Below are 72,089 nucleotides of genomic sequence, written 5' to 3'. Positions count from 1 at the left end.
CGTTTATTATCAAAAGGTTAAAAATAAAAAATAAAAACTGTACAGACTTACCTGTGAGATAGTATTCTTAGTTATACGATCTATCCCACTCATAAGATAGTCGGTTTAATTGGTTTTCCATGGCTACATAGGCGTAACCTCGAGTATTCAGTGTTTTTTCTTCTAAACATATGAACGGTCCGTCTCTGCATAAAGTAACAAATTCGGTATTTGAATAGGTTTGATTATTTGAACATTTACCTCCATGTGACCATTTTCTGCATTTGTGACATCTTTCTAGGTGTCGTGCTCTTCTTTTCGCTGTGGATTTTGATTTTCCTTTACCAAATTGTAACTTATTATCTTCGCATCTAGATTCTTTTCTTACTCCGTCCAATCTTTCTCTGATTACTGATACTATTTCACTCAGAAGTGTGTCATTATTACGTTTAGTGATCAAAGCGTGTAGCATTAGACCATGGTTTAGTTCACAGGCAGTCTTCATTTCCTAAAAAAAATAAAAATTCAGAATGGCGGGAGAAGACTAGTTCTTTAGGGTCTGCTAGGGAAAGACCATTCGGGTTCCATTTTCGAGAACTACACGAAAACGGACAATCTAATTCCAATAGAAATACATAAACCTCCCTATACTTAGTTGAAATTGTGATTAACATTATTTTCAATTGAATCATCAACAACTTGTATATCTTTGACTTTTACTTCAATCCATTTGTTGATTTCCTCCGTAACTTTCACAAATTCAACTAACATCGCCTTTTCTTTTGACGATAAATTGGATATTAATTGGTTATATAACTTAAAGTTTCCTTTAATCTTAGCATCGTGAATCCATTTATAAAGTTTCTTCGTTGAACTGTTAAAAATGGGTTCATCTAATTTCGTATCATCAACGGAATTCTTTGTGATTGGATCATCATTAAGTGTTTCTTCATCTTCCCCACACTTATGCGTTTTTATTGGTCTAACAGTTTTGGTTGGTGGAGATCTAAACTTTCGGTTAACAAAGGTGATCGATGTATCACCATCCCTAAGTGTCATTCTACCTTCTCTTACATCAATGAATGCCTCGGTGGTTGCTAAAAATGGGCGACCTAGAATTAGAGGAATATCAAGGTTTTCCTCCATATTAATCACTATGAAGTTTGCAACAAAGGTCAAACTTCCCACGTTAACAAGTAAATTATTTGCTATTCCAACCGGATGTTTAATGGTTTGGTCAAATGATTGAACACCTATTTTGGTTGATTTTAATTTACCCATGCCTAATCTTTTGTATAAGGAAAGAGGCATAATATTTTCACTTGCTCCTAAATCTGTGAGTCCATTATATACATCACCATCATTAAGTAAGCAAGAAATGATAAATTCACCCGGGTCTCCTGCTTTAGTAAGTCGAGTTGGTTTGTAAACCTTTTTCGGGTGTTCTTTCCTTTGTTCTTTCACTTCAATTTGAATTTCTTGTTCACATTTTTCTTCATTTCTTGGAATGGGAGGTTTGTATAAGAATTCTTCTTCATCACTCAAATTTGAATCCTCCTTATATTCTAATTTTGATTTTTCATATGTTGTTGATAACATATTTATGTTTTCATTTTGAAGGTTTTCTTTGGTGGTGAAATTATGATTAACTTCATTGTCAACTTCCATCGGACCATGTATGTAATGTTTAACTCTGTGACCATTAACTTTAAATTCAATCCCATTTGAATTTATTAATTCTATCGTTCCGTATGGGAAAACTCTTTTGACTATGAATGGTCCAGACCATCTTGATTTCAATTTTTCAGGAAATAGCTTGAATCGTGAATTGAAAAGAAGAACTCTGTCTCCTTCTTTAAATTCTTTTGAACTTTTGATTCTTTTATCATGCCATTTCTTCGTTCTTTCTTTATAGATTAACGAATTTTCGTATGCTTCATGTCTTAATTCTTCTAATTCGTTTAGTTGACTTAATCGTACACGTCCAGCTTCATGTAAATCAAGATTACATGTCTTCAAAGCCCAAAATGCTTTGTGTTCAATTTCTACTGGAAGATGACATGCTTTTCCATAAACAAGTCTAAAAGGTGTTGTTCCAATTGGAGTTTTGTAGGCTGTTCTAAAAGCCCAGAGTGCATCCTCCAATTTAATGGACCATTCTTCGGATTTGATCCTACGGTTTTCTCTAGAATACGTTTTAAAGCTCGGTTGGTATTTTCAACTTGTCCACTTGTTTGTGGATGATATGCGGTGGAGATTTTATGAGTTACTCCATATCTTTTAAGAACTTTCTCAAGTTGATTATTACAGAAATGAGTTCCCCGATCACTTATTAAAGCTTTCGGTATTCCAAACCTTGCAAAAAGACGTTTTAAAAAGTTGACTACAACTCGTGCATCGTTAGTTGGGAGAGCTTGTGCTTCCGCCCATTTAGATACATAATCAATGGCTACGAGAATATAGAGATTATTATGAGATTTTGGAAATGGACCCATAAAGTCAATACCCCAAATGTCAAATACTTCACATACTTGGATGACATTTTGTGGCATTTCATCACGTTGACTTATTTTTCCGGCCCTTTGACAAGCATCACAGGATTTGCAAAGAAGGTGTGCGTCTTTGTAAATTGTAGGCCAATAGAATCCAGCATCATAAACTTTTCTTGCTGTTAGTTGAGGCCCATAATGCCCTCCTGTTGGTCCTGTGTGACAATGGTTTAAAATTTTACTAGCTTCATCTCCGAATACACATCGGCGTATTATTCCATCTGGACAACTTTTCAACAAATGTGGATCTTCCCAGAAATAGCGTTTTATATCACTGAAGAATTTCTTTCGTTTTTGGTACGATAATCCTTTTTCAAGGAATCAACAAACTAAGTAGTTTGCATAGTCTGCAAACCATGAAATTTCATTATAATCTATCTTCAATAGATATTCATCAGGAAAGTTGTCTTGTATGGCCGATTCATTTAGAACTTCTAATTCGGGATTTTCAAGACGAGAAAGATGATCAGCAGCGAGATTTTCTGCTCCTCTTTTATCTCAGATTTCAATATCAAACTCTTGTAAGAGTAAGATCCAACGGATTAATCTTGGTTTGGCATCTTGTTTCGAAAATAGGTATCTAAGAGCAGAATGATCGGTATAGACCACCGTTTTAGCTAGAACGAGATATGATCGAAATTTGTCAAAAGCAAAGACAATAGCAAGGAGTTCTTTTTCAGTAGTTGTGTAATTCTTTTGTGCTCCTTGTAACGTCTTACTAGCATAATATATAGGTTGAAATCGTTTTTCAATCCTTTGTCCTAAAACGGCTCCCATTGCAAAATCACTTGCATCGCACATTAGTTCAAATGGTAGATTCCAATTTGGTGTTATCATGATCGGCGCATTAGTGAGTTTCTCTTTAAGAATATTAAAAGATTTGATACATTCATCTGAAAAGATGAATGGAGCATCCTTTTCTAGGAGTTTATTCATAGGAGTGGTAATTTTAGAAAAATCTTTTATGAAACGTCGGTAAAAACCGGCATGCCCTAGAAAACTCCTAACTCCTCTAACATTGGTGGGATGTGGAAGTTTAGCAATTACATCTACTTTAGCTCTATCCACTTCAATTCCTTCTTTTGAAATTTTATGACCAAGAACGATGCCTTCTTTAACCATAAAATGGCATTTCTCCCAATTAAGAACTAGATTTGATTGTTCGCATCTAATAAGCATTCGTTCAAGATTAGCTAGACATGTTTCAAATGTATCACCGAAGACTGAAAAGTCATCCATGAAAACTTCCATGCATTCTTCTATCATGTCGTGAAAAATTGCCATCATGCACCTTTGAAAGGTTGCAGGGGCGTTGCAAAGTCCAAATGGCATGCGTTTGTAAGCAAAAGTACCATAAGGGCACGTGAATGTGGTTTTCTCTTGATCTTCGGGTGCTATTAGAATTTGAAAATATCCGGAAAATCCATCAAGAAAACAATAGTAACTGTTTCCGGCTAATCTTTCCAACATTTGATCAATGAAAGGTAAGGGAAAGTGATCTTTTCTGGTGGCGTCATTTAATTTTCTATAATCAATACATACACGCCATCCTGTTACAGTCCTTGTAGGAATAAGCTCATTTTTTCATTTGTAATGACAGTCATGCCACCCTTCTTAGGCACGCATTGAACTGGGCTTACCCATGGACTATCAGAGATTGGATAAATTAAACCTGCATCTAGCAGTTTAATAATCTCTTTCTTAACTACATCTTGCATATTAGGATTTAGTCTTCTTTGGCGTTGCACATACGTTTTATGACCTTCTTCCATAAGGATTTTATGTGTGCAATACGAAGGACTTATTCCTTTAATATCATGAATCTTCCATGCAATGGCTGGTTTATGAGCTTTCAACACAGAAATGAGCTGTGATTTCTCATTTTCAGTAAGAGAAGACGATATTATTACAGGTAATTCAGATTCACCATGAAAATAAGCGTATTCCAAATGGTTTGGAAGTAGCTTTAGCTCTAATTTCGGAGGTTCTTCTATCGATGATTTATATCGATATCTGTCTTCTTCTTTTAGCATTTGAATTTCTTCTGTTGTTCGTTCATATCCATTAGCTATAAGTGTAGCTAACATTTCAGCTTCATAAATTTGTTCAGTTCCTTCTCCTAAAGAACATTCTCCTGTTCCTTGTAATTCTGGAAATTCTTCTAATAATTCTGCATGTGAATCTATAGTTTGAATATAATAGCATGTATCATCTGCAGATTGCGGTTGTTGCATTGCTCTATCAACTGAAAAGGTAACACTCTCGTCCTCTATACTTAGGGTCAATTTCTTACCAAACACGCCTATCATTGCTTTAGCCGTGTTTAAGAATGGTCTTCCTAATATGAGAGGAACTTGAGAATCTTCTTCCATGTCCAGAACAACAAAATCTACTGGAAATACTAAAGTACCAACTTTAACTAGCATGTTCTCCATTATCCCTCTAGGATATTTTATTGATCGATCGGCTAGTTGTATGCTTATTCTTGTTGGTTTCAATTCTCCAAGGTCTAGTTTAGCGTATAGTGAAAACGGCATTAAATTTATACTAGCACCTAAGTCTGCCAATGCTTCTATTGAACTAAGACTACCCAGAAAACATGGAATTGTGAAACTTCCTAGATCAGATAATTTTTCTGGTATCTTATTCAACAGCACTGCTGAACAATTAGCATTCATAGTAACAGCCGAGAGTTCTTCCATTTTCTTTCTATTTGAGATTAGATCTTTCAAGAATTTAGCATATCTAGGCATTCCTGAAATCACATCAATGAAAGGAAGATTTACATTTATCTGTTTAAACATATCCAAGAATTTGGATTGCTCGGCTTCAAGTTTCTCTTTCTTCATTTTACTCAGGTAAGGAAGTGGTGGTTGGTATGGTTTAACATAAGGTTTATCCTTAACTGTGTTATCTTCATTAACCTTTTCAACTACCGGTTCTTTTTCCTTATCTTGATCAGGTTGTGGTTCTTGTGGAGTAGGAATAGTTTCATCAGAAGTTGCAGGTATTTCAGGTGGTTTAAGTGTTGTACCACTTCTTGTGTTAATGGCTTTAGCTGTTTCATTTCGAGAGTTAGCATTTGTATCACTAGGTAGACTTCCCGGTTTTCTTTCACCTATTAATCTTGCTAGGTTACTTACTTCTTGTTCCAGATTTTGAATAGAAGCTTGTTGATTTCTAAATGCTTGAGCATTTTGTTCATTGGTTTGTTTTTGAGATGTGAAAAACTACGTTTGAGTTTCATCTAGCTTCGTCATCATATCTTCTAAATTCGGATTTTTATCATCGGTTTGTTGTGGTGGTTTGTTTTGAAAATTAGGTCTTTGCTGGTTGTAAGTATTATTGGATACTTGTTGATTGCTAGGACCTTGTTGGTTGTTGTATGGAATATTTCGGTTATAGTTCTGGTTTTGATTGTAAATCGGTCTTGGCGGTTGATAATTATTCTGATAATTATTTCCAGGCCTTTGGTTTATATATGAAATATTCTCTCTTTGTTCCATTGTTAATTCAATACTGAGACAATCTTTTGTCAAATGTGGTCCTCCACACTGCTCACAACTAATTCGTATTGAGTGGATATCTTTAGTCATCTTTTCCATTCGTCTCTCCACAGCATCTATCTTTGCGGAAATGGAATCTAAGTCATGGCTAGAATCGGCTCTAGCTGCTTTAGATGATCTAACGATATCTTTTTCTTGGTGCCACTCATGTGAGTGGGAAGCAGTGTTATCAATAATTTTATAAGCATCAATTTCGGTTTTCTTCATAATGGAACCACCAGCTGCTATATCTATGTCTTTCCTTGTAGTGATGTCGCATCCTTGGTAGAATATTTGTACTATTTGACAGGTGTCTAAACCATGTTGCGAACATCCTCTTAATAACTTTCCAAATCTTGTCCACGCCTCATATAGAGTTTCATTTGGCTTCTGTGTGAACGTAACAATTTCTCCTTGAAGTCTTACGGCTTTAGATGCCGGAAAGAATTGTTTAAGAAATTTTTCAACTAAAACGTCTCATGTATCAATCGCCCCTTCAGGTAACGATTCCAACCAATCTTTGGCTTCTCCCTTTAAAGTCCAGGGAAATAACATGAGATATATCTGTTCATCCTCAACTTCTCGGATTTTAAATAGTGTGCAGATCCTATTAAAGGTACGTAGATGTTCATTTGGATCTTCCTTCGGCGCACCACTAAATTGGCATTGATTAGTCACCATGTGTAGAATTTGTCCTTTGATTTCATAATCTGGCGCATTAATGTCTGGATGAGTAATTGCGTGACCTTGGCCAGTGCGTTTAGCTCTCATTCGGTCTTCCATACTTAAAGGTTCCAGATTCTCCATAATTGAATTTGTTGAATCGGAATCACTAAAGGATTCTGATTTAATGGTTCGTTCCTCAACAATCTCTGGTTGAATGATTGGTGGTTCCGGAGGAAAATTTAATGGTTCAGGATCTATGAATCATCCCTGAATATTCTCCGGATTCTCAATTGTGAGGTCGGGTTCAAAAAATGGATTATCGGAAATTTGAACTGGAGTACTTGGTCGACTGGATGACGATTCTAAAGAAAAATCAACGGCGGTAATATTTGCTAAATCTCTTGATCTAGTTACAGGTGGTGAATGTACAAAAGGTGGTGAACGTCTTGCTCGGTGCATTCACTGAATATCCTATTAGTTTTTAAAAAGGAAAGAAAAATTATATAAGTTATCCAATTAATAGACTTTTCTGATTTTGCCCACGTTTCGAATAGCCAAAAGATGCAGCAGAGGGGCAGGATTCGTTTGGTCTCAATATAATTGAGGACTGTTTGGCTCCAATAACCCGGTCCACGTACAAATCCAACTATTACTACGAACCAGAAAATTTTGATGTCTATCAATTTAACCACTTAAAATAAATTTTCGTAATTTTAAGAAATTTAGATAAGAAGTAGAATAATAAAAAAAAAATCTATGTCCTAAAACTAGAATAGCGAGAAATAAGAAAGAAAAAGAGCGTGTCGGAAAAAGATCGAAAAATAAAAATAAGAAAGAAAAAGAGTGACTTATAGAACTTAAAAACACTAGACTAACCCAACCTTATTACTATCACTAACTTAAAATTATAATCGCAAATTGAGATTACTAATTGGAATGATAATTGATACATAGGTGAAAGGTGTCTAAAAATATTAAAGCTTACAAGAAAAACTATATCCCAAATGGCAATAACTTAAAAAGAAACTAAAACTTAAAAAGGCGTCGCAAAATTCTAAAGCACCTAAATCTTAGTCTAAAGAAAAAGCACTTAAGGGATTTTACGGCAAAGCCTAAAAATCTATAAATAAAAATAACTATGGCAAAAACTAAGTTTAAAACTAAATACGAGCGAAAAATACAAATATTACGCTAAAACAATTAAAAAGGGACAAAATATAAAAATATACTAAAAGTTGTAAAAAGTACAATTTTTATAAAAATATTATTTTTATATTATTTATTTTATAAAACTATTAATTTTATAATTTAATTAAACTAATTAAATAAAATAATAATAAAAACTAATTACTAATTACTAATTAAATTAATACAACAACCTAATTAGGGTTATAAAAAAAATAATAATAATAATTACACCGTATTAAATGCGAGATTAGGGCTTCCTGTTCGTGTCAGGGTGGCTCCGCGAGTCGCGGTATTCGAAGCTGCAAACTCCGGGAGTCGCGGGGTTCCAATTTTCAGATGACAGGTTGATTAAAATTCGACGCGTTTTTTTTTATTCTGTTTTATATTTTCTGTTTAAATAAAAATATTTATATAATAAAAACATATATTTAAAAACTAAAATAAAAATAGAACTACTTTATAATTTTAAAAATATCTTAAAATAGATTTATATATATATTAAATTTTTTTTTATATATTTAGCGTTGCGCTTCCGGCTTTTAAGTTTGATTGTTCCCCGGCAGCGGCGCCAAAAATATACTTGATGTCGTGCGAGGTGTATATAAAATAGCTTTATATTTTACAAGGAAATACTATTAAATACGATAAAATTTTACACAAGATATTTATTTATTTATAGAATGGATATACTTAAACCTTGCTATAACACTTATAGGCAGTGTACCTAATCGTACAGTAGTGTAGTTTTTAGTAAGTCCGGTTCGTTCCACAGGGAAAATCTTTAAACAAAGTTTTAACGCTATATTAGTTTACTTTTATAAAAATACAAATATATATATAAGTAATATTATTATTATAAAGGGGGGTTTTACCGTTTAATGACCGGTTTATCGATTTTAATTCTTTAGTCGCAGTTAAAACCAAATGTAAAATATTAAATAAAAGACTTAATTTAAAGCGTAAAGTAAATAACGATAATGAAATTGCGAATAATAAAAGTGCGATAAAATAAACTTGCGATAATTAAAAAGTACGATAATTAAAAGTGCAATTAAATACAATAACAATAAATAAAAATGCGATAATTAGAAGTGCAATTAAATATAAAATAAAGGAAATTAAATATGAAATAAAAGAATTTTGCTTATTTAAACTTCCATAATCATGATGTTTGACGTGTTGATTTTAGTTTTATGCCCATGGGTTAATTGTCCTTTGTCCTGGATTATTTAATATGTCTATACGGATTTGTCCATAATAGTCCATCAGTCATAAATATAAAGAGCGAAAGCCTTCGTCAAATTATTCTTATTCCCGAAGTCAAATATTTCAACTAATTGGGGATTCGAATTGTAACAAGGTTTTAATACTTTGTTTGATGAATGCACCAGGTTATCGACTGCGTGTAAACCAAGGTTTAACTACTTTGTTAACAATTACACCAATTACCCTTGAATGTAATTCACCCCTGTTTCAACAAGTCTGTTAACTATTAATCCAGTTCCGTGTTCGGTAAAATGAATAATTATTGGTATTTATAGATATCCCGTCCACCGTACCCAGTCAAGCGTATGTGGTTATATATAAATACGTCGAATTATAAGTTTGTATATTAAATTAACAAGGTATTGTTTAGTTAATATAAAACCCATTAATAACCTATAGTCTAATTTCCACAAGTGTCGTTCTTTTATCCAAACCCCAATTATGGTACAAGGCCCAATTACCTAATTTTAGTAATTAGCCCAACATCATGATTACTTCGGTATTAAATAAGCATAATAATAACTTAGCTACGAGACATTAAATTAAAAAGGTTGAACATAACTTACAATGATTAAAAATAGCGTAGCGTTACACGGACAGAATTTCGACTTACACCCTTACAACATTCGCTAACATACCCTTATTATTAGAATTAAAATTAAAATTAAAATTAAAATTAAAATTAAAATATAAATTATAAATATAAATATTACGTATAGATAGATGGATGGATATATATGATATTTTTTTACGATCAGAATGCGCGAGCTTTATAGGCAGTTTCAACATTTGGGGCTCCGTGACTCGCGGCCATTTTCTTCTTCAAACTCCGCGAGTCGCGGAGTTCGTTTTTACAGCTCATTCATCCTTGGCTCTTTGTTTGCCGATGATTTTAAATAATAATATAATATATATATATAATTTTTAAGAATTATTTATATATTATATTATATTCATGTGCATAGTTGACTTGTAATTTTTAGTCCGTTGCGTCGAGCGTTGAGAGTTGACTCTGGTCCCGGTTCCGAATTTTCGAACGTCCTTGCGTGCAATTTAATATCTTGTACTTTGCGTTTTGAATCTTGTACTCTTGTAATTTTGAGACGTTTCTTATCAATAATTGGAACCTTTTTGATTGTATTTTGTACTTTTGAGCTTTTTGGTCGTTTGCGTCTTCAATTCATCGAATCTGTCTTTTGTCTTCACCTTTTAATATTTAAACGAATATCACTTGTAAATAGAACAATTGCAACTAAAAGCTTGTCTTTCTTGGGGAATAATGCTATGAAATATATGTTCGTTTTTAGCATTATCACAATCTCATAGACAAGTTGTTTAAATATTAATTTACAGTTTCAAACACAATTTCAATTAACGTCAAACATAATTCAGTTGACCATATCTTTTAATCCGTTCATCGAAATCACGCGATTTCTAAATGAAAAGTTAATAATTTTTCACCAGCTTTCCAAAAACATGCATATCATATACTTTATATCAGTAGCATATGTATCAAATTCTTGATTCATCATAAACTGTTTAACGACAAAATTAAAGCATATAGGCATGCATAAGCATATATACTTGAGCACTAGACATGGATACACTATTAATATATAAAAGATAAGATATGAATGCTCACGTATCAATATTGTGATTCAATATTGTAAGAAAGTAGGTAGACGCAACGGATATGATAGACACTAGTTTGACTCACGAGCAATACCCTCGAACCATATCCATAATTTCCTTAGCTCTATGCCGCTCGCAAAACCCATTTTGAAAACATGCGAGCAGAACCTCGTCGTAATATTTTATGCATAAATAATAATAATACTAATACTACTAATAATAATAAGATTAATAATAATATTAATCTTAAAAATAATAATAATAATAATAATAATAATAATTATTATTATTATTATTATTATTATTATTATTATTATTATTATTATTATTATTATTATTATTATTATAATATAAATATAGAGTTATCGATATAGATTGAGAGAAGTGAATGAATTCGGAGCAAAAACTGCGAGCTTTATAGATGTGGCCTGGAACTGAACCCCATGCGATCGCATGGGTTTCAAGCCCATTTGTCATGCGATAGCATGGCCAGCTGGTACGCACCCAATATATTTTGTTTCTTGTTTGTCGACATATTTTTCACTGTAGCAAATAGTATTTCACTGTAGCAATAGTGTTTTACTGTAGCAAATAGTATTTTCGCTGTAGCAAATCGTGTTTTACTGTAGCAAATAGTGTTTACTGTAGCAAAGTCATTTTCAATGTAGCAAATAGTGATTTTCGAAAAAACAATGTAGCAAAATGTTTTTTACTGTAGCAAATAGTGATTTTCGAAAACACTGTAGCTTTTCGGGTACTGTGGCAATTCGAAAATACTGTAGTAAATTAGTGTTTTACTTGTTCATCTTAAACGTTTTAGTTAACTTATCTAAATATCAATCGAATCAATAAACGAATGTTACTATCGTTTACTAAATAACTTGAAATTAAATATATGTATATATCTTTATTTAATATACATAAATCAGTTTTTAAATACACATTGCAAGTTATTTATGAATAATTAATATTCCAACTTATTGTATATATATATATATATATATATATATACAAATAGATGTTCGTGAATCGTCGGTCAATAGTCAGAGGTTAACTGAATATATAACATTAGTTCAAAAATTTTGAGAATCAATATTACAGACTTTGCTTATCTTGCCGAAATCATATAAAGATTAAGTTTTAAATTTGGTCGGAAATTTCCGGGTCGTCACAGCTACAAACCAGAGAATACATACATAAAAAGACGGTCAACATAACGTTGGTGAGTTCATAGATTTTAGTTGTACAACTAAAATCTATGACCACAAGGGTTCATAGTTTAAATCAGTTTGTGATCTGTCGTGAAAATAGTTTAAAAAGGTTTCACAGATCACACATAAGCTGACGTTAAAACGAATCACAAGTTTATAAACAGTTCCACGGACTATAAAATTTCACAGTTATCAAGTTCATAAATGGTCTTCAAATAGTTTTAGTGGACCACAAGATTTCAAAGTATAACAACAGTTCAAGTTTAAACTAGTTCCCAACGATTATCAAGTTGGTTCGAAAACAGTCAAAAAGTATATTCTATATAGTAGAGCTCCCAATATTGAACTTAACTAATTAGATACATAAGTATTCGTGCCCGAAAAGCCTAGTCACACATAGTCCAAAAGTGGCCCGTGACGAAGTCTGAGCATCCAATTAGTTTAACTACTAAGTTCGAATGTGGTTGCCAAACCCAAATAGATCTATCCCCATTATTCGCGTTTACCAAATCTAGGTAATTAACAATATTGGAATCGAGATTTCAGTTGAATATAAAAGTTACTCCGTAAAATATAGTTTAGTTACTCATGTCCACAGCGTAAAACATAGATCAAACATAATTCACATTCCAAGTTACAAAACGTTTAAAAGGAACCACACAGTTAACTCATATCAAGCTTCAAAAAAATATATATCGTATTAATATATTAAACATGTTATAAAAAACATAAAGCTTGTCTTAAAATAATAGACATGTATTCTTACCCCAAAATAGTTATAAAACGAATAAAAAGGGGGCTATGAAACTCACTTATAACGAACTTTATAAAACCATAAAGCATAGTAATACATAAAGAAGGTATTAAAAATATTAAGCATGTATTCTCACCCCAAAAATGAAAAACAGTAAAAAGGGGCTATGAACTCACTATCGATGCAACACAGTGCGAAGCTCGGAAAGTGCGGTTTTAAATGTTTCGCGGCGATTCGGGATCGAGACCTAAATATATGAATTAAGGTCAGAGGTCATACTATATTTAATATAGTATTTTATTAAGTTTATAAACTGAGTTTATGATTTTATACGTATTCATTTCGGGTTCTCAATTTCTTAGTCTACTTTAGTCTTATAGTCGTTATTCTTAAATATTCTGATTTGAAACACCAACTTCCCACAAGCATAAATTATTAAGTTTTTACTTAAATCAGTTGATTTCACTTCTTAAAGTTAATTTTATGAGTTCTCTAAACAACCATGTAAGTGTGGTATCTTAACTCTAAGTAAAAGTTAGTTAAAACGACCATTTTTCATGAATGTGCAAAACAATCCTGTTTTACACTATAAACTATTAGCCAAGTTTAAAAATAGCAAAACTCATTTATTTTCTTTAATATTTTTACAGGGGACTCTTATAATACTAATAACACATGTGCAAAAGGAATTAGTTCCAGGTTGCTTTTAACATACGTTTTAATGATGATCTTTCTGACTCAAATCTGATCACAACAAAATCTTGTATCAACTTTTTGGGACTATTTCTCAATGGTTTCTTAATGGATTTTGGTGATTCAACTTGCCATATCTTCCTTATTATGTCTAGTTTTCAAATCATAAGCCTATATTTCCAGATCTATCTTATATTTTGATTTACACATGATCTTTTGAATCTTGGTCAGATTAGTTCAAATCTGGACTTTGAGTCACAAAATAAAAATAAAAAATGACTTTTTCTTTGAGAAAATTCATGATAAATTTACTGGAAGTCATGAACATATATATGAACAACATATCAAAATATGAGTTCCTGAAACTAAGTATAAGTAGCTAGATTTTTAAATCGTGATTCTAAAATAGTTTTCTGGGACAGATTTGGACAAATTCAAGCTAATGATGTTTCTAGGTGTGTTAGCCACTTCTTCTTGGTTTTATGTGTTCAAATCTTTAAGATAACTTGTTTATGAGTTAAATAACATATTTTAGTTCATGTTTATAGCCTCATCTTACTAGAACAAGAATAGCTTCTTTGAATAATCATGGTGTACAAAACACTATATTCTAGCTTGTATATCTTGAGTCTAGAAGATGAAGATTTTTAATAAAGAAAAGTATGAAGTTTTTACCTTGATGAATGAAGGTTGAAGATATGATGAAGATGTATGAAGATGGTGATGAAGGTGCTTGAAGATTAGAGAGAAAATGCAAGTAATAAAAAAAAATAAGATGTAGTGATATATGTGTGTGTGTGGCATCAAAAGGAAGAAAAGGAGGGAAGGGAGGTGATGACTATCCATGGTCATTAATTTCCCATGCAAAAGTGTCTAGTTGATGTGATCTTCATTCATGATATTTGTGACGACCCGGAAATTTCCGACCAAATTTAAACTTAATCTTTGTATAAATAATGTTTCCAACACTATAAGCAAAGTCTATAAAGTTGAGTCTCAAAATTTTTGAACTACTGTTATATGTTCAATTACCCTTCGACTACTCTCGACGATTCACGAACATTAATTGTATATATATATATATATATATATATATATATATATATATATATATATATATATATATATATATATATATATATATATATATATATATGTATATATATATGTGTGTGTATAATAAATTGAGAAATGTTAATAAAACATTAAACGATTTGATTGGTATGAAAATAATGAAATACATTATGATTTAGAAACATTAATGTTAAACGTATAACGTTATAATTATTTGTTTCAGATAAATATCTAAGTAATAAAATGTGTTATGTAAAACGCGTTTTAGAACTTTAAGATTAATAAAAATATTATTAACTTTTAATATAAGGATATATATATGAGGTTTCAAATTTATTTAGTAAACAACGAGAACGCATTCGTTTGACATTAGACTATGATTAGACAAAGTTAAATACGAAGATTCGAAGACGTAAATAACCAACACGTTCAAACGTACAGATTATACACTCCTGAATGATATATATATGTTTTATAAAGTGATAAAATATAATATAAACTTAAATTTAAAACGATTTGTTATAAAGACTTAATATATTATTAACTGTATTTTAATAAATAATGAGAAGGTAATTTTAAAGAAGCAAATGACCAAAATACTCGAATGTATAAGATACACTTCGGGTAATATAGTTATTGGTAATGTAAGTCTATATTTTGATAAAGGTACGAGTCACGAAACGTAGAATGTAAGTTATTAAAGCATACAAAGTAACGTTCGAAAAATTGGAACCGGAACATAAGTCGGGCATAAACGTACAAGTCATCGGAACTGAATTACAAGTCAACGGTACACGAGAATATAATATAATATACATATAATTAATATATATTATATATATTATATATAAATTTCTATTATGTCGACAAACTAGAAACAAGAGATCATGAGCTTGATTTAGTGGTGCAGCGATCGCGACTCGAACACTCACAAACACCCCGCGATCGCGGAGGTGTGGATCCCAGATCAGGCCTATAAAACCCGAGTTTTTCTGCTCTATTCAATCTCAATCTATCTATCTCTTTACTCTTTATTATTATTATTATTATTATTATTATTATTATTATTATTATTATTATTATTATTATTATTATTATCATTATTATTATTATTATTATTATTATTATTATTATTATTATTATTATTAAGATTAATATTATTATTAATCTTATAGTTAGGAGTATTATTATTAGTATTATTATACATAAAATATTACGACGAGGTTATGCCCAAACGATTTCAAAAGAAGTCTTCGAGTAAGTCAAAGCTAAGGAAATTATGGGTTATTACTAAGGAGGTTATGGGTTATGATCATGAGTCAAAGGTCAACCTAGTGTTTGTCATGTCCGTTGCGTCTACGTACTTTCCTGCAATATTGAACCACAATATTGATACGTGAGCATTCATATCTTATCTTTTATATATTAATAGGGTATCCATGTCTAGTGCTTGAGTATATATGTTTATGCATGCTTATATGCTAAATGTCATCGTTAGATAGTTTTATGATAAATCACGAATTTAATACATGTACTACTGATATGAAGTATATGATATGCAAGTTGTTGGAAAGCTGGCGAAAAATTAATAACTTTTCATTCAGAAATCGTGTGATTTCGATGAACGAATTAAAAGTTATGGTCAACTGAATTATGATTGACGTTAATTAAAATTGCTTTTGAATCTACAATTAATATTTAAACAACTTGTTTATAAGATTAATAAATTGGATTTTTTTAATACTACTAGTCGAGTAGATGAATTCTTATATAAGACACGTCTCATTTTGTTAAACAATTGTCAAAGTTGACTTTTTGAGATTACTTTTGTTAACTTTTGCATGTCGTTCTCGAGCATTAGGATTTGTGATACACTATGACCTGACCTAGCTTGTTATATATTTTATTATATATATATATATATATATATATATATATATATATATATATAAATATAGGTTCGTGAATCCGAGGCCAACCCTGCACTTGTTCAGTGCCGTCATATGAATAATTGCTACGAAATACAGTATCGTGAGTTTCATTTGCTCCCTTTTTAATTGCTTTTGCAATCTATATTTTTAGGCTGAGAATACATGCACTTTATTTTAAAAACAATGGACACAAGTACATACTTAATTCTACACTGAGTTTGAACCGAAAATCACTTATCTATGGTAACTAGTAACTGCCGGTTATAAGAATTGGTGGGCGCGAGTAGTTATATATGGATCCATAGGGCTTGACATCCATGTTCATTTCAGGTATAGAGACCCTAGCTTGAACTATAAAACGGACATATGCTATTTGAGTTTAGTACACGTTAGTTTGCGTGTATTGTACATGTTGGTTTCATGTATGTTAAAACAGGGGTACTTATTATATATATGTTAAGTTTTGTTACCATGGTGCTCAATTTCGTAGAATATTTTGATAAACATTTTGGATGAAACAACTAAAATCTTGTGGTCCACCTTTATATACAGATTATGCGCAACATTAAAACTACGAACTCACCAACCTTTGTGTTGACACTTTTAAGCATGTTTATTCTCAGGTTCCTAGAAGTCTTTCGCTGTTTGCTTATACATTATACAAGCTATGTGCATGGAGTTATACATGCTTTATTCGAGAAAACTTTGCATTCACAAAATTATCACCATGTAACTTATTTTGACTGTATTGTCAACGGATGTTGTATTGTAAACTATTGTTTACGGTGATTAGCTATACGTAGAAATCATCAGATGTCGAAAACCTTGGATTTATATATTCATTTATGGTGTGCCTTTTCAAAAGAATGCAATGTTTACAAATCGTATCATATAGAGGTCAATACCTCACTGTGAAATCAATGAATAACGTACCGCGTCAACAGCGATTTTGATGGGTCGTTACATTTGGTATCAGAGCTTGAGGTCATAGGGAACCAGAATCTGCATTAATGTGTTTAACTGGTAATTGTTAGGATGCATTAGTGAGTCTGGACTATGACCGTATCTGTTTTTACCGAGATTTGCTTATCATTTCTTGTCAGAAATTACTTGCTTATCATTTTTAGTCTAGACACGTCCTACTGCAATTATTGCATAAATGGAAGTATAGAAAAATCATATTTCATGATATCTATCACAGTAGAGTTTGTCTGACACTTTTCCTAAATTTCCTCCGTAAATTACAAAATCTTTTTGCTATATATACGTAATCAAGAATACGAAGATATCATTCAGTATTCAACACCCATCTCATATCAAAAACCCTTTATCCGATCATATAATATGGATTTCTCACTTGATTCCTCGAACTCCTCGAACTCCAATGGCTGTGTAACCGGAATGAACCAACCAATTAGTCATCATCTTTTCTGGATGAATTGGGGCTGGGTTCGTAGTCGACTTGATCAATGGAGATAAGAAGCACCCACCAAATTGCCGTATTGGCGAAGAACCTGAAGCGCTTACCAGCGAACCAGTTCGAAACACCATTTTCTCTCTTCTTTTTAGGATATCTTGCCACGATTATATAATATCTAGAATTCTAGATCTTATTCGTCCCCTTGTTCCAACCTCCCATCATCCCGGAGTAATGGAAGAAATCAACGAGCTTCGTGCTCGAGTAGTGGCTTTGGAGAATATGGTGCAAAATTTACGAGCACCAGCAACATTACCAACACCGAAAGCACCACCAGTATCAGCAACAACAACACCACAAGCAGTACCGCCAACATCACCAGCATCGTAAGCACTGTAAGCACCAGCAGTATCACAAGATCCGCAAACTCTGCAATCACTGCAGATAGCAACACCACCGCCACCAAGGAATATTAGTAATAATGAGTTAAGATGTATTAACTCATTCTTCCCAAAGATTATATATGTATATTATATATATATATATGTGTGTGTGTGTGTGTGTGTGTGTGTGTGTGAAGTTTGAAACAATAGTGAATCTTTTCGTACTAAGCTATTACGTGTGATTTTAACTGGTTGGTACTACTTGATTAATTCATATCACTAATATGCTATGATGTACATCCTTCGTTAATGACTTAACAATCGTTAACCATAATCTCTGTTTCAACTCAATAAGTTCCATTTCATAATAAACCAAGTGTATTATTCAAATACATGTTTAATGGTACACTTTCATATTCAATGTACTCAAAACTTTCTAGAAAACATCATTCGTACCTTGCGAAATTCACAAGAATTTCACGAGCACCAACATCCTTCACCGAGAAATATCAATAAAAATAAATAATGAAGTATTGATTACATTAGTGAAATACTCCGCGAAGATTATGTAATCTCTAATGTTTTAGAGATTATTCATTTCTAGTTCCAGCCAAAAATCAAATGAGTTTAATAATATATTAACTCATTAAATCCGTATTACATCCGAATATAATATACATACATATATATTCAAAAAGACTGTAATAAAAATTCTTTTGTACAAAATATTATTTGTGAAATTTTTTTACGGGTAGGAAATACCCGGGAAATATAAAAGTTCACAATTAATATGTTACACTGTATATTCTTCAATTTTGATTCAAAAATCATAAACTATACTCATTACTTTCATAGCGATATACGTTCTTTCATAGAAATCAGAACAACCATTCTCATTCAAATTCAATTATACATTCTGATTTTAACAGATCAGAATCCAAGATGATATTACTCTTAGATTCCTATATCTTTTAAAATCATATTTCGAATTCAAACTATACTAGAACCTCATTGTTATTCATAAAACTCAGAAAAATATTCGTATCATTCAAAATTCTAGAACATCATATGTATATTGACGTTTGCACTCTGCGTTCAAACCCTTCATGATTCTTGAAAATACCTCAATTTAGAAACAATCGAGAGGATGATCCACACACGTTATCTATGAAAAGAAGGATTTATGCATATAGTTATGCACCTGGAAAATTCTCGAAAACTAAGTATAAGTTTAACACGTATCTAGTTCCTTTAGCATTGTTATTACCAAAAATAACCTTGCAAAGGTATCCAGTGTTATCACCCTTCCAACCAGTCAACTTTAACTTTTCAAATTAGTCTTATTATAACCTTGATATATACATTTTTGTTGCCGGAGAACCTTTTATATTCCACCATATTAACAGTAAACGTATCAGCAACTTCATTACTCTTTGGTGTAAGTCTCTTCGAAAAATTCACGATATTCATTCATTGAAACCCTATTATGTACTCATCTACATCATGTAACGACAATTGCCATACCAAATATCTGGAATCATCAATCATTATTCTCAAATTTCGCAGCGTTTCTATGCCAACAATTATATATATATATACATATAACGTTATCTCCTGGAATTATAATTCTGAAATTCTGAAAAGCACCCCAGCCTACGAATCAGTACTATGAAGTTTTGAAAAAGACTAAAAGAAAATTTGGTACTAAAAAACGAATTGAGCAAAATATGAAGAAGACTGTGGACAAATCACAAAGACTAAACCTGCCTTCAAAGAATCCAAATGATTCAGTGTCTGCTAAAGTCTTTAGCGAACAACTTGCTCATTATTCTAAACCTTCGCAGACAAATTTTTTGCATCATCCTTTGATTCCAGATATTTTAAAATTCTAAAATATCATCGAATCTTCCAGTATAAATATCCTCAATATTTCTGAAGATATCTTCATAACTATCATTGTTCAAGATTATTTATCTCTTTGCGCTATCTGTGTTACATCATAAAGGAAACTGTTTTAGTTTCTAAACTTCTGAAACCTTCGAGTTTAAATTATGAATGTTTTTGGAGAAGTGTTGCGAATTGAAGCATGAGTTAGTATAATATAATGACGTCGGGCCAACGTGGTTATATTACAGTAAGTCATGCTAAGTTTCTAATGGAACGTGATAAAGGTTCATAGATCATACCCTCATCATGAACCATGTTACATAACTCTTTCATTCTATTTAACCTCTAAACATAACAAGAAAATATTTTTCTTGGTGATTCGGTCTTTCCTGAATATTCTGGTAATTTGACAAATCAAATCGTGCTATTACCTTTCCTTTCTACTTTGTATATTATGATCATTCGAAACTCCATACCTACAAATTTTGGACCATTATTCGCTTGACTTGAAGTCGGGAAGGAAAAACAAAAGCATGGAGCTCCTAAATATAAGGGAAAATATAAAGCCTGACAACAACACGTAAATTACAAACCGTGTATATCAATACGTATTTTAACGTAAAGACACGGGAGAATTAAAAACACTATAACCCCAATGTAATAGTAGAAGTAAATAGATTCCTCCGGTGGAAGAAGAAAAAGAAGAATGAGAGATACGATAGCCAGGAAAATGTCAAGAATCAGGACTGGATTTAGCATTTTTACAATCTATTAGGATGTATGAAATAAGGAAGAAGATTATAGGAGTGGTGAAAGTAATGAAACGAAAGAGGTTAATTTATATTGAAATATCAGACATAGCAATCAAGGCAGATTATCGCATTTAATAGGATCCTAATTTCCTTGATTACCGGAGAATCAAATCTTTTATAGATTTCAAGGATTATCTTTAAATTCCTTGAAATTCGGAAATCCTCCGTGACTATGTCAAAAGTTAAATCTCTATCTCAACCTTTTGTGACAGCTTCACTCGTACGCTTCACATAATCGAATCGTTTTTATCTATATTAGTCAATAATGATGAAACTCTATTTATCAACTCGTATTCGTCATGAAAACATTTTTATTGTTAGCCATGACAATCTCTATCAAATTTCGGGACGAAATTTCTTTAACGAGTAGGTACTGTGACGACCCAGAAATTTCCGAACAAATTTAAACTTAATCTTTGTATAAATAATGTTTCCGACACTATAAGCAAAGTCTATAAAGTTGAGTCTCAAAATTTTTGAACAACTGTTATATGTTCAATTACCCTTTGACTACTCTCGACGATTCACGAACATTAATTGTAAATAGATATATATATATATATATATATGTGTGTGTGTGTGTGTGTGTGTGTGTGTGTGTGTGTGTAATAAATTGAGAAATGTTAATAAAACATTAAACGATTTGATTAATATGAAAATAATTGAAATACATTATGATTTAGAAACATTAATGTTAAACGTATAACGTTATACTTATTTTTTTCAGATAAATATCTAAGAAATAAAATGTGTTATGTAAAACGTGTTTTAAAACTTTAAGATTAATAAAAGTATTATTAACTTTTAATATAAGGATATATATGAGGTTTAAAATTTATTTATTAAACAACGAGAACGCATTAGTTTGACATTAGACTATGATTAGACAAAGTTAAATACGAAGATTCGAAGATGTAAATAACCAACACGTTCAAACGTACAGATTATACACTCCTGAATGATATATATATGTTTTATAACGTGATAAAATATAATATAAACTTAAATTTAAAACGATTTGTTATAAAGACTTAATATATTATTAACTGTATTTTAATAAATAACGAGAAGGTAATTTAAAGAAGCAAATGACCAAAATACTCGAACGTATAAGATACACTTCGGGTAATATAGTTATTGATAATGTAATTGACAAAGGTACGAGTCACGAAACGTAGAATGCAAGTTATTAAAGCATACAAAGTAACGTTCAAAAACCGGAAACGGAACCGGAACCGGAACATAAGTCGAGCATAAACGTACAAGTCATCGAAACTGAATTTACAAGTCAACGATACACGAGAATATAGTATAATATATATATATATATATATATATATATATATATATATATATATATATATATATATATATATATATATATATATATATATATATATATATATATAATTAATATAAATTATATATATAATTTTTTATTATGTCATCAAACTAGAAAACAAGAGATCATGAGCTGGATTTAGTGGTGCCGCGATCGCGGCTCAAACACTCACAAACACCTCACGATCGCGGAGGTGTGGATCCCAGATCATGCCTATAAAACCCGAGTTTTTCTGCTCGATTCAATCTCAATCTATCTATCTCTTTACTCTGTATTATTATTATTATTATTATTATTATTATTATTATTATTATTATTATTATTATTATTATTATTATTATTATTATTATTATTATTATTATTATAGTTAGGAGTATTATTATTAGTATTATTATACATAAAATATTACGACGAGGTTATGCCCAAACGATTTCAAAACAAGTCTTCGAGTAAGTCAAATCTAAGGAAATTATGGGTTATTGCTAAAGAGGTTATGGGTTATGATCATGAGTCAAAGGTCAACCTAGCGTTTGTCATGTCCGTTGCATCTACGTACTTTTCTGCAATATTGAATCACAATATTGATATGTGATCATTCATATCTTATCTTTTATATATTAATAGGGTATCCATGTCTAGTGCTCGAGTATATATGTTTATGCATGCTTGTATGCTAAATGTCGTTGTTAGATAGTTTTATGATGAATCACGAATTTAATACATGTACTACTGATATGAAGTATATGATATACATGTTGTTGGAAAGCTGGCGAAAAATTAATAACTTTTCATTTAGAAATGATTTCGATGAACGAATTAAAAGTTATGGTCAACTGAATTATGATTGACGTTAATTAAAATTGCTTTTGAATCTACAATTAATATTTAAACAACTTGTGTATAAGATTAATAAATTGGATTTTTTTTAATACTACTAGTCGAGTAAATGAATTCTTATATAAGACACGTCTCGTTTTGTTAAACAATTGTCAAAGTTGACTTTTTAAGATGACTTTTGTTAACTTTTGCATGTCGGTCTCGAGCATTAGGATTTGTGATACACTATGACCTGACCTAGCTTGTTATATATTTTAGTGTGTATATATATATATATATATATATATATATATATATATATATATATATATATATATAAAACTAATATAGGTTCGTGAATTCGAGGCCAACTCTGCACTTGTTCAGTGCCGTCATATGAATAATTGCTATGAAATACAGTATCGTGAGTTTCATTTGCTCCCTTTTTAATTGCTTTTGCAATCTATATTTTTGGGCTGAGAATACATGCACTTTATTTTAAAAACAATGGACACAAATACATACTTAATTCTACACTGAGTTTGAACCGAAAATCCCTTAGCTTTGGTAACTAGTAACTGCCGGTTATAAGAACAGGTGGGCACGAGTAGTTATATATGGATCCATAGGGCTTGACATCCCCGTTCATTTCAGGTATAGAGACCCTAGCCTGAACTATAAAATGGACGTATGCTATTTGAGTTTAGTACACGTTGGTTTGCGTGTATTGTACATGTTGGTTGCATGTATGTTAAAATAGGGGTACTTATTATATATACGTTAAGTTTAGTTACCAGGGTGCTCAACTTCGTAGAATATTTTGATAAACATTTTGGATAAAACAACTGAAATCTTGTAGTCCACCTTTATATACAGATTATGCGCAACATTAAAACTATGAACTCACCAACCTTTGTGTTGACACTTTTAAGCATGTTTATTCTCAAGTTCCTAGAAGTCTTCCGCTGTTTGCTTATACGTTATACAAGCTATGTGCATGGAGTCATACATGCTTTATTTGAGAAAACTTTGCATTCACAAAATCATCACCATGTAACTTATTTTGACTGTATTGGCAACGGATGTAGTATGGCAAACTATTGTTTACGGTGATTAGCTATACGTAGAAATCATCAGATGTCAAAAACCTTGGATTTATATATTCATTTATGGTGTGCCTTTTCAAAAAAATGCAATATTTACAAAACGTATCATATAGAGGTCAATACCTCACTGTGAAAACAATGAATAATGTACCGCGTCAATAGCGATTTTGACGGGTCGTTACAATATTAAACTTGGAGGTTAAGTTTGAATGAATTCTAATCATGATTAGTTTAGTGTAGTTTATGAGAGGTAATGGTTAGTTTAAGATTATGCTAGTTAAGTCTAGGTGTAAGCAAGTGATTAAGTGTTTGATGATCTTATTTAAATCTTTGATTATTACTTAATCTAAGTCATTAGTTACCCTTAAGCTACAAGTAATGGAGACTAGTGATTTAATCATGAATCTAGTGTTAAGTGTAGCTAGTTTTATCTTAATGATTCAAGTATCATTTAATGTACATGTTGATGTATTACTTTGATATTAAAAGATGTATTTACATGTTACATGATGATGTAAATATTTTATTTACTATAGTAAAATACTTAGGTGTTTTATTTATATACATTTATGTAATAGATATGTATTAAATGCTATAGTCTTTTATTTGTTGTCATAGTATTTTGTAAAAGGCTAAAAAAGACTCAAGACAACAAATTTCTTATCGTGTCAGAACTTAAATCATTCGAGTTAGGTTAAGCAAATCTAGTCGGAAAAATTCGGGTTGTCACATAATGATTATAGTCCAAACACACTAACTAACACAAGTTTGAGTAATTAAATCCTCATCTTGCTAGTTAGGTCACACTACACCCATTTCAAGGTCAATACGTGCATTTGGGTCACCCATGAACCCTAATGACAACCCTTTCACTAACAACCAAGTGAGCTAGTGTTTTTACACACTTTAAAGCTTACAAACCCCAAATTACATCATAAAACCCTAGATTATGCATCTTCTAGTTTATTTACATGAATCTTACCCAAATTCACCCTTTTATCATAAAAATGGAGCTTATGTAGTGACCCGAACTTTTTCATGTTTATATATATATTAAATGAAATTGTTATTTACATGATTAAGTGTTTCCAACATGTTAAGCAATCAAACTTGTTAAGACTTGATTAATTGAAATAGGTTTCATATAGACAATTGACCACCCAAGTTGACCGGTGATTCACGAACGTTAAAACTTGTAAAAACTATACGATGACATATATATGGTTATATATATATTTAACATGATTTTATTATAAGTATGTATCTCATTAGGTATTTTAACAATGAGTTATATACATAAAGATGAGACTATTAATTTAAGAAACTCGAAAACGATATATATAACGATTATCGTTATAACAACGTCTTACTAGGTAAATATGAATCATATTAAGATATTGATACACTTGGTTAATTATGTTAAATTATAAGCAAATATATTATTAAGTGTATTAACAATGAAATACATATGTAAAAATAAGACTACTAACTTAATGATTTTGAAACGAGACATATATGTAACGATTATCGTTGTAACGACATTTAACTGTATATATATCATACTAAGATATATTATATATCATAATATCATGATAATATAATAATTTAACATCCCATTTGTTATAATAAACAATGGGTTAACAACATTCAACAAGATCGTTAACCTAAAGGTTTCAAAACAACATTTACATGTAACGACTAACGATGACTTAACGACTCAGTTAAAATGTATATACATGTAGTGTTTTAATATGTATTCATACACTTTTGAAAGACTTCAAGACACTTATCAAAATACTTCTACTTAACAAAAATGCTTACAATTACATCCTCGTTCAGTTTCATCAACAATTCTACTCGTATGCACCCGTATTCGTACTCGTACAATACACAACTTTTAGATGTATGTACTATTGGTATATACACTCCAATTATCAGCTATTAGCAGCCCATGTGAGTCACCTAACACATGTAGGAACCATCATTTGGCAACTAGCATGAAATATCTCATAAAATTACAAAAATATGAGTAATCATTCATGACTTATTTACATGAAAATAAAATTACATATCCTTTATATCTAATCCATACACCAACGACCAAAAACACCTACAAACACTTTCATTCTTCAATTTTCTTCATCTAATTGATCTCTCTCAAGTTCTATCTTCAATTTCTAAGTGTTCTTCATAAATTCCAAAAGTTCTAGTTTCATAAAATCAAGAATACTTCCAAGATTGCAAGTTTACTTCTAAGTTTTCTAAATCCATTCCAAGTAATCAACTAAGATCAAGAAACCTTTGTTACTTACAGTAGGTTATCTTTCTAATACAAGGTAATAATCATATTCAAACTTTAATTCAATTTCTATAACTATAACAATCTTATTTCGAGTGAAAATCTTACTTGAAATTGTTTTCGTGTCATGATTCTGCTTCAAGAACTTTCAAGCCATCCAAGGATCCTTTGAAGCTAGATCTATTTTTCTCATTTCCAGTAGGTTTATCCAAGGAACTTGAGGTAGTAATGATGTTCATAACATCATTCGATTCATACATATAAAGCTATCTTATTCGAAGGTTTAAACTTGTAATCACTAGAACATAGTTTAGTTAATTCTAAACTTGTTCGCAAATAAAAGTTAATCCTTCTAACTTGACTTTTAAAATCAACTAAACACATGTTCTATATCTATATGATATTCTAACTTAATGATTTAAAACCTGGAAACACGAAAAACACCGTAAAACCGGATTTACGCCGTCGTAGTAACACCGCGGGCTGTTTTGGGTTAGTTAATTAAAAACTATGATAAACTTTGATTTAAAAGTTGTTATTCTGGGAAAATGATTTTTATTATGAACATGAAACTATATCCAAAAATTATGGTAAAACTCAAAGTGGAAGTATGTTTTCTAAAATGGTCATCTAGACGTCGTTCTTTCGACTGAAATGACTACCTTTACAAAAATGACTTGTAACTTATTTTTCTGACTATAAACCTATACTTTTTCTGTTTAGATTCATAAAATAGAGTTCAATATGAAACCATAGCAATTTTATTCATTCAAAACGGATTTAAAATGAAGAAGTTATGGGTAAAACAAGATTGGATAATTTTTCTCATTTTAGCTACGTGAAAATTGGTAACAAATCTATTCCAACCATAACTTAATCAACTTGTATTGTATATTATATAATCTTGAGATACCATAGACACGTATACAATGTTTCGACCTATCATGTCGACACATCTATATATATTTCGGAACAACCATAGACACTCTATATGTGAATGTTGGAGTTAGCTATACAGGGTTGAGGTTGATTCCAAAATATATATAGTTTGAGTTGTGATCAATACTGAGATATGTATACACTGGGTCGTGGATTGATTCAAGATAATATTTATCGATTTATTTCTGTACATCTAAATGTGGACAACTAGTTGTAGGTTACTAACGAGGACAGCTGACTTAATAAACTTAAAACATCAAAATATATTAAAAGTGTTGTAAATATATTTTGAACATACTTTGATATATATGTATATATTGTTATAGGTTCGTGAATCAACCAATGGCCAAGTCTTACTTCCCGACGAAGTAAAAATCTGTGAAAGTGAGTTATAGTCCCACTTTTAAAATCTAATATTTTTGGGATGAGAATACATGCAGGTTTTATAAATGATTTACAAAATAGACACAAGTACATAATCGAATATGCCCTTTTTTATTAAGTCTGGTAATCTAAGAATTAGGGAACAGACACCCTAATTGACGCGAATCCTAAAGATAGATCTATTGGGCCTAACAAACCCCATCCAAAGTACCGGATACTTTAGTACTTCGAAATTTATATCATATCCGAAGGGTGTCCCGGAATGATGGGGATATTCTTATATATGCATCTTGTTAATGTTGGTTACCAGGTGTTCACCATATGAATGATTTTTATCTCTATGTATGGGATGTGTATTGAAATATGAAATCTTGTGGTCTATTGTTACGATTTGATATATATATAGGTTAAACCTATAACTCACCAACATTTTTGTTGACGTTTTAAGCATGTTTATTCTCAGGTGATTATTTAGAGCTTCCGCTGTTGCATACTAAAATAAGGACGAGATTTGGAGTCCATGTTTGTATGATATTGTGTAAAAACTGCATTCAAGAAACTGATTGCGATGTAACATATTTGTATTGTAAACCATTATGTAATGGTCGTGTGTAAACAAGATATTTTAGATTATCATTATTTGATAATCTACGTAAAGCTTTTTAAACCTTTATTTATGAAATAAAGGTTATGGTTTATTTTAAAAATGAATGCAGTCTTTAAAAAACGTCTCATATAGAGGTCAAAACCTCGCAACGAAATCAATTAATATGGAACGTTTTTAATCAATAAGAACGGGACATTTCAGTTGGTATCAGAGCGTTGGTCTTAGAGAACCAGAAAATTTGCATTAGTGTGTCTTATCGAGTTTGTTAGGATGCATTAGTGAGTCTGGACTTCGATCGTGTTTTCTTTAAAAATGATTGCTTGACATTTTTGTTGGAAACTATATATTATTAACATGTATATATTATGTGATATATTAATCTCTTAACATGTTTGATATTGTGTGATAGATGTATACCTCTAGCACAAATCCCATTGACTCACCTAATAATAACGAAGAGTCGAATATATATTGGACTGATTCACAAGTTCCCGAAGAAGAACCGGAAGAAGAATCAGAACCGGAAGAAGAATCAGAACCGGAAGAGGAGGAACCGGAGGAGGAAATAGAACCGGTGGGGGAAATAATAAAACGGTTAAGTAAAAGAAAATCCTCAACCAACCGACCAAGGTTAATTATGGTCAATGGTGTTTCCGCCAAGGAAGCAAAATATTGGGAGGATTACCAATTCTCCGATGAATCGGATTCCGACGAGAATTCCGATGATGTTATAGAAATTACCCCAACTGAATTTAAAAAGGCAAAAGAAAATAATAAGGGAAAGGGCATAAAAATACAGAAATCTAATTCCAACCCCGATGAACTTTATGTGTATCGTCAACCCCCGAAGCCCTTTAGTTGTAACAATGACCCGGGAACCTCTAAACCACCAGGTTTTTCTAAACCGTTGTGGAAAACGACAGCTCGTATTAGGGGAACATCATATATCCCTAGAAACTTGGAAAAACGAACCAAAATCGAAGAAGAAGAAATGAGCGAGTCGGAATAAGATAGTTGTATTTGTGTGGTGTAATATATGTAATATAGTGTGCTTATGCTTTATGATATATGTAAAAATTGCTTGTATTAATAAGTATTTTTTTTTATGAATCTAACTCTTGTCTATTTTACAGTATAAAAACACAAAATGGATAGACAACCCAATATTTTAAGAGACCTACCCGGAGACATGATTGATGAAATCTTGTCTAGAGTCGGTCAGAATTCTTCGGCACAACTATTTACGGTGAAATCAGTTTGTAAGACATTCGAAGAACGTTCCAAGAATGTCTTGGTTTATAAGAGACTTTCATTTGAAAGATGGGGGATATCACATTGGGAAACCCATAAATTACGATGTGTTTACTTTGACGCATATATTGCGGGGAACCCAAATTCTATTTTAGGCAACGGGTTAAGAAATTATTTTGACTCAATGTATCCGAATATAGGACTTCATGATTTAGAAAAAGCGGCTAACATGCAACATAAAGAAGCATGCTATGCTTACGGGTTAGTAATGTTCGCTTCTCACCAAAGTGAGAAAAAGAACATCGGGCTACAACTATTAAACAAAACGTTCCCACAAGTGACGGAGTCGGTAATTGGGGTAAGAAATAAGGTTTTTAAGTTATTACGAGACTGTTGGTCATTACGTAACCCTCGTCCCTTTAACGACGTTACAACACGATGTCTTATCAATGGCCATAACGGTTATGTTCCACAAGACCAAGGATGGGAAGTAGTCCTAGTAAAACCAGAATGCATGACTTGTTTCTGGACATATGAATTACGTGTCTTTATTGCCTTTGCTGAACGACTTGTGTACTAGCTAGAATTATCTTCACAACTATCTTGTATCAAAGTTATTGTGTGCTATATTTCATGCTTTATGTAAAATAAGCGGTATTGTAAGTTTGTAAAATATTGTATAAAAGTTTGAACGTGAAATATTATTATAATCAGTTTTTCATATAGAATTGTAGTAGTTGAATTGTATATTAGTTACTAAGTATGAACTTAACGGGTAGGTACTACCCGAATTTAAACTTATAAAATGCTAATATGAAGAAAAATCTTTTATAAATGAGTTCATATTATGCTACGAAATACTATTAACTACTCTTAATATTCTGTATGATTAACTTGTTCCATTTGACTATTTTGAAGGAAATGGCACCGACTACTCGACACACCGTGAATATGAATGAAGAGGAATTCCGGACTTTTCTAGCTTCAAACATAGCCGCAGTACAGGCTGCGCTACATACCAACAATAACCTTGGATCTAGCAGTACGGGAAATCGTGTAGGATGCACCTACAAAGAATTCACTGCCTGCAAACCTTTGAAATTTGATGGAACCGAAGGACCGATCGGATTGAAACGGTGGACCGAGAAGGTCGAATCGGTGTTTGCCATAAGTAAGTGTACTGAAGAGGACAAAGTGAAGTACGCTACGCATACCTTCATAGGTTCTGCGTTAACATGGTGGAATACCTATCTAGAGCAAGTGGGACAAGATGATGTGTACGCACTACCGTGGTCAGCATTCAAGCACTTGATGAACGAGAAGTACCGTCCCAGAATCGAGGTCAATAAGCTCAAGACAGAACTTAGAGGGTTACGAACCCAAGGATTTGATATTACCACGTACGAAAGACGATTCACAAAATTGTGCCTATTGTGTCCGGGAGCGTTCGAAGATGAGGAAGAGAAGATCGACGCGTTTGTGAAAGGATTACCGGAAAGAATCCAAGAAGATATAAGTTCACACGAGCCCGCCTCCATACAACAGGCATGTAGAATGGCTCACAAACTAGTGAACTAGATTGAGGAAAGAATTAAAGAACAGATGGCTGAAGAGGCCAATGTGAAGTAAGTCAAAAGAAAGTGGGAGGAAAACGGTGATAAGAATCACCAATACAACAACAACAGCAATTACAATAATAATCGCAACAATTATCCTAACAATCGCAACATCAATCGCAACTACAACAAATGGCCCAACAACAACAACAACAACAACAACAGCAACTACAACAATCATCCCAACAACAATAACAACCGCAACAACAACAACAATAAGAAGCAGCTATGCCAAAGGTGTGAAAAGTATCACTCGGGGTTCTGCACCAAATTTTGCAACAAGTGTAAAAGAAATGGTCATAGCGCGGCGAAGTGTGAGGTCTACGGACCAGGGGTTAACAGAACGAAAGGAACAAATGGTGTCGGAACGAGTAATGGCAGAGCAAGTAGTGTCAGAGCAAGTTATGCCAATGTAGTTTGTTATAAATGTGGAAAACCGGGCCACATTATTAGAAATTTCCCGAACCAGGAGAACACGAATGGACAAGGCCGTGGAAGAGTTTTCAATATTAATGCGGCAGAGGCACAGGAAGACCCGGAGCTTGTTACGGGTACGTTTCTTATTGACAATAAATCTGCTTACGTTTTATTTGATTCGGGTGCGGATAGAAGCTATATGAGTAGAGATTTTTGTGCTAAATTAAGTTGTCCATTGACGCCGTTGGATAGTAAATTTTTACTCGAATTAGCAAACTGTAAATTAATTTCAGCAGATAATATATGCCGGAATCGAGAAATTAAACTGGGTAGTGAAATATTTAAGATTGATTTGATACCAGTAGAGTTAGGGAGTTTTGATGTAATAGTTGGCATGGACTGGCTGAAGAAGGTGAAAGCAGAGATCGTATGTTATAAAAATGCAATTCGCATTGTACGAGAAGAAGGAGAACCCTTAATGGTGTACGGAGAAAAGGGCAACATGAAGCTACATCTTATTAGTAATTTGAAGGCACAAAACTAATAAGAAAAGGTTGCTATGATGTTCTAGCACACGTCGAGAAAGTACAAACTGAAGAAAAGAGCATCAATGATGTTCCCGTCGCAAAAGAATTTCCCGATGTATTTTCGAAAGAATTACCGGGACTACCTCCACATCGATCTGTTGAATTTCAAAGAGATCTTGTACCAGGAGCTGCACCAATAGCTCGTGCTCCTTATAGACTCGCACCCAGCGAGATGAAAGAACTGCAAAGCCTACTGCAAGAACTATTAGAACGTGGTTTCATTCGACCAAGCACATCACCATGGGGAGCTCCTGTTTTGTTTTTCAAGAAGAAGGATGGTACATTTAGGTTGTATATTGACTACAGAGAGTTAAACAAACTTACCATCAAAAACCGTTATCCACTGCCGAGAATTGACGACTTATTTGATCAACTACAAGGCTCGTCGGTTTATTCGAAGAACGATTTACGTTCTGGATATCATCAAATGCGAGTAAAGGAGGATGATATTCCAAAAACTGCTTTTAGGACGCGTTATGGTCATTACGAGTTTATGGTTATGCCGTTTGGATTGACTAACGCACCAGCTGTGTTCATGGACCTTATGAACCGAGTGTGTGGGCCATATATTGACAAGTTTGTCATTGTTTTCATCGATGACATACTTATTTACTCAAAGAATGATCAAGAGCACGAAGAACATTTGAGAAAAGTGCTAGAAGTATTGAGGAAAGAAAAACTGTATGCTAAGTTTTCAAAGTGTGCATTTTGGTTGGAAGAAGTTCAATTCCTCGGTCACATAGTGAAAAAAGAAGGTATCCAGGTGGACCCCGCAAAGATCGAAACCGTTGAAAAGTGGGAAACCCCAAAAACTCCGAAGCATATACGTTAATTTTTAGGATTGGCTGGTTACTACAGAAGATTCATCCAAGATTTCTCCAAAATAGCAAAACCCTTGACTGCATTAACGCATAAAGGGAAGAAATTTGAATGGAAGGATGAACAAGAGAAGGCGTTTCAATTATTGAAGAAAAAGCTAACTACGGCACCTATATTGTCATTGCCTGAAGGGAATGATGATTTTGTGATTTATTGTGACGCATCAAAGCAAGGTCTCGGTTGTATATTAATGCAACGGACGAAGGTGATTGCTTATGCGTCTAGACAATTGAAGATTCACGAGCAAAATTATACGACGCATGATTTGGAATTAGGCGCGGTTGTTTTTGCATTAAAGACTTAGAGGCACTACTTATATGGGGTCAAAAGTTTTATATATACCGACCACAAAAGTCTTCAACACATATATAATCAAAAACAACTGAATATGAGGCAGCGTAGGTGGATTGAATTGTTGAATGATTACGACTTTGAGATTCGTTACCACCTGGGGAAGGCAAATGTGGTAGCCGACGCCTTGAGCAGAAAGGACAGAGAACCCATTCGAGTAAAATCTATGAATATAATGATTCACACTTACCTTACTACTCAAATAAAGGAGGCGCAACAAGGAGTTTTAAAAGAGGGAAATTTAAAGGATGAAATACCCAAAGGATTGGAGAAGCATCTTAATATTCGGGAAGACGGAACCCGGTATAGGGCTGAAAGAATTTGGGTACCAAAATTTGGAGATATGAGAGAAATGGTACTTAGAGAAGCTCATAAAACCAGATACTCAATACATCCTGGAACGGGGAAGATGTTCAAGGATCTTAAGAAACATTTTTGGTGGCTAGGTATGAAAGCCGATATTGCTAAATATGTAGGAGAATGTTTGACGTGTTCTAAGGTCAAAGCTAAACATCAGAAACCATCAGGTCTACTACAACAACCTGAAATCCCGGAATGGAAATGGGAAAACATTACCATGGATTTCATTACTAAATTGCCAAGGACTGCAAGTGGTTATGATACTATTTGGGTAATAGTTTATCGTCTCACCAAGTCAGCACACTTCCTGCCAATAAGAGAAGGTGACAAGATGGAGAAGTTAGCACGACTGTATTTGAAGGAAGTCATCTCCAGGCATGGAATACCAATCTCTATTATCTCTAATAGGGATGGCAGATTTATTTCAAGATTCTGGCAGACATTACAGCAAACATTGGGAACTCGTCTAGACATGAGTACTGCCTATCATCCACAAACTAATGGGCAGAGCGAAAGGAAGATACAAACACTTGAAGACATGCTACGAGCTTGTGTTATTGATTTCGGAAACAGTTGGGATCGACATCTACCATTAGCAGAATTTTCCTACAACAACAGCTACCATTCAAGCATTGAGATGGCACCGTTTGAAGCACTTTATGGTAGAAAGTACAGGTCTCCAATTTTTTGGAGTGAAGTGGGGGATAGACAGATTACAGGTCCGGAGATAATACAAGAAACTACCGAGAAAATCATCCAAATTCAACAAAGATTGAAAACCGCCCAAAGTCGACAAAAGAGCTACGCGGACAGTAAAAGAAAAGATATAGAGTTTGAAATCGGAGAAATGGTCATGCTTAAGGTTTCACCTTGGAAAGGCGTTGTTCGATTTGGTAAACGGGGGAAACTAAATCCAAGGTACATTGGACCATTCAAGATTATAGATCGTGTCGGACCAGTAGCTTACCAACTGGAGCTACCTCAACAACTCGTGGCTGTACATAACACTTTCCACGTCTCAAATTTGAAGAAATGTTTTGCTAAAGAAGATCTCACTATTCCGTTGGACGAAATCCAAATCAATGAAAAACTTCAATTCATTGAAGAACCCGTCGAAATAATGGATCGTGAGGTTAAGAGACTTAAACAAAACAAGATACCGATTATTAAGGTTCGATGGAATGCTCGTAGAGGATCCGAGTTCACCTGGGAGCGTGAAGATCAGATGAAGAAGAAATACCCACATTTATTTTCAGAAGATACGTCAACACCTCCAACTGCTTAAAATTTCGGGACGAAATTTATTTAACGGGTAGGTACTGTAGTGACCCGAACTTTTCCATGTTTATATATATATTAAATGAAATTGTTATTTACATGATTAAGTGTTTCCAACATGTTAAGCAATCAAACTTGTTAATACTTGATTAATTGAAATAGGTTTCATATAGACAATTGACCACCCAAGTTGACCGGTGATTCACGAACGTTAAAACTTGTAAAAACTATACGATGACATATATATGGTTATATATATAGTTAACATGATTTTATTATAAGTATGTATCTCATTAGGTATTTTAACAATGAGTTATATACATAAAGATGAGACTATTAATTTAAGAAACTCGAAAACGATATATATAACGATTATCGTTATAACAACGTCTTACTAGGTACATATGAATCATATTAAGATATTGATACACTTGGTTAATTATGTTAAATTATAAGTAAATATATTATTAAGTGTATTAACAATGAAATACATATGTAAAAATAAGACTACTAACTTAATGATTTCGAAACGAGACATATATGTAACGATTATCGTTGTAACGACATTTAACTGTATATATATCATACTAAGATATATTATATATCATAATATCATGATAATATAACAATTTAACATCTCATTTGTTATAATAAATAATAGGTTAACAACATTCAACAAGATCGTTAACCTAAAGGTTTCAAAACAACATTTACATGTAACGACTAACGATGACTTAACGACTCAGTTAAAATGTATATACATGTAGTGTTTTAATATGTATTCATACACTTTTGAAAGACTTCAAGACACTTATCAAAATACTTCTACTTAACAAAAATGCTTACAATTACATCCTCGTTCAGTTTCATCAACAATTCTACTCGTATGCACTCGTATTCGTACTCGTACAATACACAGCTTTTAGATGTATGTACTATTGGTATATACACTCCAATTATTAGCTCTTAGCAGCCCATGTGAGTCACCTAACACATGTGGGAACCATCATTTGGCAACTAGCATGAAATATCTCATAAAATTACAAAAATATGAGTAATCATTCATGACTTATTTACATGAAAACAAAATTACATATCCTTTATATCTAATCCATACACCAACGACCAAAAACACCTACAAACACTTTCATTCTTTAATTTTCTTCATCTAATTGATCTCTCTCAAGTTCTATCTTCAAGTTCTAAGTGTTCTTCATAAATTCCAAAAGTTCTAGTTTCATAAAATCAAGAATAATTCCAAGATTGCAAGTTTACTTCCAAGTTTTCTAAATCCATTCCAAGTAATCATCCAAGATCAAGAAACCTTTGTTACTTAAAGTAGGTTATCTTTCTAATACAAGGTAATAATCATATTCAAACTTTAATTCAATTTCTATAACTATAACAATCTTATTTCGAGTGAAAATCTTACTTGAAATTGTTTTCGTGTCATGATTCTGCTTCAAGAACTTTCAAGCCATCCAAGGATCCTTTGAAGCTAGATCTATTTTTCTCATTTCCAGTAGGTTTATCCAAGGAACTTGAGGTAGTAATGATGTTCATAACATTATTCGATTCATACATATAAAGCTATCTTATTCGAAGGTTTAAACTTGTAATCACTAGAACATAGTTTAGTTAATTCTAAACTTGTTCGCAAATAAAAGTTAATCCTTCTAACTTGACTTTTAAAATCAACTAAACACATGTTCTATATCTATATGATATGCTAACTTAATGATTTAAAACCTGGAAACACGAAAAACACCGTAAAACCGGATTTACGCCGTCGTAGTAACACCGCGGGCTGTTTTGGGTTAGTTAATTAAAAACTATGATAAACTTTGATTTAAAAGTTGTTATTCTGGTAAAATTATTTTTATTATGAACATGAAACTATATCCAAAAATTATGGTTAAACTCAAAGTGGATGTATGTTTTCTAAAATGGTCATCTAGACGTCGTTCTTTCGACTGAAATGACTACCTTTAAAAAAACGACTTGTAACTTATTTTTCTGACTATAAACCTATACTTTTTATATTTAGATTCATAAAATATAGTTCAATATGAAACCATAGCAATTTGATTCACTCAAAACGGATTTAAAATGAAGAAGTTATGGGTAAAACAAGATTGGATAATTTTTCTCATTTTAGCTACGTGAAAATTGGTAACAAATCTATTCCAACCATAACTTAATCAACTTGTATTGTATATTATGTAATCTTGAGATACCATAGACACGTATACAATGTTTCGACCTATCATGTCGACACATCTATATATATTTCGGAACAACCATAGACACTCTATATGTGAATGTTGGAGTTAGCTATACAGGGTTGAGGTTGATTCCAAAATATATATAGTTTGAGTTGTGATCAATACTGAGATACGTATACACTGGGTTGTGGATTGATTCAAGATAATATTTATCGATTTATTTCTGTACATCTAACTGTGGACAACTAGTTGTAGGTTACTAACGAGGACAGCTGACTTAATAAACTTAAAACATCAAAATATATTAAAAGTGTTGTAAATATATTTTGAACATACTTTGATATATATGTATATATTGTTATAGGTTCGTGAATCAACCAGTGGCCAAGTCTTACTTCCCGAAGAAGTAAAAATCTGTGAAAGTGAGTTATAGTCCCACTTTTAAAATCTAATATTTTTGGGATGAGAATACATGCAGGTTTTATAAATGATTTACAAAATAGACACAAGTACGTGAAACTACATTCTATGGTTGAATTATCGAAATCGAATATGCCCCTTTTTATTAAGTCTGGTAATCTAAGAATTAGGGAACAGACACCCTAATTTACGCGAATCCTAAAGATAGATCTATTAGGCCTAACAAACCCCATCCAAAGTACCGGATGCTTTAGTACTTAGAAATTTATATCATATCCGAAGGGTATCCCGGAATGATGGGGATATTCTTATATATTCATCTTGTTAATGTCGGTTACCAGGTGTTCACCATATGAATGATTTTTATCTCTATGTATGGGATGTGTATTGAAATATGAAATCTTGTGGTCTATTGTTACGATTTGATATATATAGGTTAAACCTATAACTCACCAACATTTTTGTTGACGTTTAAAGCATGTTTATTCTCAGGTGAATACTAAGAGCTTCCGCTGTTGCATACTAAAATAAGGACAAGATTTGGAGTCCATGTTTGTATGATATTGTGTAAAAACTGCATTCAAGAAACTGATTGCGATGTAACATATTTGTATTGTAAACCATTATGTAATGGTCGTGTGTAAACAGGATATTTTAGATTATCATTATTTGATAATCTACGTAAAGCTTTTTAAACCTTTATTTATGAAATAAAGGTTATGGTTTGTTTTAAAAATGAATGCAGTCTTTGAAAAACGTCTCATATAGAGGTCAAAACCTCGCAACGAAATCAATTAATATGGAACGTTTTTAATCAATAAGAACGGGACATTTCAGCTTACACCCAACCCATGAGCAAAACCCTAGCCAAAAACCCAAATTAAACACTAGAACTTGAAATTGGAACTTACCACAATACCAAAACGTAGCTAGCTAGTGTATGTAATAAGATCCAAGCTTCAAATGACAAGATTTAGCTTCTTTCTCTTTGATTAAAGCTTTCTCTCACTAGGGTTTCACTTTCTCCCTCTAATTGAATGTATTTGGGTGAAAGGAGTATGAAATGAGAAATGGATAAGACTAGGTCAGTTTTGTGGCCTCAAACCCGCCACCATAGCAAAAATACCAAAATTCCCTCCTTAAACTTAAAAATAATGAAGATTGCTGCCAGCCACATATGCGCGCCGCGCAAGAGAGTGCGGCCGCCCACCACCTGAAGTTTAAAATTCTGCACGTTTTTCAACTTTAAGGACATTATCATTAACCGAAAAGGGTTCATTTTGGCTCATGTTTTCAAGACTTGGGAAAGGACTAATTGAAACCACTTTATTAGCATACTTGAGTTTATGTATAGAAACAGCCTTTTTGAACTTTTTCTAAAGAAAAGTGTAAGTATACCTCTACTACTTTCTCCTTATTAGCAGAAGTAGGAATATGACTTGTCTCAGCCTCCTCAACATCATTAGAAAAAGCTATTCCAAAAGTCCCTTTGTCAACGGCTATTTTACCTTTATCAAATTCATCCACATTTTTAAAAACTTCCAGTAGAATTTTGATCACGGGCGAACTCGATACTAGTGACAACAATTATCTTCTTGGTTGAGCTCAACGTTTTGTTCATCGTCGTTTTGTTCAACATCGTTTTGTTCAACATCACCGGAAATAGAAACAGGGCATCTATTGCTTTGTAAAAGAGAATTGTATACATCTAAGGACTCATTAGAAATGGCTTCAATTGTTACATTTCGTTGAATTCTTGAACCCAAACTCTACATATCTGCGTATCTGAGAGTTTAACCGTAACATATTGATGAATAGGTGCTGGGTCTGCATCTTCTTCCAACACAAACAATGACTCGGCATGCTTTAAATTTCTAGAGTTTGAATCAACATGAATGACTTCACCAAAAGTCCTAGCGACTAAGTTCATAGAATCGATCTACGAGCACTCACACGGGCATCCTTTTAATTCTAATCGGGTAAATCTTGAAAATCTGAGACGACGTTGATCCATAGGTTGAAATTCCAGAAAATCGAGCTTGTTAATTGTAGGGCCCATAATCATTCTCTGGAAAATCTCGGCATGCTTTAAATTGCTAGAGTTTGAATCAACATGAATGACTTCACCAAAAGTCCCAGCGACTAAGTTCATAAAATTGATCGACGAGCACTGATCAAGCATAGAATAAATGAGTCGGGTCCGGTCCATGCTTGACATCAGTGAAGGGGGATTTAAGGGTCAATTGAGTTTAACTCTCTGGTCCGGAGTACCGTGAATAGCCCCTTACAAGATGAGGATCTCAGCAGGGGTGGTTAAACATAGACCCACCATCAACGGGTCATCCGGTTAGTGATGGCTCGCGCTAAGTTGTAAGGTTTATGTCCATAGAACGTTACCTGTAGATCAAGGATATGTCTAGTGAGGTGTTTTAAGTCCGGTAGCGCGGGTAGAGCAGTGCTATGTAATAGGCGCTACTGTTAATAAGAGTGTGTGTGTGAGTGAAGAGTGAATGCTCCCTCTTTTCTGTTGTGGATTGAATCCATTATTTATAGGGTGATCCTTTTTTTTCTTCTATCGCCACATAATAGAGCTAAAAGAATCGTGGCTTGCCAATAGTACATCTTTGTGTGAGCTAACCCGACAAAAGTAAAAAGTGTTTGTCGGACCTGACTCTTGTCTGCCAGGTGTCTTCTGCCAGCTACAACATCGCCTGACATGCATATGTAATCTTGGTGCTGGTATGGGATGTGCGCCAGGTCCGTGACTTGAGCGCTTCTTTCCTTCAGCGCGTGACATGCATGGCTCATATGATGATGTTGTAGGATGCGCTACTCGAGCCGATCGGGTATGCGTATCATTAAGTCCCTTCAGTTCAATAGTATGCGCGAGGATTGCGCATACCCAAATCATGTTATCATTAAGTCCCCCAGTTCAATATGTATTACGTGGAACTGTATAAGGGATGAGAATATTAAATATTTTCACTCGTTAATTCGTAGAAGGTACAATAAAAACAACATTTGCACACTTGTTATAAATGGCTTGTGGAATTAGAACCAGTTTCATTTTATGATTTTAAGTTAAAATAAGGGTCCAAATTACAAATAGGTCATAAACTTTAACTTTCGTTCAATGTAGGTTATATACCTCAAATAATACCATTGTAGCATATAAACTTTCAAAAAATGTATTCATGTAAACATAACGCTACCTACTATTGGTTGTACTGGTAATGATTGTGTGACATTATTTATTCTATAATTATAATTAAGATGATATCATTAACACAATTACAACCACGTCACCCTTTCTCTTTTACTCATCGTCTTCATCCATGCCTAAATCATGAACCCTAAACAAATACTTTTTTCAAAATCTATTCCCAGTCTAAAAAATCAATCATTTTTACACACACTTTTGAAACCCACTTATAATTTGACCTTTAAAGCTACTGTACAAATGTCACACAAAATTGAATTCAATTTTTTGCAAATCACTGACCTTAGATATTAAAAATCACTTACCTATGCGTATCATTAAGGTATTCTCATCCCTTAAATATTTATAACATGATTTGGGCATTCTTTGGCTTACTTGAAGCTCGAAATTCCACTTCCTATAAATCATTTGTGTTTGCATTTGAAGATTTGTTTAGTTGTTAGTTTTGTTGTTAACATTTGACAGGCTGTAACAATAGGTTTTTTGGATGAAATTCAAAACTTCAAATACATATAAAAACACTTTATCTTATTTAATTTGCTTGAATCCGACTTTTTTTAATTTTCATATCTAAAATTTCACAAAAGGGTTGCACAAGAGCTTGGTGTTAGATTGGGTGAAGACGTTGGTTATGCGATACGGTTCGAGGATATAACTTCAGAGAGAACATGTATCAAGTAAACTAAACTGATTTATTTCAATTAATTTTGTGTTTGTAATGCTTTTGTGTACGTATATGTTTGTCATGTTAGGGTCATTATCAGTTATAATTTATAAATTTGTGTATGCATTTAGGTATCTTACTGATGGTGTATTAGTTCCTGAAAGTCTTTCTGACCCTGAATTGAAACAATATTCAGTGATCATATTAGATGAAGCTCATGAAAGGAGTCTCAACACGTACGGCCTGCCTGTTGTGTTCTTGGATAAAAAGATTGTGTAAATTTATATGTGGCTTTCAAGTAAATATTATTATTATTATTTATATCATTTAGGGATATTTTAATGGGGCTGATGAAGCGGTTGATTATGCTGCGTGCATTGAACTTGAAAGTTTTGATTACTTCTGCTACTCTTGATGGGGAAAAGGTGTCTAATTTTTTCTCCGAATGCCCCATTTTGAACGTTCCTGGAAAATTGTTTCCTGTAGAAATATTATATAGCGCAGATCAACCCAAAAGTTATATAGATTCGTCTTTGAAGAAAGCTATTGGTAAGTGTAATTGATTTCTTATGTCAATTTAAATTACTTATTGCAAATTGTAGGCACTAATAGTTGTAAGTTGCTGTAGATATACATGTTAATGAGTCAGAAGGGGACATTTTGATTATTATGACTGGACTGGTAATACATATACATATTTCACTTAGGGTGACGATATGTACACAACCTAGTTTTGTTATGTACACAACCATTATGCTTTACAGAACACTATAAAGCATAATGGTTGTGTACATAACAAAACTAGGTTATGTACATATCACTACCCTTTCACTTATTACAATATCTTTTTGTTGTTCTCAAGGTTATAATTTTTAATATTATATTATACTATTTATATTCTGTTGGAACATGATGAGGCACATTTTATGATGACATTGAGAAGTTGGTGTCCTATTTACAACACATGCTTACATGAGATATTCATGAACTACTATGTACAATGTACAATTACATTCATAGTACTTCAACACCCTCACTTCTTCAAGTTGTTTAATGATTATTTTCTATCATAATTCAACTTTCATGCCATATGTTTATACGTGACAATTTTGACCCATTATAAGTTGGTATTCTGTGTTTGTATTTAACAAAAATTGTATTGTGTTTGTATTTAACAAAACTGTATGTCTTTTGTACTCTTTTTGCTCTTATTAGAATGAAGCTTTCTAATAATTCCTCTTATTACTTTGGTTTTTTAGGTGAAAGTTGTTTTGTAATGTATTGGTTTTAAAAAGTTGCTTTACGGATATTTCGAGTGAGATTCAGAGGTTAAGGTAACTTTTCATCTATTTACTCATCAATTATTTTGTAGATCATGATCAAGTGTTTGAAGAAATGTCCAAACGAGAAAGGGCAATTTTTTAATTTCTTTGATTTGGCAATTTTTCCAGTGTTGCTTTTAGCTAATCTTGATCAAAAGAATCATTTTTTCAGCTGTCCTTATCCATCTTCCTGAGATCTGGGGTTTGATTTACAACAAATGTTGGTTGATAAGGTTAGTTTTTGTTTCTACTTGAACTATAAATGCTCTTTCGTAAGGTTCAAGTTTTTTGATTTCATATTTCCAAATTAACATAGATTGATCATTTGCTACAGCTAATGTGTCAGGATTGTATGTTAAAGATATAACTACATACAAAGATATGGTATGCAACCTACATTTATAGCATTGAAATTTTCTTAAGTTGTAGGCAAGCTATCTAAATACTGTTATGAACATTCATTTTGCATTTACCTAGATGGAATGGTTATTAATCTTCATTTATAAGTACCTTTTTTACTACGTAGTATGTGTGGTTGAATGGCTACTATTTACGATTGTATGTGTTGATTATTTTACAGGCGTATCACATTTCTTCCGTGACCTTGGAGATACTAATTGCATTGGCATTATGTAACTATTGTATTCGTAACTTAACAACTATCTGTACATGTAATGTTTGATGGGAAAATAATCACAACGGATAATCTACAAAGCGGAAACAAACCCGTTTGACCAACACTTTTCCGACCCGTATGAAACCGTGAGGATGCTAACAAATAAGCTATACCAAATCCAACCCAAATCAGTCCCCAAATCAGTAGCAAATCAACTAATAACGAATAATCAAGCACACACAATACACGCGAGACTTTTTACGTGAAAAATCCCTCAAAATCGAGAGTAAAAACCACAGGACTCGTAAGCCACTTAAATTCCACTATCATCAACAAGGAGAGCAATACAATAATCCTTCTCTAGATCAACTAGAGGTATACAACATCATCATACTCTTGAACAACAATAATCAACAAGTATATGAAGAAATTAAAGACAAAAGAGTAATAACATCACCCAAAATTCGGCTACTGTTCGACCTGCTGTAACTTGAGCTATAGACCTCTTTAGACGAATTCAACGGTTGAAAACCTTGGCACTGATGTCAGGAAGACACAGCTCAAATTTGATGAAGATCCAACGGTTAGATCTCCGGAGATCGTCTCTTTTCTGTCCTGCTGTCACTGTAGATGGAAATGGAGTTTTTTGACTCTTTTTCTTGATCTCTCAACTCTCTGTAATCTCTCACTCTTGAATACAGCTGCACAATTGATTCAAATAATGCCTAAGACACTTGACCAAGTCAACAAGCATCTTGGGCCTATTTTGTTGGGCTTGGGCTAAGCTTTCCTCATATTTGGAAACTTAAATAAAAAACCCAACAAATCTCCCCCTTTCCAATTATGAGGAAGGAATCGCCATCCCGGCGATCGAGCAACATACCTTAAGCTTCTCACTTGCTAAAGCCTTTGTAAACATATCGGAACCATTATCAACGGTGTGAACTTTATCAAGTTCAAACGAACCATCTTCAAGACGTTCTCTAATCCAATGATACCGCACATCTATATGTTTTGTCCGCTTATGATATATATAATTTCTAGCCAAATGAATCGCACTCTCATTATCACAAAGAACCACATATCGTGATTGCTTAAACCCAAGGTCTTGTAGAAACCTTTTCATCCACAATAGTTCTTTGCACGCTTCTGTTGCTGCCATATACTCAGCCTCGGTTGTAGACAATGCAACACACTTTTGTAACCTTGATTGCCATGAAACTGCTCCCCCTGCGAAAGTCATCAAATACCCAGAAGTGGATTTCATGTTATCTTTGTTTCCTGCCATATCTGAGTCTGTATAACCAACAAGCATCGGCTCTCCATTTCCAAATGTGATACCCAACTTTGAAGTATCTCGTAAGTATCTCATAATCCATTTAACTGCTTCCCAATGCTTCTTACCCGGATTTGTCATAAACCGACTAACAACACCTACCGCATGAGCTATATCAGGCCTAGTACACACCATAGCATACATCAAGCTACCAACCGCCGAAGCATATGGAACTTTATCCATCTCCTCAACATCCTCCTTTGAAGAAGGGCAATCTCTATCTGTTAGCTTAAAGTTGTTAGTAAGAGGAGAACTAACCACTTTAGCATTCTCCATGTTGAATCTACTAAGCACCTTTTCAATGTATTGCTCTTGTGATATATGTAATGTCTTAGCACCTCTATCTCTAAAAATCCAAATGCCAAGAATCTGTTTTGCTGGTCCTAAGTCTTTCATAGCAAAAGACTTGCTCAATTCTCGCTTCAACTGCGCAATTCTTTTCATATTTTTACCAACAATCAACATATCATCAACGTATAACAACAATATAATGAAATCATCATCACCAAACCTCTGAAAGAAAACACAATGATCTGAAGTTGTCTTTCGGTAGCCTTGCTTTCCTATAACCGACTCAAACTTCTTATACCACTGTCTCGGTGCTTGCTTCAACCCATATAGACTTTTCTGAAGTCTACAAACATAATTTTCTTTACCTTTAACCCGAAAACCATCAGGTTGCATCATGTAGATTTCCTTATCCAAATCACCGTGAAGAAAAGCAGTCTTGACATCTATCTGTTCAACCTCAAGATCAAGACTAGCAGCTAACCCAAGAACCACTCGAATAGATCCCATCTTCACGACCGGAGAGAAAATCTCATCAAAATCAATACCCTTTTTCTGGCTGAATCCTTTAACGACTAACCTAGCTTTGTACCTTGGTTGTGAAGTAAGCTCATCTGTCTTCACTTTGAATACCCATTTGTTTCTCAAAGCTCTTTTGCCTTTAGGTAACTTCACCAGGTCATAAGTATTGTTCTCATACAAAGAATTCATCTCATCTTGCATAGCTATACCCCACTCTTTCTTATGCTCATCTTTCATTGCTTCTGAATAACATTCTGGCTCTCCCCCATCAGTAACTAATACATACTCATCAGCAGAATATCTAACAGAAGGATGATGGTCTCGGGTAGACCGCCTAAGTGGGACAAATGGGGGCACATCTGGTACTGGAATCTCTACCTGCTCCGGAGCATCACCAACATCAGTACCATGTTCATCATTCTGAACATCATCTCCAACATGTTGTGGAGTAACTGGATCCAAATCAACAAGATCAGTACTAGGTTGAGGAACTGAATCTGTCTTCTCAACATCTTTTAACATCTGATCTTCTGTAAAAACAACATCTCGACTTCGTACAAGTTTCTTCTGAACTGGATCATATAACCTGTACCCAAAATCATCTTCACCATAGCCGAGGAAAACACATGGCTTAGTCTTCATATCAAGCTTTGACCTCTCATCTTTGGGAACATGAACAAAAGCTTTACATCCAAAAACTCGTAAATGACGGTAAGAAACATCTTTGCCGCTCCAAACCCGGTTAGGAACATCAAAATGCAAAGGAACACAAGGGGTTAGATTAATAATATGAACTGCCGTATTTAAAGCCTCACCCCAAAAGGAATCGGACAACCCTGCATGTGAAAGCAAACATCTAACTCTCTCAACCAAAGTTCTGTTCATCCTCTCTGCTAAGCCATTCAACTGAGGTGGCTTTGGTGGAGTCTTTTGATGTCGAATACCATTCTCCTTACAATAAGCATCAAATCTGCCAATGTATTCACCGCCATTATCAGTCCGAATACACTTGAGTTTCTTCCCCGTTTGCCTTTCAACTAGTGTATGAAATTCCTTAAACTTTTCAAATACTTGATCCTTTGACTTTAAGGTATAAACCCACACTATCCTGGAATGATCATCGATGAATGTAACAAAGTAGGAACATCCACCAAGTGTCCTAGTCTTCATAGGCCCACAAACATCCGAATGAACTAGATCAAGTATGTTCTCCATTCGAAAAGGAGAATGACTCTTAAACGCAACTCTGGTCTGTTTCCCTGCCAAACAGTGAGAACACTTACTCAAATCAATACCACTAACACCCGACAACACATTCTTCTTGAACAAGATAGACATCCCCTTTTCACTCATGTGGCCAAGTCTTTTATGCCACAACTCAGTAGAATCAACATTGTCCACTGCGTTAACAATGTTCTGGATGATCTTAGGACGCGTGATGTATAATCTTGAGTCTTTCTTGCCTCTTCCCACTATCATAGAACCGAGAGTTAGTTTCCAAATACCATTACCAAAACCGTTATAATAACCATCATCATCAAGAATGCCTGTTGAAATAACATTAAGTCTCATATCCGGAACATGTTTTACATTATGGAAAACTAACTCCATTCCAGTGTCAAATTTCAAACAAACATCTCCAATACCAACGATCTTTGATAACCCGGCATTACCCATCCTAGCAAATCCATAGTCACCTGGAGTGTAAGATGAGAAGTGATCTCTACAAATTGCAACATGACATGTAGCACCACTATCAACAATCCAACTCGTGTCATCATGAGTAAGATTGATCATATCATAATCAATACAAACAAAGAACTCATCTGTGATAGCGTTAACTTCAACCTTATCATCATCACCACCATCACTTTTCTTTTGTTTATTCTTGTCATATGCCTTTTTCTTCTCATTCTTCAACTTTGGACAATACCACTTTGTGTGCCCCTTTTCATGACAATTATAACACTCAACATTAGCAAATTTACCTTTGCGTGAGCTGCTACGATGATTGCCTCTTTTACCCTGACCTCTACTATGACTTCTCCCCGCGTTTCTGTGACCAAGATATCTGACTGTGAAGAGGAACCTTGTGAATTTCTTCTCATCTCTTCATTCAAAATACTACCCTTAGCCAATTCCATGGTGATAGTACCATTCGGTGCAGAGTTGGACAAAGATGTCCTAAAAGTCTCCCAAGAGTCCGGTAATGTACCAAGTAACCAGAGACCCTGAATCTCATCCTCAAACTTGATACTCATACCTGCAAGCTGATTTATAATACCCTGATATGCATTTAGGTGATCTGTAATAGGAGTCCCATCATGATACTTCAAAGCCATCATCTGCTTAATTAAGAACAACTTGTTATTCCCAGTCTTTCGCTCATATAACTGCTCAAGCTTTTTCCATAAGGCTTTAGCATCAGTCTCCCCAGTAATATGATTCACAACATTATCATCAACCCACTGCCAAATATACCCACATACTTGTTTATGCAAAATTTTCCATTGAGCATCAGATTTTTCCTCAGGTTTATCCTCAGTAAAAACAGCCAAATAATATTCTTTCACATAAAGAAGATCCTCCATCTTGCCTTTCCAAACATGATAATTTGAACCATTTAAACTAATCATTTTACTTATATTAGCTTCCATCTTTCACACAAGTCAAATCAAATAATCTAGCTCTTGATACCAATTTGATGGAAAAATAATCACAACGGATAATCTACAAAGCGGAAACAAATCCGTTTGACCAACACTTTTCCGACCCGTATGAAACCGTGAGGATGCTAACAAATAAGTTATACCAAATCCAACCCAAATCAGTCCCCAAATCAGTAGCAAATCAACTAATAACGAATAATCAAGCACACACAATACACGCGAGACTTTTTACGTGGAAAACCCCTCAAAATCGAGAGTAAAAATCACGGGACTCGTAAGCCACTAAAATTCCACTATTATCAACAAGGAAAGCAATACAATAATCCTTCTCTAGATCAACTAGAGGTATACAACATCATCATACTCTTGAACAACAATAATCAACAAGTATATGAAGAAATTAAAGACAAAAGAGTAATAACATCACCCAAAATTCTGCTACTGTTCGACCTGCTGTAACTTGAGCTACAGATCTCTTTAGACGAATTCAACGGTTGAAAACCTTGGCACTGATGTCAGGAAGACACAGCCCAAATTTGATGAAGATCCAACGGTTAGATCTCCGGAGATCGTCTCTTTTCTGTCCTGCTGTCACTGTAGACGAAAATGAAGTTTTTTGACTCTTTTTCTTGATCTCTCAACTCTCTGTAATCTCTCACTCTTGAATACAGCTGCACAATTGATTCAAATAATGCCTAAGACACTTGACCAAGTCAACAAGCATCTTGAGCCTATTTTGTTGGGCTTGGGCTAAGCTTTCCTCATATTTGGAAACTTAAATAAAAAACCCAACAATGTTTGCTACAATCGAAAACCCACTATCCAATTACAAACCCGGCGCAAACGCAAGGGTGAATACACTAGTTAAGAACAAACAGTCATACCAAATTTAAATATGGAAAGTCAAATTTTAATAGCAATATTTATAATGTGATGATATGTACACAACTCTTTTTTTGTTATGTACACAACTAACATGCTTTACAGTGTTGTTCTGTACAATACTGTAAAGCATGTTGGTTGTGTACATAACAAAAACGAGTTGTGTACATATCACTCCCCATATTTATACTTACACAATTAATTTATTTATATATTATATACTTAAACGTACATGTCGTAACTAAATTATAAAGTAGCAGTGTGAATATTTTATATTAAAATCAATGACCAACTAGATACATATATTTAGAAATAGATCCTTTTATTAAATTTTTATTTATCAAATATATGATCTATTATATTAAACACATTCACTATTAAATTCTAGTGGATAATGTCGTAAGTCTATCAGAAAACAACTTCTTTATCTTGGGGTAGTGGTATGACTGTTCACATTTTACATCTCTCATATGACGCCTTTGGTGGAATTAGGTTAGTGTTATTGTAGTTGTACACTCTTTCTGATGTGCACGATGTTTTTCAATGCAGTCGTACCAGGTCCATTGAAAACACAATGATATAATACGCGCGAAACCGGCAAAAATAACCTCGATGAATGCCATAAGGTATGACCTTTGAGGCGAGTAACCCGAAGATATTAAGGATAAGATTAATCCATGCCAATTGCAATGTACATAAAAACAACCAGATTTTATACCATTCAATGTTTTCTTTGCAACCTCGTCAACTTGCATTGCAGTTGAGGACGCAGATATGATGTTTGTCAATTGTGGTCTTCTCTGTTTCTCTGCATTGAAAGTTAAAACACTTATGAGAAAAAATAAGGGTTTATATTTATTATATGTGTCGACATCAAGAGTATTAGCCACGTCAGCAACCTTCAGAGCATAAATATCACTTATAACTTTGATACATATAACTATACAAAGTTAGGTACATACATACATTAATAGATAGAGGCGGCCACCTGCTGGGCTAAAAGTTGCCGACTAGCCTCAATTACTAAATAGTCCACTACGAAACTCAAAATTCTAATATCCTTTAAGGCTATTAAAATTAGATTATTATTTTGTTGTTTAAAGACATTAAAACTAGATATTATTTTCCTTTTATACCCATTATTTACGTTATATATCTTTGGAGACTTAGGAAACACTTTGTAATGCGATCAAGTTCATCGATTTGATTTTATAACATGGAATCAGGCTTTACGTGTTAAGACTTATATGTACCAACGAAGGGTCCGTTGGCCTGACGGTGTAGAGTTAACCCCTCCAACCTTGAGGTTGTGGGTTCAAGCCATCTGGCAGACAATTTTGTATATGTTCGTGAATATTTGTGTGACAAAATTGTTTCGGGAGTCCATCTGGTTTGTACAAAAAAGCTACCCAAGTCCAAAACTATTTTTCAAGCATGGGGAGTCCTCATAGTGTACAAATGTTGTGTGGGGAGTCTAATTCATCAATTACCTTGGTTAATTAACTACACGTGCATAGCATGTGAGGGCATTATTGAAAAACCACCTCTAAAAAAATCATCTGATTCGTATATATCTTGTGGCACCAAGATATAAGATGGTCTTTTTAGATGATCAATTGTGTATTCTTCAATAATTATATACATGGTTTGACATGTATAATCAGGCTTGTGATGAGCTAGTCCATACACAAAACAAGGTTAGGTGTCATTCTTCACTTTTATGGTTTCACAAACCATAAATCAAACCATCAAAATAAATTGTTGATCCAAGGAATGAGGATGCAATGAATACTAGATTTTGCTTTAATCGAAACAAGTTATATGGATTTGGACGAAGAGGATTTTACCACGCTATCACTATGTACATGTCCACATCCTTTCTTTGGATAACGTGGAAGATGACAAAAGAAATACTTATGCGCTAGAACATGAAGAGTAGTTCCAAAAAATTGTTGCCGAAGAGAAAGAATAGCATTTGGTGACGCCAAAAGAAGTTGAAATTGCAAGAAAAATTGCTTGTGAAAAAGGCCTATGAAAAGGAAATTGTGGGAGTTAAAACAATGAAGGAATCCTCGAAAAAACAAGAGATTGTTTACGCACTATTCACTAAAGACAAAACAGTATAGAACTAGTTGGGCGACCTGGCTTTGCGTCGGTTCTTCACAATTGATTAACATTAATTACATAGCTAATTATTGAGAAAGTAATTATTTATCCTTTTTTTTCGTTTTGTCGAGGAAAGACCAAAAATAGTTATGTGATTGATTTGTAATAAGCGTGAAAGTAATTATTCATCATTTTTTGTTTTACTTTTCGTTTTGTCGAGAGAAGAGATCCAAATGCTCAATCAATAAAGTGGGACGTACATCAACGATTGGTACAAACTATTTATATAATATATATGTGTATATATATAATTACAATTAAACAGTTATTAAAAAATGAGTTACGTAGTTAATTTATAATAAGGAAAAAAATTAAACAATAATAAAGTGGAAAATTATGTGATTGATTTAAAAATAATAATAATAATAATAATAATAATAATAATAATAATAATAATAATAATAATAATAATAATAATAATAATAATAATAATAATAATAATGAATAGTTATTAGATAATAAAACTTGTGTGGGCGATTTATAATAAATGAGAAGTTTTATGGTTAAATTATGAAATGTGAAAAGTTTATGGTAAGTTTATAAAAACTATGAAGTTAACTTTTATGAAGATTGTGGTTGAATTATAAAAAATAAAAAGTTTGGAGTAAGTTTGTAAAGTTTATAAACTTCCTTATTCACTTCCCCTATCTCTTTTAGATATATAGATATAACTAGTTGAGCGACTTTGCTTTGCGCCGATTCTTCACTTATAATTAGCATTAATTACATAGCTAATTATTGAGAAAGTAACTATTTATCATTTTTTTTTATTTTACGTTTTGTCGAGGAACAACCCAAAATAGTTATGTGATTGATTTGTAATAAGCGTGAAAGTAATTATTCATCATTTTTTGTTTTTATTTTCGTCTTGTCGATAGAAATGACCTAAATGTTCAATCAATAAAGTGAGACGTACATCAACGATTGGTACAAATCATGGGCGGGTTTATGTAGCGGCAATGGGGGGCGCCCGCCCCCAGTGGATTTGCAATTTTCAGTGTAAAATTTTCAAAATTTTCGACTTTGCCCCTAGTGAATTTTTTTGCCCCAAAACTTACATATTTTGCCGCAAAAATGTTCAAATGTTGTCCAAAAACATCCAAAATTTGCCCTAAAACATTCAAATTTTGCCGAAAAAGCTCCATATTTTGCCCAAAACCTCCATTTTTTGGCCAAAAAATTGCTACGTTTTAAAAAAAATTTTCTATACCGATGAAAGAATATTACGCTTCCGGCACTGGTACAAACTATTTAATAAAATAGGAAAAACCATATATATATATATATATATATATATATATATATATATATATATATATATAACAATAGAACATTTATTAAAAATGAGTTACGTTGTTAATTTGTAATAAAAAAAAAGATAAATAATAATAAAGTAAAAAATTATGTGGTTGAGATAATAATAATAATAATAATAATAATAATAATAATAATAATAATAATAATAATAATAATAATAATAATAATAATAATAATAATAATAATAATAATAATAATAATAAATAGTTATTAGGTAGTAAAAATTGTGTGGTGAATTTATATGAATGAGAAGGTTTATGGGTAAATTATAGAATGTGAAAAGTTTGTAGTAAGTTTATGAAAACTATAAAGTTAAATATTGTAAAGGGTGAGTTAAATTATAAAAAATAAAAAGTGTGTCGTAAATTTGTGAAGCTTGTAGACTTCACTATTCACTTGGTCTATGTCATTTAGATATATAGTATATACATCTCGTATTAGAATCAAATGTTTTTTGAGAGATGGATTTTCCAATAATGCCCTCCCATACTATGCATGTGTAGTTAATTGACCAAAGTATTTGACGTATTGGACTCCTCACGCAACATTTATATACTACGAGGACTCCCCATGTTTAAAAATTAGTTTTGAACTTGAGTAGCTTTTTTTACAAAACGATGTAGTTTCATGTCTATCCAAAATATACCGTATTTAAGATATTATTTCATGTTACAAATAAAATTCATAAGCTTCATCATATCATAAATATTTTACTTGATCTCTCTTTAAATGGTGAATACAATGGTACTGAATAAAAAAATTCAAGTTTAAATGGTTTCGAAGGACAAAAAAGCACAAGGGCTCAACAAGACAAAAATGTAAAGTATTCTGTTTTTTTTTTTCAAAAAAAAAAAAAAAAGACTTTTGCTCCGTTGGTCCCTTGGTTTTACCCCGTTTCGCATGCGGCGTCCTTGGCGTTTTTTTAGCAAACTTGATTCTTTTATTTTAAAAAATGTGCTCGGGCGGTCCCTCTGTCAATTTGCCGTTTAATGTTTTCGTTAAATCTTGATGACATCGCCTATTTTTTACTTGTTTAGAAAATCAATTTAAGACGATATTATTCTCATTTAAGCTAAATTAGGCCACATTCTAATGACCATTTAACGTTTTATGTCTTTGGAGTAGTTAGTGTGATCTTGTAGGCAAAGTGATAAAAAAGAGTTGAAAGACATGAGATCGAAAATAGGATGATGTACGGATAAGGAATGAAGAGAAGTTGAAGACAATAAAAACAGCCTCATTATGTCCATTTAGCTGCTATCTATCATGCTCATCAAAATTCCCTAAATTCGGATCTACAACATAATAGCTGCCAGCTATCAGAACAACCGCCATCCATCATCAAAAACAGTCCCCGACTATCTAAAGGGTTGGCGGCTATCATGTGAAAGAGGTTGAAGATCGAAAAAACCGCCGGGAATTGCACCTAGCCACCGACTAATTTGGAGAACAATCGTCGGCTGTCACTAACAACAGCCGGCTTGAATGGATTTTGAGTTTAAGAGTTTTTCGCCCTAAAAATAGAAGGCTTGACTGCGAAGTTTTGTATTTAGTCTTTCATACACTTTTCAATTTAGTTTATTTAGTTTTTTTCTCATTAGGTTTACTTATAAAGTCTTTAAGGATTCTAATATCCTAACGTTTTGTTCTTCAATTATTTTGAGGTATTTCTTATTTACATTTGGTGTTTACTTTAATGTTTACTTTAGTTCCATTTATGATTCTTTGTTTGATTATCATTATTGTTACTATTATTGCATGATGAGCTAAACTTATTAGTATTCACTTGGTATTAACATGAACATTAGTTAGGATTAATGATTATCTTCAAGATGTTTTTATACCTTGTATGGATTAGAATTCTTATGTTTAAGCAAAGATTCATTGATTATCTAGATATTGTGATAGAATTGTGTGAATACACCTAGTTAATCCGAATACTTACCCCTTACTAGTTTTCTCTGTATCTCAACCTAGAAAGTTATATTTATTATTGAATGCAAACCAGTTGAAAATAATAGATTAACTAGTATACACCTAAGTCTTGGAATCTAGATGGGTTTTACAACACATTATATGTCTTTCTGATATATGAAGTTGGTGATTTGATTAACCTAGTCAAATTAACGCAGATCATATACATCAACCAAATCCATGTTAAGATATTAGTTTACTAGTTGGTCTGACTTAATAGCTAGGTATTTGAACTAAAGTACAAGTCATTTAAACTACATTACTCTTAAAAGATTAATCCATAGCTAAGAGGATTGTGAAAGTCCAAGTGAATACCTTTTTATTATAATTATTTACCTGTGTTATTTGATTGCTTATTTAGTTATTGCTTTAGTTATTAAAACTCCCCAAATAATTGTGACACTTAATTATAACAAAATTTAATTGTCGTACTCTTTTGAAGACGAATTTAACTTGCCAGCTACCTGTTACAACTTTGATTAGGACTCTATCCTATAATGTATGCTGGTAGTTAGATAATTTTGTTTTATAAATTTTAGAGTCAATATACACACATCACTTGATATGTGTGTGAGGATAAATTCGTCCTTTTGCCTTTCATCTTCACCATCATCTTCAACTTCTTCACTAAAGTATCATAAAGCCAACAATACTCACAAATCCTAATTTATTCAATAAAAACTTAAAACAAACCCCAATCAATTTACCAAAACCCCTAAATCAAACTTAACCAAAATCCCTAAAATCAAACTCCATTTTTTTTTCATATTCATATCCTCTATCAACTTCATCCATTATTATCAAATCAAATAATCAAAATCGATTCATAAAAAAAGACAAATGTAACTACATTATCCCCTGATCCAAAAATCTTTCCCAAATCTAAAATTAGAAAAAGAAAAAAAAAAAAAAAAAAAAAAAAAAAAAAAACTAGATTAAATCAAAAGTTAGAAAATAATACCAAATAATACCTAAATTAATACCAGATCTAGATTCGGGGAAGATTAAACTGATGTGGGTTGTATTTCAATTGATTGTTAATGAGGATAGATGAAGATTATGGTGGCGGTTAATTCATGTGCAAGTTATGAAGATAAATCAGGGTTTCAGATGCGTTAAACAGAAGAGACCCATGTTTTGGTTTCAAGAATTAATTTCTTTGAAATGTGAATATTTTGTGTTTGAATTTAATTGAGTGCTTTAAGTGAAGCTGGAATTTGTATATAAAATGGTTTATGAATTTAGGTTGTTTGTTCTGGGTGTGTAAAAAGAAAAGGATCATTCGCTATAATGATTAGGGTTGGAGCTTAAAACGAAAGAAAAAGGGAAACTAAAAAAGGGAGGAGACAATTAAATGACAATATTACCTTACATGCCAAGTTTTTAACGAACCTTTTAAAGGAAATTAGCCGGAGGGACCACTCACACAACATTTGAAAAAATAAAGAGATCAAGTTTGCTAGAAGAATACCGACAGAGCAAAAAAAAAAAAAAAAAAAAAAAAAAGTCAAGGAAAAGACCAACATATTCTATTGTATGTATTTTTTTGAACCACTGATATCCCATGATTAGTCAGGTTTTTTACGTGTCGTTAATCGTAAGGACAATCTGAAATGTATCAGGGGGAGATCCTAATAGTTGAGGCCTAAATCTAACTATCACTTTATATTCATAAAAGGGTAGTAGAAGTAGTATGACCTAGGTTCGTTCATTTAAAGATTTCGTTAGTCATTAGTTGTGGGATTTTTAGTTATAAGATGTTTGCCATTAGCTGAGTGTTAGTGATTAGCACATATGTTGTTTGACCTTAAACTCCTACTAATTTCATAGCATGTCACTAGAGATTTAAGTTTGGTGATTCGGAATGGATTAGCTAATAGTGTACCCTCGACGTTTGTCCAGAACCTAGTGGTATGGATATCAACGCACCCTCTTCGAACTAGGTCATCTAGCCTCTATACAGTCTAACCATTCTTAACGTTAATAGAGGTAATTCAATATAACGCTCAAGCTAAAACGTGATATTGTAATGCGATTTCATAAATAACGATCTTTCTTGAAACTTAAAGGTGACACTACTGGACTTGACAATATCTCTTAATTATTAAAATAGTTATTCAATTGATTTACTAAGATGTGTGTTAATCCTACAGTCTTTTCATCTTTTATTTAGTTTTTTTAAGGTAAGTATTCGGCATCGCATACTCTCATTTGCACGCACGCACGGGCTTTCGGGAGTAAAACCTGAATCACATTGCAGGAACTCGATCTTTAAACCATCTCGAGGAGCAGGCGGACCGGGTTTGAACCTTGAATGGATCCGGGAGAAAAACCCATGGGGTCAATCTAGAGCTTCATCTTTCAGGCAGATTGATTAATAGGATGGGCAGAGCGAGACTCCAAGCCATGACCTAAACCCCAAGCCCCACACACAAGGTGTGGGGATACCATTGAGGCAAGCCTGCAATGCTAATCTTTAAATTAGTTTCTGAAATATTCTATTATGATACATGTTTATAAACTTGCTTTATTATATTAGATCAAGAGACTCTGGAACTTTGGTGAAGGGAGGATACCAAAGATATCTCTTGTCCAAATTCCTGACCATGCTTTATAAAATTAAGTCGTTGGTATAATATAGTTTACTTGTTTCTCTTATTTTATTTACAGTAACATGTGAGTATAAAGTATTTTCATTATCAGCGATACTACTTGCAATGCTTATTTATGTAGAGTTCATAACACTTTGATGGTACTCGCTATAACCGGTTTTCCTCCAAAACCATGGCATTATGTATGTTATAAATCTCACATAATGTTGTATTTAACTCTAGGTTTGACATCAATAGTTACTTCATATCAAGGTTCGCAACTACTTAATAATAAAGTTAAAACCACGTTTTTTTAATTAAAAGTGATTTGGGTTTATAAAGACCATATTTTTCAGAAAGCATAACGCAATATCACATCTCAATATTTATCATAGTAAATAACTATAACTAACTACATCATAACAAACACACAATATAAGTATTTGCTAATCATGTCAATCCTAAACATAACGATAAATAAAATAAAAATTTTAAAATTAAAGATAAAATAAAAGGGAATAAATTGAACGTAAATTATAACGAGTTCGATGTAATACAAAAAGATTGACAAATTCCGACGTACCTCACAAACTCCGTTCCTTAACACGCTTAACTCTTGTTAGTCTATTGGTAATGGCCCATACCTCTTTGTTAGAGGTTGGGAGTTCGATTCACTGGGGCAACATTGCACACAAAGATATCCTTTGATATTGAATGCCACTCAAGGTCGCCTTTCGCACATTGTTGTGGGGGCAACGGGGAGGGGGTTTTAACGTCTATGCCCTCAGATTGGTCTGAGTTTTCTCCAAGACAGCAGTTGGGGCGGGTTATGCAGCTGCTGAAGATGATCGTGTGGGTGGTTAAGTCCCCCTGAGTGATCCCAAACCGCTGCTCAAAAAGCATTATCACTAATTTAGTGATATTTATTTGCTAATCTAGAGAAAGAAAGTTAACTACTAAAAGTAGAAAGAAGATAGTGTGTTAAATGTGGAATTATGTGTTGAAATGAGGTTTGGAGTCTTTTATTTATAGGCTTGAAAGTCTTAAAAATTGCACTTGAGTTCCCTCCTGAAAGTTACAAACTGATTCCTAATATTTTCCTTTTTAGTCACCGGATTTTGTGAGTCAAAATATGTCTGTTCTCGAATTTATGGATAAAAATGAAATTTTGGGTGAGACTCGCCGGATTTGGGAATGTGTGGCCGGATCTGGTACTTGAAGGTACCATATTTAAAAACACTCATCAAATCTGAGGGGTGACAGAGGCAGATTCAAAACCTTCAGCGATTCGGGTATTAATCAAGGTGAACCACCCAGATTTGGATCCGGGTGTAGTTCGGGTGTTGGATTCATCCACAGAGCCCGAATCCAGGTATGTGCATACTGGATCCGGGTGCGTCTACCGGATTGGGGTTCGTTTCTTTAATCGTTCACTGTTTTTGTTCTGGTTTCTTCGTTATAACTACGTTTTCTTCAATTCTTGCGCCATCGTCTTTGTTTGTTTTTTTTTTTAAGATTTTCAAAATAAACTTATAAAAACTTATATTAGTACAATTATATATTATTCATTGGTTTAAATAGGAGAGATAACGGGAGTAAAAACATGTCTTTTTTACACGTTATCAACAGCCGATTGTAGTCAATGACGGGCGCATTATATATGTACCAATCAGGAAAGCACATACTTGAATACGCCACCCACCCGATCATCTACACGTACACACGTTCCAGAGTAAATTCATCAACTCAAATAATAGTATTATACCAAACATGTAACCTCATACTTGAATATTGCGAGTGAAGGTAAAACCCTTGACGGGATTCAAACCTGGGTCACCCGCAGAAAGAGCACAAGATTCAAAATCGCTTCGTACCACTCAAGAAAGCACATGGGTTGTTATTGTATGTATTAGATATTGTTTTTATTGACATGACAACGTAAATATATGCCGCATGAGATATAAGGTAAAACCTTATATAGATGATCATACGAAGATAAAAAAATCTACTAAAAAGCGTACATCACTAGTTCACTACAAGAGTATGGTTTTACAGACAACAGGCGTTGCCACTAAAAATCCAAATTGTCGCCATTGATAATAAAAAGTGGCGACAATTACTTCGCAATCAAGTCGCCGCTATAAACCCGTCGTTTTTTTCTTTAGCAACGCCCTTTTGCGGCGATGGTTTGTACGCCCAACTTTTTATTTAAAAAATGACAAAACAAAGTAAAACAAAGCTTAGCGGCGACAATTTGTCACCAAAAAAGCCACCAAAGTCATTTTTCATGTAGTGTGTTCCAGGGGCGGATTTATGTGGGGCCGAGGGGCGCCCGCGCCCAGTGGCTTTCCAATTTTCAGCGTAAAAATTTTCGATTTTTCGACTTTGCCCTCGGTGGATTTTTTTCCCCAAAACCTATATATTTTGCCCCAAAACTTTCAAATTTTGCCCCAAAACCTCCATTTTTTGCCCCAAAACCTCCATTTTTTGCCCTAACACTTCCATATTTTGGCCAAAAAATTGCTAGGGTTTTAATTTTTTCTTTTGCCCCCGGTGAAAAAAAAAAATCATGCATCTGCCACCGGTGTGTTGCACAACTGAAATAGTCTGTAATACAAACACTTTCACCCTAATGAAAGTTGCAAATTTAAATACGCTCCAATAATTAGACCCTAAGAAGAAGAAGAAAAGGAGAGAAGAGATAAAGGTAAGAAGCTTGAACCTTTGGTTAAAGTATCTGTATTTGTTTCTGGGGGGAATATAAGTGAAACATGAATGTCATCAGCAATAACCTCTTGTTGCAAAGCTTCTGCTAAACCCCTTAGGCCAAACTTACTAGCTGAATATGATGTAGAACCATATATTCCCACCTAACCACATGCAAGAACACGTGGGAGAAAAAGATTACTTAATAAGAGTACTATATATATATAAAAGACTATAATTCTAGTTTATAGCAACTCATTTCAAATGTAATGCATTGCAAGTTTTTACTTTAATTTTGATTAAATTTCATGACAATGTACCAGTATAGAAGATTTCCTAGTTGAGATAAGTAATAACGAATTCTTCAAAATTAAGTGATTATAAGCTCACTTTTTGCATAAAGAAATTGTTTAAAGTAAGAAACTATCATTTTATTTTTGTACTTTTTTTTTGGAGAAGCAAAACGCTAAACTAATTTGATTTACATAATATAATACTCCGTATATAATATATGTATATTATATTATAATATACTTAAAGCTCACAACTAACCCAATATCCCTCAAGTTTTTAGCCATTTATTTTAGTTACTGTGTTATCTAGAAACTTTTCCATAATTATATTATTTTTTCTAGATTTTATGTAAATGAACGTCTTTTTTAGATTAAAAATGAACATACAGTTTGGTTTTTTAGATAATCATAATTGTTTTTTTCCTTGGTTAAAACTCACATATTCACACATGTACAGTCACTGCAAATATTTATATGTTTTCGAACAAAACTACAACTCACAACCTAACGTAAGGATGGCAATGGGCATGAAAAAACCCGTGACCCGCGGATACCCGATCCGTGATGGGCGGGTAAAATCATTAAATCTTACCCGCAGGCACGGGTACGGGTAACAATTTATACCCGCCGACGGGTCGCGGGCGGGTCGCGGGTAAAACCCGATCCGTGAATACATGAGACTTTTCTTAATTTACCCATTAATTAATACTCACAATTATTAAATTTAAAAGCTAATTTACTAGTATTTGAATAATGCTTAAAAATATAATATTACATACAAGTAAAAAACTTAATTTTGACGTCATTATACATATAGCTTGTACATATCGTTTTATAATTAATAAAATTATTTGAATTTTCTTATTAAAAGTTGCATATTATTATTACCCGCGGGTTACCCGCGGGTCACGGGTATCCGCGAGTCACGGGCATGAGCGAAAAGTTTTTACCCGTGGGCGGGTAACGAGTCTCAATGTGTAAAAAAGAAACCCGATGGGCTGGTCGCGGGTATATAGAATCCGTACTCGTTACCCGCGGGCGCCTTCCCTACTAACGCTTAGGCCAGTTTCATATTGTTAATTAAGCAAAACTTTTCTGAAATATAATAAAAATAAGCTCTGTTATATCTTTGATATAATCATGTGTTAGACGTTTTATGATCTTAGATACAATCGTACAACTTTGTCTAGAGACGGAATCACTAGAGAAAGCTTTTAATTGGATAAACCTAGTTCGCGGGATCAAATAAATCAAACCTAGACCTAAGGAATAGATTAAACATTTAGACCGATGCCTAGAAGCTGATATTCGTATTGGGGACTTCAAGAACAACTTGGAGCACAGAGAACACTCTATGGTTTTTTATATGTGTGTACCTTTTTGAATGAAACTTGTAACTCTTATTTATATATTGTCAACTGTTTGTAGGCCAAACACATTGTGTTTGTCGTGCGACAGACTTACACTGTCGTGAGAGTGACATCTGTTTATATTTTTTCACCGACTTAACTCTATTGTGCGATAGAGTCCTTCTATCGTGCGACAGACTATGTCTGTCGTGCAATAGACAACTCAGTTTAACTTTGGATTGAATATTAATGTTCTCGTTAGACAACTCAGTTTAACTTTGGATTAAACATTAAGGATCTCGTTACCAAAACAATAAACAATTATATCTAAACATTCATATATAATTACTTAAGTAACGTAAATATAAACCAATATCCAAATATCCATTGTTCGATTACAATATCTTTTATGACCAAATGACTAAGTTAAACATACAAAACGATTAGAAGTAGGGATTTCCATTTTATATGCACTAACATCATGTCTTATCTTTGAAATATTTCCATTTAATTTCCTTATTTCCTTTACATGTAAACTTTGATTTCAAGTGATAATCACTTAACAAGAACATAAGAAATATATTTCGAGTTATACAGCAAAGTACCTGGCCGGCCTGAGAAGACATAAACGAAATAGAAACCGGCTTTCGATCACTACGATTCCTCATTCCAGGCAACACAACTTTAACCAAATTAAACGTCCCAATCAAATTAACATCAATCATTCTCTTAACTACTTCAATATCCTGATTCTCAAGCTCATGACAAACAAACACACCTTGATTACAAACCAAAACATCAATCATACCCACACTTTCAACTGCATTCTTAACAGCTTCAAAGTCGCAAACGTCAGCACTTACAATATCAACATCAATACCAGTAGATGAACGAATTGAAGTTTTAGCTTCTCGTAAATTTTCTAGGTTACGAGCTAATATAGTGACATGTGCACCTTCGGCTGCAGCTTGGCGAGCTAGAGCTAAGCCAATGCCGGTGGACCCACCAGTGATGAGAACGCGACGTGATTTGATTGGGATTTTGATTGGGTGGGGACGGACGATGAGTTTAAGGATGATGAGGAGGATGATTGAGGGGAGAACAAGAAGAGCAAGAAATGATAACTTGGAGTATGCCATACATACGGTTGTTAAAAGTGACAACTATGGGATTGAGACTTTAAAGAGATCACATGTCATCGTATTGCCAAACTTTCTACCAAAACCTAGAAGTCTAAAGTTTTTTTTTTTTTTAATCAACGACGACCGTTTTTTATATGATGCTTGTCATTTTGTTACTCGTCACATCAGTTATAATTGTGCTTACGTGCGACAACTTAATAGTTGAACCGTTCAACAATCTTTGTTGAATTATTCAGAGTTGAAAAACTATGTTAACTATTCGATGTTTCCATTTCTTTTAATATCTTTCTTTAATTATATTCATAACACTTTTCAAAAAATTATATTCATTTATTTATTCATTTAAAAAATTAATACATTAATTTTACATCATTTATAGAATTCATTCAGAATAATAATTAAACAGGTGTCGTTCAGAATCAAGTTCAATGAAAACTTTTTGAACCATTCAGATTTTGAATCATCCAACACTTAATAATTATGTTTATCAAACGCATCCTTAATTACTTACTTAAACTGGATCATAGAATGCTAGTTAGTTTCAGCGGAATAATAATGTTTTAATACAAATTCAAATACTCACTATCCACGTACACTCTAAGAGCACAAGGTGTTCATGTCCATTTTTCAGCGTCCATTTCAAGGTCACAAGTAAATCTAGAATATGACTTTCAATGACATGAGTGGAGGTGTCCACAGTGTTCATTTCAGTATCCATTTCATTGTCCATTTTTATATTTTAATAAAAAAAATTACTATTAATTACTATTTTTTATTAAAATAAACTTCATAAAATAAAATACTGAGCTAAAATTCATAAAAAAAAAATTACATTTATCCATAAAATAAACTAAATTACTAAATAAAATTCATAAAATTACCTTAATTCTCGAATAGATCATAAATGTTCAACCAAATTGGATCGTATGTCTTTGTACACGATCTATCACGTAGCTCCCTTGTTCTCCGATTACGAGTGATGTGCAAAACGTGGTATATGAATTATCGTATGAAATAGTATGGAAAAATACCGATTAGAGATTGCTACACACTAACGGGCAGTGTACCCGATCGTGTAGTAGTATAGTAAATGGTAAAATCCGTGTATCGTTCCAAGGACAGTATCTAAATCAAATTAGGATTATAGACTAAATTGTGATTATCTAAGAAAATTACAAGTACAAGATATATTTTGGTTTGCCCTTTTACGATAGGCGAATCAAGTGATGAATGAGATTAAAAAGACAATATTTTTGGTATTTTTAGTTTATGAAAACAGAAAGATAGTTTTGAATTCAAATTAAAGAAATATGCTCATCTAATTTTTTACCCTTAATGTTGAATGTTATTTAGGATTAAGATCGCATTGATTGGTTATGCACGAGAACTAATTAATTGGTTCACCAAGAGTAGTCTTGCGCAAACACTCAAACGGGATTACATGATGCAAGTGATGTTCTTATCATCTAAGACCTCCTATTTGTAATCAACTAATTCAACTAGTTTGAAGACTTGAAGAATGATCAAGTCAATGGTGTGTTGTACATGATCCACTCCTATATCAACTAAAGGTTTAACTTAGTTCATTCCCTTGGTCCGGTTAAATGCTCAATTCACCCAACCCAAATAATTAACTAAGTGTTATAATAAGATCCCTATAAACGTCACTAGATAAGGCAAATCACTAACACATGTTAATTGATGTAACTAGGTAGTTGAAAGTGTGTATAATAGATTTTAAGAAATTGGTCATTCTCCTAGACAATTACACATACTAATTAAGCTATTCCAAAGTATCTACAAGAGTCGTTCTTACATTCTTATGTAAATTAACCATTTGAACTCAACTTATCTTTTTTAGTAAAAGACGGATAAACACATGTCACTAGGTGTAAATCAATACATTAACTTAACAAGATGATGTTTCTTAATCAAATGAACATATCAACTAGTTGAATCGAAAGGATTAAACTTAACAAAAATGGTTCTTGTATTCAAACATCAAACTATCGTGCATAATTACAATCAATCAATAGTAAACATTCAACATCTCGGTTATTTATCTAGATGAACATAAAATGGACTAGTCAACAATCATGCTTGAAAACTTAAACATAACAGTAACAAAGATAGAATTCATTGTAAATACAAGATTAACCTTTTAGGAGTAATCTTAGATGAAGCTCTTGAATGATTTTGGATTCTTCAATGATTTGAGTGCTTAGATGCACTTTGATAAGCCTAGGAACTGCTTTGAATCGTATGTTTTCGTCTCTGAGCAGAAAGGAAACTGGTACCCCTCAAATGAAACTGGAAATGGAATTAAATAAGCTGAAAAGTTGGTGAAAAAGCACTGTGCGCGGCGCGCACAGTAAGGGTGCGCTGAGCGAACTCTCACCTACTTCGCTTTTTACTTTACAGCTCGACTACGCATGTTCAAATCTGCTTTTCTGTTAAAAGTGCGTGAATGGGTGCGCTGAGCGCACTACTGTGCGCGGCGCGCACCACCTAAATGTGCGCTTGGCGCACTTTGGTTTTGGCCAAGAAATCCTTTGATCAAATTTATGCAATGTGCGCTGAGCGCACATTTTGGGGTGCGCTGAGCGCACTCTTTTGTCTTTGGGTTTCTGGTCTCGTTTTTGATCTCTGAGCTGTTACCATACAATATCTTCATATTTCTTCAAGTTTACAATGATTCTAGACTATATTACAATACTATGAAATACAAACGGAATTACAATGTTTACATATGAAATAAATAACAATAGGACGCGATATTACGACTAAAGATATGACTAATTTGAGTAATATCAAAATCCCCCATACTTAACTCTTGCTTGTCCTCAAGCAAGTCTTGTTCTAATCATTCATATACAAAACACAAACAACAATGAATCACACGCATTATTCGAGGTACAATTTACACAAATCACACGAATCATGCAAAACACACACAAACTCACGCTATATGAAACCCATAAAACACAAATGGAATACATACTCACACGATATAGTACACAAGTTTACACCATTGGAATACACACTCGTTTAGGTACACACACAATTTATGAAACACACGCACACATTTGGATTATTTGGGAGAGACGAACTTTGGTGAAAGTTCTTTTTAAAAGTTTGGATCCTTAGGGAAAATTGGATCTTTGAGAAAACGTTTTAAGATTTTGAAAATGTCAATGCTAGTTTTTAAACTAGACACGTTTTCCGATTTTAACCTCAAATTCCGGTTGAGGGTAACTGAAAACCGAAGTCTCAGTCGGCGATTAGCAAGCTGTCCGCCCCCATGATTGTAGTATCATGGAACTCTTAACCGGGCGCCCAAAAAAATGGTTTTACACAATATAGTTCATAAAATAGCATAAGTTTTAAAAGAAACTTATATCGTGTCCAAATATCATCGGTGAACCATGAGTTTGCACACCTCAATTTGTTATGGCATATGTATGTTGACCGCGGTCAAACATAGATGCGGTTGATCTTTACGGAGATCATCCATCTGGGGATTAGATTCATTAGACTTAAAAGCTAATTTGCAATGTGCCCCCCATTGTACGAGACAGATCCATCTCATGGTTAGGATAAGTCTGGCCACCAAAAACCCTGTTTGATGCTGAGGTGAGGTGAATTTCCAGCCGATGATAGAGATGACTTTTCAAGTTTGTTCGTCAACCTACAGCTGTTCTGGATTACATCTTCTAACATAAGTTAGCAAGTGTGTCATCCCTTTCGTTCAGTGACTTTTATTTCTTTTATTTCCAAGTCAAAAGTACTTTAATCGTTTTAACTTTGCAAAAATTTGTGATAATAATTCGAAAAGATTAGGAACATCCCCCACATTTGGCTTTTTCGCTAATACTTTTAGTTCTAAAATTAAATTTTTTTTCATAAAATGCGACAATAAGCCAAGTTGTATTGCATATCCGAGAGAATTACCCCCTCCCCCACACTTAAGATTAAGTAAGGCCCTCATTACTTAAAATCAGAAATAATTTAAAAATTCGCGAGGGCATTAGTGTGAAAAGAGTTCGAAAAACCTTGGCATAAAGCCGGAGATCGTGAAATGTAGGTGAGCGATGGCGCTGAACTTAATGCCAGCATCACTAAACCTTAACAATAAGAAATAAACAAACACACAAAACATAATAGATAAAAGTGGTGTATGTAACACAACCACCACAAATGTCAAGCGTACAACATAAATATTCTAATTATTACACACCATTGTCTTAAAAGAAACAATTCTGAAAAATTACCAAATGTTACCAAATATTACCAAATAGGGCACATGAGCCCTCTAAGTGTCACCGAAGAAGTTACCAAAAGGCCAGTCGGAGTAGGTTCCCGAACCATCATTCCTAGGTCTTCCCTGCGGGTATTGCTCCTCAAAGCGTCTTTGAGCATCTTGCATGGCCACCCGTTCCTCATATAACGGAGGACTCGGAATTCGGTTTGGGGTGTTGTAGTAGGTCGGATGTTGGTAGGAAGTAGCATAATATTCTTGTGGGTTTTGCATATATAAAACAACATTATGGCGAAGCCAATCGCCCCTGTAATTCCCCCACCTTTGGTCATACCTTACCACCCTATTATGCTCGCGTTGTTCTTCATGATATTGGTTAAAATGTTGCCTTTGTTCCTCATTTTGGTTATCCCTGTGTTGATAACCTACCCTCATATCATGAAAACCGAAAATCACTTCCTCCAACTCTTCTTCCCTTGACCTTTGTGTCCGCCTACGCCTTCGCTTTTGAGCTTGTGGTAACTCTTCTTCAGTTTCAGGTTCTTCCATGTGAACCTCTCCCTCCACATCATCTCTTCCAACACCACTACCACCCGCTTCATGATCATGGGCACGTGGTGGTTCGTTTACCCTCGGGATAAATGGAATAAGCCTTTGATGATTGTTGTAGCTAAAAAATTCTGCATTCAGAAAATAAGTCTTGCTTAAAGGCTTCATCGTTGTACTGTTTGGAATCAACCGAGAGAAATCGACACCAAAATGCCTGGCAATTTGGGTGATGTAATGCCCACCAACAATCTGATTCAACCCTCTATCTCCCTGTGAGTTGTCAAGATAATCCGCCAAAGTAGATGGAATGTCGACACTACTTTGGTTGTAGATTTTGTCTACAAGAAAAACATCTTGACGTGTTACCTTATTTGTGCCATGTTTTCTTGCATTAAACGTACATGCAAATAGTCGATGAAGCATTCTTTTGTCTTTATCATTTATATCGGTGAACTTGCTTTGGCTAGAGGAGAATTGAGTGTCACTCATATCGTTCCAAAATGGGTGTGGATCATAAGAATCGTCATAATACTAGGCTGACCGTAAGTAAGCATTGAGTTGGGCATCATCTAGCTCGATATACAAATCAATTAGTCGGGCAAACTCAATTTGACTAAGTGCCAGATCGATTCCACCTAAACGAAATCTCATGAAGTTTTGATTTGTTGGGTCCATAATGAGATCAAAACGTAAAGATGCTATGAATTTTTTGCATAATTCCGGGTATATGACATCATTGAATCCCATAATTCTTTCCCATGCCCTGATTGTTATTAGCCTGCCAGTTAAAAGCCGGTATTTAACCTCCAACATTCTCGACACTCTATCATATTCCCTTGCTTCAACCAATGGAGCCGGGTCAAAATACCAAGTGGCATCACATGTTTTGTTCGCTACCCAATTATTCACTTGCGTAATCCGGGTGATCCCGGACATAAGCTAACCAAACCCTTGGATCATTTTGATCCGGTGATGCTTCGGGTGAAGATTGTCGTTCATTTGGTGGATAATTTTGTTCATCCGAAGAATCTTGTTCTTCTCGGTATCGGTGGGAAGGTTCTTCTTGTTGTTGACTTGCCCTTGATCTAAAGTTGTACTGCACACATAAAACATACAGCAAAACAAAAGAGGCGCATAGACAATAGTATGCATTACTGTGAGTTCATCATAAATCAAGTATATGTTCAAAAATACATATAGCACATAATCATGTTAATCATTCATGTAAACATTTTCTCAAAAAATCCAAGATTAACATAACAAATCTAGCGTTTTAGAAACCAAAATTGAACATGAACCTCATATCATTCTCATCCCCCAAACTACCACATTAGATACAAAGTAATGGAAACTTAACAATTGTCAAGTATTTATATCAATTAAGAACCAAAATATGTTAGATTTCCAAAACATTAACCATGTCATGCTCAAAATGTGATACATACTTATGAAGTACACAAATTATCTCAAACATTCACAAACACTTTGCTAGGAACCAAATTTAACCAAATTCAAAGCCAAAATTCGGATTTAAATTTTACATAAACCCTAGAATCATAAATATACCCTAAAAACACAATGTAATATGATTTTAAGGCATACAAGGCAATTATAACAACCTAAAGAATGTTAATGTATAGAACAATTATCAATTCAAGAAAACCCACATAAATTTCTTAAGCAATTCAAAAAATTAAGTATGAAATCGAAGTATTGGAAAGAAAGATAAGAGGAATCATATGAACATACCCTAGGCATCTTGATTTAGGCTTTGATTTGAGAAGAATTGGTTAAAATTGGAAGGATTGAAATTAGGGTTTGGAGTGTTTTAGAGTGAAAGAGAGAAGGATCTGCAATTTTGGGTGAGGAGTGAGTGAAAAACGAGTGTGTGGTTGTAAAGAGGAGATAAAATCGTGGGTCCCACAAAAATTTGAAGCTGATCCGACCAAGATTTAAGAGTGCGCCAAGCGCACATTTTTGGGTGCGTGGCGCGCACTAACGATCTGAGCTAAAAAACCTTCTGACCCAGTTTTTACAAAGTGCGTTGAGCGCACATCTTAGGGGTGCGCGGCGCGCACAGTGGTTTTCAGCTATTTTTTCGCGTTTGGTCAGTACAGTGAGGTTGGTAACAGATTGGTGAACGTAATGGCATTCAACAAAAATTAAAATCACTCAAAATCATATAATTCACACAAAAACCTATTTTTAACATTTGTGAAGGTTTTAAAAACACGAGTCGCTTCACCCGACTCTTCCCCCAAATTTAGGTAGCTTTGGGGTTGAAAATGAGTTTTACCTCATCTTCAATGTTCATGGGTCCGTCAACATATAGTTTGACCCTGTGTCCGTTTACCTTAAACGTATCACCCTTCGCATTCCGTAATTCCACCGTTCCATACGGAAAAACTTTGTTAACAACAAATGGTCCCATCCATCGGGACTTGAGTTTTCCAGGGAAAAGTTTAAATCGTGAGTTGAATAACAAAACACGATCACCTTCTTTAAAATCTTTCGGATTCTTAACACGGTTATCGTGCCAAACTTTGGTCTTTTCCTTGTATATGAGCGAGTTTTCATAGGCGTTATGTCTCAACTCATCCAACTCATTTAGTTGGTTTAAACGAAGGTTTCCCGCATCTTCAAGATCGAGATTACAAGTCTTAAGAGCCCAATGTGATTTGTGCTCTATCTCCAAAGGGAGATGACATGCCTTCTCATAGACTAGACGGTAAGGTGTGGTTCCAATAGGAGTTTTGTAGGCGGTTCTAAATGCCCACAAAGTATCATCAAGCTTCGTTGACCACACCTTAGGATTGGATCCAACCGTTTTCTCAAGGATCCTTTTAAGTGCCCGATTCGTATTTTCAACTTTGCCCACTTGTTTGTGGGTGATAAGATGTAGAAATTTTATGGGTTATCCCATATCGTTTTAACACCTTTTCTAATTGAGTGTTGCAAAAATGGGTACCACGATCACTAATTAAAGCCTTAGGGGTACCGAACCGGGCAAAAAGGTCTTTAAGAAAAGTTACAACAACTCGTGCATCGTTTGTGGGGAGAGCCTTTGCCTCAGCCCATTTTGATACGTAGTCAACGGCAACGAGTATGTATTGGTTGGAATGAGATTTTGGGAATGGTCCCATGAAGTCAATGCCCCAAATATCGAAAACCTCACAAACTTGGATTATATTTTGAGGCATTTCGTCTCTTTGACTAATCTTTCCTGCCCTTTGGCAAGAATCGCATGAATTACATATACGGTGGGCATCTTTAAAGATGGTAGGCCAATAAAAACCGGCCTCATAGACTTTTCTCCCCGTGATTTGGGGTCCGAAATGTCCACCAGTGGGACCAAGATGACATTGGAGAAGAATTTGATTGCATTCTTCCCCGGAGACACAGCGACGGATTATCCCATCGGGGCACCGTTTGAAGAGATACGGGTTTTCCCAAAAATAGTATTTTAAGTCACTGAAAAATTTCTTTCGTTTTTGATGTGACATACCGGTTTCTAGAAATCCACCCGCAAGATAGTTGGCTATGTCAACAAACCAAGGATCATCAATTTTCTCAATTTTCATGAGATTTTCATCCGAAAAGTTATCTTGGATAACAGTCTCATGGAGAACCTCAAGATTCGGGCTCTCAAGGCGAGAAATGTGATCGACAGCTAAGTTTTCGGCCCCCTTTTTGTCTTTAATATCAATGTCGAATTCTTGCAAAAGCAAGACCCAACGTATCAATCGGGGTTTAGCATCTTGCTTAGTAAGCAAGTACTTTAATGCTGAATGGTCTGTATAGACAACCGTCTTTGCTAGTACCAAATAGGATCGGAATTTATCAAATGAAAAGACAATTGCCAGGAGTTCCTTCTCGGTGGTAGTGTAATTAAGTTGGGCTCCTTGCAATGTCTTACTAGCATAATAAATGGGCTGGAAATGTTTTTCAATTCTTTGCCCCAAGACGGCACCAATAGCAAAGTCACTTGCATCACACATAAGTTCGAATGGAATTGACCAATTCGGCGATATGAGAATGGGTGATTGCGTGAGTTTTGCTTTAAGGAGGTTAAAGGCGTTAAGACACTCATTCGTGAAGACAAATGGAGCATCTTTCTCTAGAAGTTTGTTCATCGGGGTAGCAATTTTAGAAAAATCTTTAATGAACCGACGGTAAAAACCGGCGTGCCCCAGAAAACTTCTTACACCTTTCACATTTGTCGGTGGTGGTAATTTGGCTATGACTTCCACTTTAGCTCTATCCACCGCCAATCCCGCACAAGAAATTTTATGACCTAATACAATTCCCTCTCTTACCATTGATGTTGTAGGGATGGGGTACGAAATAGTATTATTTTTGTT

The 72,089-nt window shown here is 33.6% G+C and overlaps 1 protein-coding gene across 1 annotated transcript; it reads right to left on the bottom strand.

Annotated features, from left to right (window-relative positions):
* Positions 1-49,871: 49,871 nt before the first annotated feature.
* LOC139842121 (3-dehydrosphinganine reductase TSC10A-like) lies at positions 49,872-62,918 on the bottom strand. The gene is made up of 3 exons (XM_071832295.1): positions 62,385-62,918; positions 60,154-60,301; positions 49,872-50,191 (listed from the first exon to the last, which is right to left on the bottom strand). Exons 1-3 carry the CDS (start codon positions 62,916-62,918, stop codon positions 49,872-49,874), a joined length of 1,002 nt encoding a protein of 333 aa, XP_071688396.1.
* Positions 62,919-72,089: the final 9,171 nt, after the last annotated feature.

Source organism: Rutidosis leptorrhynchoides, chromosome 4 (assembly GCF_046630445.1).
Source record: "Rutidosis leptorrhynchoides isolate AG116_Rl617_1_P2 chromosome 4, CSIRO_AGI_Rlap_v1, whole genome shotgun sequence".
Taxonomy (NCBI): domain Eukaryota; kingdom Viridiplantae; phylum Streptophyta; class Magnoliopsida; order Asterales; family Asteraceae; genus Rutidosis; species Rutidosis leptorrhynchoides.
Note: the sequence above shows the minus strand (reverse complement) of the source record. Positions and strands in the feature narration are given on the sequence as shown.

What these genes read in the sequence shown, in the direction of transcription:
- LOC139842121 (XM_071832295.1), bottom strand. Translation starts at nt 62,918, where the DNA reads ATGGCATACTCCAAGTTATCATTTCTTGCTCTTCTTGTTCTCCCCTCA. An exon ending in TGTCTTCTCAGGCCGGCCAG is followed by an intron (nt 60,302 to 62,384) that starts GTACTTTGCTGT and finishes GCATGTGGTTAG; the next exon opens with GTGGGAATATATGGTTCTAC. An exon ending in TACAGATACTTTAACCAAAG is followed by an intron (nt 50,192 to 60,153) that starts GTTCAAGCTTCT and finishes CTTTCAATGCAG; the next exon opens with AGAAACAGAGAAGACCACAA.